We start from the raw sequence: 72,089 nt of genomic DNA, 5'->3' as shown, positions 1-72,089 counted from the left end.
GCACAGAACAACCCTTAACATACTGAAACTTCCAGTTATACAAGAATATGTAACAAGATTTGGCTAAGAGCCCAAACATCCATTAGACTGTTGAAACAGCTATGCCCCGGGGAAAGCATTGCTAGATTGACAGGTCTGACTTTCTGATCACATCCGTCAGTTGTACAGTGTTTATTTAAAGAAGATAGAAGAGTAAGGTGCTAGTGGTTTCTGCTGCTGATATTTAAAACTATCTGGATAATTGAAATTTTTATTGGCATTTGGAGAAAAAAATCATTTTTATGAAGTGAACAATTGTATATGAATGACTGTTTAACTCATCCTGTTGTCACCAGAATGTTTGTTGGTTTTATCCAGTGAATAAATAGTCTTGGAACTGTCCCCCAGTGAAGAAAGTCCTGACTTTGTGGGTATGTTCCACATGATGTACATCGGCCAAGCTGGGAATTTTCCTAACTCCCAAAATAGGCCTTGAAGTTGAAAATCTATTCAAATGTTTCAGGTTTGTGACCTTTCATCAGTGCTGATTTTTCCTCTAAGATTAAAGCTATAAGAATATCTGATCATTATTGAATCAAATAGCTATTTCATCAAACTAAGTGCTGGAAATCCATTGGCCAGGATTTTGCTTTCAATTCCAAAGATTCAAAGGAACAGCGAGACCCTCCAGCAAAGCAGATTTCTGTTGCTGCTACTTTCATCAGTGACTCCTTAATCTACAGTCATGACCATTAAAGTCAGTCTTCAGCTGGAAGGAACTTGAGAGGTTTGCAAGTATCTCTTCAACTTTTGAAAACTTTTGAAAGTTTTTGGTGAATGAAAAACACATTTAAGTGCTTGTGAAACAATTGACAATTTAATAAACCTTTTAACATGTTTTGTAACTTTAAAATAAATAAGAAAGTGTATTGGTCAGTCAATTTAATGGCAAGCTAAGTAAACTAAACAGCTATTTGAAAAGCGTGTGTTTATTTATTAGTGGAAAAGAAATTGATATTGGGAAAATAATGAGGAAGAGGTGCCATAGCTTTAGAGACAAATATGTCAGCACGCTTCGTAATGAGATGGAGGTGATGAATTACCATCTTATCAACAATGATCAACATGAAATGCCAAACAAAGAAAGTGTTTTGTCATGAAAGAAGGTTCCACAGGCTGTTAACTTCTAACTGCAACAGTTTATGGACTGTGGAAACTGCCAGACTTTGTAGAGTTTTTATAAACATCTCCATTTCAACATTCATTTAAGATTTAATATGTTATGAAATCAAGACCTGACTTGGTGTTGAGTTATTCAAATTATATTAAGACTTATTTGTAAAATTCAGTTACCACTGAAGATAAAACTCACCAAATGCTGAAACCTAGAGAGAATAACTATTGCTGGAGATCACAACGGGTCAGACTGCATCCATGGAGAGAGAGCTAGCTAACCTTTCAAGTCTAGATAATTCTTCCTCAAAGCATGATGTGATGTGTGCATTTATGTTATAATTGAAGGTGGGGGGAACAGAGTGTAGAGTTCTGGGGGAGGAAAAATGTTTATAGTTCAGATTAAGTGATCAGAATGTGAGAATAACAGAACATTGCTGTGTCTAGCTGCCAGACTGGAAAGAACAGACAGTCCTACTGGGGTGGGGGGAGGGGAGAGAGCACCCAGCACTCTACACTCCGTCACCCCCTGACTATCATATAAATGCTGACCCCTCCACAACTTCACGTCAGCTCTGATGAAGAGTCATCTGGACTTGAAACGTTACCTTCCTCTCTCTCCATGGATGCTGCATGACCTGCTGTGATCTCCAGCATTTGTTGATTTCAGTACAAATCCCAGCATCTGCAGTAATTTGCTGAAACCTAGAGAATTGCTTTTACAGAATCATAAGTGTTTCCCAAATCTCGAAATACGACTTCCCAAAGTTTTACCCTTTATTCTTCTATTGACATGTCTTTAGGAAGTATCTTTGTTCTGTTACCACTTCATTTGAGTCTGTACAATAAATATTTTTGTAATTGAATCTTTGCTATCTTCTGTTTTATCACAGATTATTTTATACTCATTAAGAGACATTTCACATGAAAGTCAAGGAGGCCGAGTAGGATTTCCTTGACACCTCCAGTTGCCCAACTCAGAATGTAGAGCGTGGAGGCGATGGCCTAGTGGTATTGTTGCTGGACTGTTAATGCAGAACCCAGATAATGTTCTGGGGACCCAGGTTCGAATCCCGCCACAATTTGAATTCAATAAATATCTGGAATTAAGAATCTAATGGTGACTGTGAATCCATTGCTGATTGTTGGGCAAAAACCCATCCGGTTCATTAATGTCCTGTAGGGAAGGAACCTGCCATCCTTACCTGGTTTGGCCTACATGTGACTCCAGACCAGCAGCAATGTGGTTGACTCATAACTGCCCTCTGGGCAATCAGGGATGGGCAATAAATGCTGCCTAGCCAGTGATACTTTCATCCTGTGAATGGATAAAGGAAAGAAAATTACACCGGGTGCACCTTTGAAGCTGGAAGTCCCCTGCTTGGTCACCCAATCACTGTCCTAAATTGGATGGAAAACATGACTCCATTACCAATTAAGAGAGGCATTACAGTTAAAATTTCAATGAGTGTTAGCTTCACCGCAGAGCCAGGTTCAGAACCCAGCAACAGACCCACTCCTGTTTCCCGTCTCTCTGTCCACCAATCAAAAAATTCATTCAGTAAAAAAAATTAACATCTAAGTTAATCTGTTATCCAGGGCTTCCAGTGACCAGGTAAGAGTCTGAAGCCAAGTCAGGTAAACCAGCACTTTTTCTTCTTGTTGTCAACTATATAAAAAGTAGCATATCAGATGTGTCAGATTAAGTTGCCAAAATTAGCAAAGATATACAAAAAGGTGAAGGTGGTTAATACTGAGACTTATTATCTACTGAACAATATTTAATAGATGGAGTGAAAGGAAACTTTTATCTAAACAGTGAATAATGTTAATCTTTCATACAAGAGGTATCAAATTCTATTCTTTCTCTCAGTGCGTTCATGTGCAATCTGGTGTCGATGGGGTAACCCATTTCAAACTTTCCACTTGCAGCAAACACCTCTACTCCATCATGAACATGAGGAGGTATTGGTAATATCACTGGACAAGTAATCCAGAAAACCAGGCTACTTCTGAGGGCATGGAGTATGTAACCCACCATTGTAGATTATGAAATTTGAATTCAATATCAGTCTGAAATAAGAAGCTAGTCTAAATAATAACTATGAAAGCCCTGTCAATTGTCATAAAATTCATTGATGTCCTTTGTGGAAGGAATTCTGTCATTCTTACCTAGTTAAGACTACATGTGGCTCCAGACCCACAGAAATGTGGTTGACTCTTAACCGCCATTTGGGAATTAGGGATGCCCCAAATGCTGACCTAGCCAGCCACATCCATGTCAATAAGTAAAACAAACTGTCCATTTACAACAATGCAGCTCATTTCCTCAGTGCCTCAGTGAGGAATCCCTTGCTTGACAGTTTGGCAAAGTGTCATTGTTATAGCATGCGGGGCATCAAACTTGGTCCCACTTATATTTTTTACAGCAATGTGTGAGGGGTAGGATCCTGACCTCCAATCACACCATAAACTTGTCAGGCTGACACAGGGAGAAGGCAATTGGAGTCCAACAGCCACCAGAATTTTCCCACATAGATTTAGCAAGGAGAATCAACCATTTCACTACCGTACATTCCTGAGCCGCCATCTACAAAGCATAATGGGTAGGGATCTAACAGCAAAGTGTCTTACCTGTCATCTCGTCTGGGCCTTGGGTTGACAGAATGAGAATTGAAATGACAAAGCAATAATTCAGCATAAAAAAATGTCAGAACCTGAACAAGCAGAGGAAGCAACTATTTGAGGTGCCACACAACTGTATGGTTCATTTTATTGTAGACATAGATCTTAGTGCCAAGTGCATTATATCACTTTTAAATAACAAGATATCGCTTGTGAATTAGGACCTAAACATAATGGGCTGATTACACCTATCACACTCCTAAGAAAGACCTTATTCTGATAGGAGTTGACTTATAACACCCATGCTGTATTTTTTTATTCATTAACGCAATGAGGTTATTGTTGCCTGGACAAGCAGTTATTGCTCATCCCTAATTGCCCAGAGGGCAGTTAAGACTCCACCACATAACTGTGGGTCTGGAGTCACATGTAGGCCAGACCAGGTAAGGATGGCAGTTTCCTTCCCTAAAGGACATTAGTGAATCAGGTGGGTTTTTTTTCCCGACAACGGATTCATGGTCACTGTTTGACACTTAATTCCAGATTTTTAATTGAATTAAAATTCCACCATCTGCTGTGACAGGATTTGAACCTGGGTCCTCAGAACATTATGTGGGCGTCGAGAGTAACAATCCGGTCACAATACAACTTGGGAATCCCCTTCCCTTAGACTTCAGCTATAGCTCTGTAGTTTTGTCTCTCAGTCTGAAGATTTTAGTTTGAAATCCCACATCAGAAACTTGAGCACAACACCTAGTGCAATAATAAGTGAGTGTCACAAAGTGAGTGGTCATTTTGCAGGAAACATTGAACCCTGTCTGCCCACTCAGATGGATGGAAAAAATATCCATTATTTCAAGAGAGAGCAGGGAAAACCTCCCCAGTGTAATGGTCAATTATCATTGTTCAATTGACATCAGAAAAAACAGATTACCTGCTCTTTGTCACATGACTGTTAATGGGATAGTGCTATGTGTAAATTGATGACAAATTTACCTCCAGTATTAAAATTACCACAGTTCAAATGTAATGACGAAACCTTAATGTGCTTTGGCATGTTTTGTAAGGCAATAAATAAATGCAGGTTCTTGACATACATTTAAAGAATTGCATCACCTGGGTCTACCTATTAAAATCTATTCATGTTCACATGTCTTTTTTGAGTTTGTTTGCAGGTTTGAACACTGAACGAAGGCCAGACACTTACCACATTGACTGGGACCAGTTGTAGTCAAAATGGAGAAAGAAGAAACAATCTTGCTGTGTGGCCAGTCTCAGAAAATCCAGCACATTTTGTTGTCAGCTGTGGGATATTTGAATGTCAGGATCTGGGACACTGACACCCCCACAGCCCAATATAAAAGCAGTCAGTGACCTTTTGCATTGATTGTTGCTGCTGTAGCCTGATGGAGATATTGATTACATGGGATCCTTTAGAAGTTGCTGTTCCATTCTCAAATGACAGTGAGAGGATAATCACAGGGTTTGAGGGCACGAAGAAATCTTTGGACGGGAATTCTACACTCTCCTCCCGAGGTGAGTTTAATTGGATGGGAACCCTGCCACTTTCCTGCTTCTGCCCTAATGAGGTCCCTGACTATAATATTCATGGCTAACCCCAACCTCCCACCAATTCATCCCAAACAGTGGATAATCATGCTCACTCAAAAAAAAACTTTATCCCACTGTTGCTAGAATTCACACAGAGGCAGGGAGGGGATTACCAATGGAGGAAGGTCATAAAGGCAAATCCTCTTTGTGTTGCTTGCAGGTTTTTCAGCAGAGAATGTTGTTTTTCAAAGTGTCTGATCAAGGGAGCCAGCATCAAGAAGTGGGGAGGGGCACTGAGATTCTTGTTGTTCCTCTACCCTAACCACTCCCCACCGCCCCCCCCCCCCCCCCCCCCCCCCCCACCCCACCTTTATGATTGTTATCCTGATGTGGCTTTACATCCCTTGTGATGGTGCTGACGACCAATCAAGAATAAATAGGACTTCTGTCCCCACTGGGATCCTTGAGCTAAGGTAAGATCCTCTGAAAATTTCAGTGCTTAGACTAATAGGTTTCTATTACATAAAGCTATTAATAATGTTTACAGAATGAAGTTTGGTCAATTCCATTAAGACACAGATCACGCATTTTTTTTTGATAAATGGCACAATAGACTTGGGGAACTGAATAGCTAAAGGCTGTCCCAATGTTCCTTCAGCCCACACTGGAGAATTGATCACCTGTGCTTTGTGTCTCCATCTACTGCTCAGGAGAAGAACTGCTCTGGTGACAAGGGTAGCGCGTCCTACAGTCAGTTCCAGTTGAGAAAAAACAGAAGTGAAATGGCAGTTCGTTGACTGAATAATTGCATTTTTGGAAGGAGGTTGGAGAGGCAGCGGGATCTGTGAGAGAGTAACATGGAGCAGCAGTATTTAATATGCAACCAAGCCCTGCACCACTTACCTTGGGAGTTGGAGAGGCAGAGGGACTGATGAGAGAGCAGATGGCACTAGATTTGAAATCGACTGAACACAAAAGACTGACATCACAGGAAAAGCATAACTTTGCTGGGTGGCAAGAAACTGCTGCGAAGGATTGTCTCCAAGTTGCTGGAAATTGGAAAAGTGTATATTTTTTAAACAAGTAACCATACTTGGAATTTAACTGAGAAAGTTAGAGCATATGATAATAAAACAAAAGGGAAGTAAAGTTCAGACTTACTGTAAGGTCTCCAAAGACATTGCAGCAGGAGCGTTGGAGTGAAACATAGTACTGAAGAAGGACAGGACTTATACAATTAATGGTAGGGTCTTGGGTAGTATTGCAGAACAGAGAGACATTGGAGTTCAGGTACATAATTGTCTGAAATTTGCGTCACAGGTAGACAGGGTGGTTAAGAAGGCTTTTGGCACTCTTGCCTTCATTGCTTGGACCTTTGAGTGTTGGGAGTTGGGATGCCATGTTGAGGTTATACAGGACATTGTTGAGGCTTCTTTTGTAGTACTATGTGCAGTTCTGGTCGACCTGTTATAAGAAGGATATTATTAAACTGGAGAGGGTTCAGAAGAGATTTACCAGGATGTTACTGGGAATGGAGGGTTTGAGATGTAAAAATAGGCTGGAAAGAATATATCTTATTCACTGGAGCATAGGCGAGTGAGGGGTGACGTTATAGAGGTTTATAAAATCATGGGGTGCATAGATAGGGTAAATGACAAGAGTCTTTTCCCTAGGGCGGAGGTGTTCAAAACTTCGGGGCATAATTTTAAGGTGAGAGAAGAAAGGATTTAAAAAGGACACGAGGGGCAACCTTTTTACAGGAGAATGGCTTGTGTATGGAATGAATTGCCAGGGAAAGTGGTCGATGCAGGTATAGTTATAACATTTAAAAGATAAGTTCATGATTAGGAAAAGTTTGGAGGGATATGAGCCAAGCACAGGCATGTAGAAGTAGATTAGTTTTGGAACATGGTCAGCATGGACTGAAGGGTCTGTTTCTATGCTGTATGACTCTGTAGTCCCTAGCATTATGAAATTATTCATTATAGAATCCCTAGAGTGTGGAAGCAGGCCATTTGGCCCATCAAGTCCACACAGATCCTCCAACGGACATCCCAGTTCCACTGTCCCTACCCTATCCCTGTATTTCCCATGGTTAATCTACTCGCCTGCCCATCCTTGGACACTATGCGCAATTTGTCATGGCCGATCCACCTAACCTGCACATCTTTGGACTGTGGGAGGAAACCAGAGCACTGGGTGGAAACCCACGCAGACATGGGGAGAATATGCAAACTCCACACAGACAGTCGCCTGAGGGTGGAGTTGAACCTGGGTCCCTGGTGCTATGAGGCAGCAGCATGAACCACTGAGCCACTGTGTCACCTGGAACAGTGTAACTAATAAGTAACTGATAAGGGAGTAACTATTAAGCTTAATTTAGAGTGAAGGCATGGGTTGACAGTGGAGAGGTAATATTTCATATTTTAAAAAAGCGTACATGAATTACAACAGCTATTCATTCTTGCCCGTCACTGAAATTAAAAAAAGGAAATAAGGCTCAAAAACAAAGTTGCTAGAAAAGCTCAGCAGGCTTGGCAGCATCTGTGAAGGAGAAAACAGAGTTAACGGGAAAAAAAGAAACAGTATTAGATTCAAAGAGTAGACCTATAAAATTGCCATAAAGAAGAACAACAAGCTTGAGGATTGGGAGCATTTCAGAATTCAGCGAAAGAGAAAAAAATGTTATTAACAGAGTGAAAATAGAGCATGACTGTAAAATCTCAGTGAATACAGAAACTGACCATAACAGCTTCTCTATATTTTTCTCTTCACATGCCATCTTTTTCACTCAGGGTTTGTGGGGGTCACTACCTGGGCCAATATTTGTTGGCCAGAGGGCAGTTAGGAGCCAATCACATTGCCATGGATCTGGAGTCACATGTAGACCAAACCAGAAAAGGATGGCAGATTTCCTTCTTTGAAGGACATTAGTGAAGCAGATGGGTCTTTCCAACAATTGACAACAGGTTCATAATCATCATGAGACGTGTAATTCCACATTTCTACTGAATTCAAATTCCACCATCTGCCATTTTGGGATTTGAACCCAGTCCCTAGAACATTGCCTGTGTATTAATAGTTAAGTAATAATACCACTAGGTCATTACATCTATGTAAAGAAAAAAAATTAGAATATACAAATGCAGGCCCCACAGAATGAGGAGTTGGGAAAATTATAATGGGAAACAAAGAAATGACAATAGACTGAACACAGTGGGTCAGTCTTCACAAAAGAAATCACAAATAACCTTCCAGAAATGTTCGGGAACCAAGGATCTAGTGAGACGTTGAAATTTAGGGAAATCAGCTTTCGTAGGAAAATGCTGCTAGGGAAATCTAATAGAGTTAAGGACTGACCAATTGCCAGGCCCTGATAGTCTACATTCCAGCATACGAAAGGAAGTGGCCCTGGAAATTTTGGATGCATTGGTGATCATCTTCCAAGATTCTATAGACTCTAGAGCAGTTCCTACAGATTGGTGGGTGGGAAATGTAACCCTACTGTTTAAAAAGGGAGGAAAAGACAAGACAGAGGATTATAAACCAATTAGCCTAACATCAATAGTGAGGAAAAACTGAAAGAACTGCGGATGCTGTAAATAAGGAACAAAAACAGAAGTTGCTGGAAAAGCTTAGCGGATCTGGCAGCATCTGTGAAGAAAAAATCAGAGTTAAGGTTTCGGGTCTGGTGACCCTTCCTCAGAACCTTATATCAGTAGCGAGGAAAATGTTACAGGCTAATATAAAAGATGTGATAACAAAACATTTGGAAAGTATTAACAGGATTGGAAAAAGTCAGCATGGGTTCATGAAAGGCAAATCATGCTGAATAAATTTACTAGAGTTTATTTTGAGGATATAACTAATAAAATAGGTAGGGGAGAAGCGGTGGATGTAGTTTATTTAGATTTAAAGAGGCCTTTTGATATCATTCCTCATAGATTAATAGGTAAAGTTAAAGCAGATGGGATAGGTGATAATATATTAGGATGGATCAAGCACTGGTTGACAAGCAGAAAACAAATCTTTTTCCAAGTGGCATGTAGTGAGTAACTAATGGGATACAGCAAGAATCAGTACTTAGCCCCCAGCTATTCAAAATATGTACATGACCTGGGTGAGAGAACTAAATGCAACATTTCTAAGTAAGCTGACAACACAAACTGTGCAGGATTGTGAGTTGTGAGGAGAATTTGACGTGATTTAGGGCAGTTAAGTGAGTAGGCAAACACATAGCAAATTCAGTACAATGTGACTAAATGTGAAGTTATGTACTTTGATGTGAAAAAGAAAAAAGAAGAGTGTTATTTGTATGGTGATATATTGAGAAGTATATGAAAGGATCTGTGTGCATTTGTGATCCAGTCAAAGAAAGTAGACAGCCAGGTACAGCAGTGTACTGCTCTCAGTGTTGTATGCTGCATCTTCCTTCACTCGCTTTCCCCACTAATTCATCACACAACTAATGCAGCATGGCTTCTGCATTAGTTACTTACTTAATTACTTAATTACAGCAAGCAAATAAGAAGACATGTGGTTAATTGATCTTCATAGCAGGAGGATTTGAGTTCAGAAGTAAGGCTGTTTTGCTGCAGTCATACGGGGGTCTTGGTGAGACCACTACTGGAGTGATGAGTGCAGTTTTGGTCTTCCCACCTAAGAAAGGGTGTGCTTACAATAGACCGAGTACAACAAAGGTTCACTAGCCTGATACTGAGAATGACAGGACTGTCCTATAAGGAGGGTTTGGATTGACTGTGCCAGTATTCGCTAGAGTTGATAAGTTGAGAGGAAGTATGATTGAGATATATAGAATTCTAAGAGGCTTGGACAGACTAGATGCAGGGAAGGTGTTTTCCCAGTTGGAGGTCTAGACCCAGATGATACAGTCATAGGATATGGGGTTGACTGCTTATGACTTAGAAGTCAAAATATTTCTTCACTCAAAGCTTAGTGAACCTGTGGAATTCTCTCCCATAAAAGGCTGTAGAAGCCAAGTCATTGAATATATTCAAGAACGAGACAGACTCATTTTTAGATTTTAAAGGCACTGGGAGTATGGGACAAATTGGAAACATAGATTTGAGATATAGGATCAGATGTGGTTATATTAAATGTTGATTTGATTCAAATGATCAAATGGCTTAGTCCTGCTCCTAGTTTCAGTTTCTATAACTATGTATGGAAATATTAGACTTAATCTTACATTTTTTTTGGCTGTCAGTTTTGTTGAGTCTCATTGAGGGTTTCTCTCCAAGAGCCCTGTGCAGGTTTCCTCATGCTATCATCCCAAGTTCACCTCATTAATTACCTACTACAGAGCAATGGCACTCCTCTCTTACAAATCTAGCCTGATTCTACCAATCACTCTGGCTAGAAAAACATGGCTCTGCCCAGATGTCCTGAGGTGGACTGGCATCTTTGTCACTCATACCATATATAAAAGACAGTTGTCTACCCTGAGATACACTGTCAGTCCAATGCTAGCCTGCACAGTTCCTGACATTTGTCCCTGATATGACAGAGATGGGGCTTTTGACATCGAGCTTTGCAGACAGGACGTCCCACCCAGGCCTCAGTTGTTTGGAGGAATGTGCGGCACTGTAGGAAGAATACTAGTTTTCTCCAGATTCTGCTAAAGTAAGCATCGTCATTTTCTCTCTGCCACATCACACTCAATCTGTCTCCACGACTGTATGCACCTTCTCCAAGGCTCATGCTGTGCTGCTCTCAATGTTGTATGCTGCATCTTCCTTCACTCACTTTTCCCACTAATTCACCACACAACTAATGCAGCATGGCTTCTGCATTAATCACTTACTCCCTCAGGACACTTCCCCACATTTCGTCTACCTGCAGGAACACCACCAGTTGCGCTACCATTTTCATCTCCCTTACTTGCTCCCTTCCTCTCATCCCAGGAGGAAATGACCCAAAATAGGGCATGATATTGGCAAACTGCACAACTTTTGTGTCCTCACAAGTTAAGAATTCTGACCCTAACAGCCCCAAGGGGCTAACTGACTGTGACCAAGCTCCTGGACTGGCACTGAAGGCTGCACTTGGCTTACTGTGCCAGGATTCTTGTTGAAGCATATCTCCCTTGAGTTGACTGATTATTGCTGACATTCATGACAAGGCTTTGTGTCTGTGTTAAAGGACAAGTCAGTTGGGAAGAACTTTGAGCCTACTAGCTCCGGATGTGGGGGCCATACCACAAAGTAACAGGGCAAAGCAAGGCAGGAATGCGGTATCTGAGCACTAAGATATCAAGCAAGTGTGGTGCTGGAGGAACACAGCAGGCCAGGCAGCTTCAGAAGGTTCCTCTGATGCTGCCTGGCCTGCTCCGCTATTCCAGCTCCACGCTGTGTTATCTCAGACTCCAGCATCAGCAGTCCTTACTATCTCTAAGATATCAAGCAAGTTGCTCTGAGGTGCAGCCAGTCCAATGAGCTGGGAGCCAGTTCCTATATGCAAAGTACCCTTGCAATAGCGGCATTTTCATGATGGTTGTCATTCTGCCTTGAAGTCCAGCATGGCAGTGTAGAGGCATATTGTAAGTTGCTCAGGGATATGCAGTGATGATGTTGTGAGGCTGGCACATGTTAATGTCAGTATCTGTAACTATGGGCTGCCTGAGGAGGGTGCCGGGTATTCAATATGGCAGCCTAGAGGTGCAAGGGTGAGCTGAAGTCATCAGGTACCCATCCGACTTTAAGGTTGGGAATTGTTGATGTCAAGTTTCCTCGAGATGGGTAGTAGAATAGGAAGGTTCAAATAAATGAGGCGAGATTTGCAGTTAGTGAGGCCAACAAATAATAGCTCCTGTAAAAAGGCTTCTTGCCACACCCTAACAAGAATTTCATCTCAATACCTGGAATTCTGTTTGAAAATGCAATGAGCTGCTCCCAACATCAAGAAAGGCATGTGATTCGCACAGTTTCTTGATGTAGACCATATCATTCAGGCACAAGATTCTTCCCATTGTCAATATATTTGCTGTGAACACATTTATTGTGTTGCTTCCCGCAAGTGAGGGATTGTGAACAGAGACAAGGTACAATAGATTAAAATTTTATTCAACTTCTTTATAAATGTTTCCTTCACATTCAGTGAGTCCTCTGACTGTTCTCTTTCATGTGACAAAGCCAGTTCTTTGCAAATTATTCCACCTTGTCATGTAATGCAGCTTTGTGTTGTCACTGCCTTACTCCTGACTGCTCTTTTTTTAAAGAAACAGCATTTCTGGTATTGTCAGTCACGAATCAAAATCATCACAGCTACATCTAAAGGCACCACATAATCAACATGTTCACCAAATTGCAGTAGCAGTCACTGCAAAAGTTGACTGGCTTACGTACAATAGCCATTTAATTCCAATGTTCTTTATCTTGAATGTTTCTTAAAAGAAAGCTACATCAAATATCACAATGAAACCCTGTTGTCACTTCTTGCTTGTTATTGCAATTTCTGTGAAATGATAAGGAACATTAACAAGAATCCACCACTTTCCCAGCCTAATGAGCGGTCACGATTCCCCTCGCTCAAGGGGAAATTCTCTCTATATCACGGCTTCTTATCAATTTGTTGGAGTTATTACATTGCAGTCACGTAACACAAGCTTCCCTGCTGGTTAGCAACCAACCTAACCTTGTTAAGATCAACTTGAAACATTAACATTTTTTTTGACCACTACGACCTGCTCTGTATTTCTAGTCTTGCTGATTTTACACTCATCATAATTAACTATTTGGATATTGCTATTAAAAGTTTGACCTGGTTTCATTGTGTCTGCCTATAGATTGGCCTTCTAATGTATGAGCAGTCATCTCTGAAGCTAGTTTTGTATCCTAAAATTTTCTGAAAAATATTTTGCTCAGACTTTGAACATAGATATTAGATACTGAGGACATGAAGCTGCAAAATTAGAAACCAAGTTTAGAATGAACAGAAATTATTATAACATTTCAGCAAAGGGTAGACATAAAGCTATGGTATTAATGGGCACAGAGAGAGTCAGGGAAGGCAAGCATGGTAAATTGTTCATAATGTTATGTTTAGTGTAGTGTTAAGTTTGACCCGTTTAATGTAATATCTCAGTGCTTATATTTTTCATTTTATTTTATGTAAAAAGGGGAAGACATGGTTTTGGAGTTCTTGGAAGTCCAGGAACTTGTTTGGTTTATATGCATTTTAATGAGAGTTTTATGACACAGAGGTTAACAGTTTAGTGCATTGAATATAAGATTGAGGACAAACAAACTGTGCTGTTGCCTAGCATCAAGATTTCATTCATACACAGAGAGACAGAACAATCCAGAAATCAAGGATTCTGGACGGGTGTGCCAAAGAGTGCAGGCAAAACGGGTGGAAACAGAGTTTAAGGAACTTGTGCCTTTTCTCTGAAGTTAAAGTAATAATGAGTTCATTTTGCAGTTTGTTTTAGGTGTGTTAGGGAGAAATACTAGCAAAAGGTAGAAAAAAAATAAGTGTGCACTAATTCATCAGAAGGAAACAAGGTACAGCTGTAGCAATCTGAGTGATAAGACTGAGCATGGAAGATGTGGTGACTTGCTGAGTTTTGCCTGTTTTTTAAGAATATTGCAGAAAGAAAAGGAATAATATGAATTTCAATCTTCTGGTGTTTGTAATGATGTTCTTCTGACTGTTTTGCCTGGTGTAATTTAGCTAATATATTTCCTTATTTAAGAAGCATGTTGTTTGTTTTAGACGTACAATGGCAACCTTCTGCGAATGAATGTAAATCTTGCACGCCAGGCTTCATTCTGAGATCTGATTCATCCAGCAATGACATCAGTTGGGGCCATAAAATTGTATAAAATCAGAAAGTACTGGATAAACTCAAAAATAGCTTCATCTGTGGAGAAAGAAACAGAGATAATGTCTCAAGTCCAGTGTGGCTTCCGCTCAGAACTATTCCTAATTTTTAGGTATTTTACACAAAATCCAACAAATAAATAAAATAAATCAGATTCATAGATTTGAAGAGTCATAGAGATATACAGCATGGAAACAGACCCTTTGGTCCAACTTGTCTGTGCTGACCAGACATCCTAAACTGATCTAGTCCCATTTGCCAGCATTTGACCCACATCTCTCAAAACTCTTCTTATTAATGAACTATCCAGATGTCTTTTAAATGTTGTAATTTATACCCACTTCCATCATCTCCTTTGGTAGAAACAAAAACAGAAGTTGCTGGAAAAGCTCAACAATTCTGGCAGCACCTGTGAAGAGAAATCAGAGTTAACGTTTCGGGAACTGGTGATCCTTCCTCAGAACTGATGGTAGCTGGGAAAATGTTGGTTTATATGGAGAAGATAGGGTGGGGGGGGAGGGGGGTAAAGAGTAAATGATAGGTGGGGATAGAGCCCAAAGTGAGAGAAGAGCAGTTGGACTGACAAGGGAATGGAGAATGATCTGGCTGGGAGGGTGAATAGCTATTAATGGGGACTGTTAGTGACTAACAATAGGTAGTGTGTAATGGCAGGCTGTGTGACAATAAGGCCTGGTGTGTGCGGTAGGGAGCTAGGACATGAAAGAGTTCAGGCCCCAAAGTTATTGAACTCGATATTGTGCTCAGAGGGCTGTAGGGTCCCCAAGTGGGAAATGAGGTGTTGTTCTTCCAGCTTGTGCTGAGCTTCACTGGAACACTGCAGCAAGCCTTAGACAGAGGTGTCGGCCAGGGAACAGGGCGCTGTGTTAAATTGCCAGGCAATTGGAAGATTTTTTGCAAACAGAGCATTGGTGATCTACAAAGCGGTCACCTAGTCTATGCTTTGCTTCCTCAGTGCAGAGGAGACCACATTGTGAGCAGCGAATGCAGTAGACAATTGTGGGAAATGCAGGTAAACTGCAGCTTCACCTGGAAGGTACGTTTGGGCCCTTGGACACTGGGGATGGAGGAGGTAGATGTGGACCTGTTACCTTTCAGCGGTTGCAGGGGAAGCTGCCGTGGAGCTGTGGAGGGGCGTGTTGGGGGTGAAGGAAGAGTAGACCAGGGTGTCCCAGAGGGAACAGCCTCTTCGGATGGTAGAAAAGGGAGGGGAGGGGAATATGTGCCTGGTGGTGGCATCTCGTTGGAGGTGGCGGAAATGACGTCTGTTGATCTTCTAGATGTGGATGCTGGTGGGATGGTAGGTAAGGACAAGGGAAACCCTATCGCTGTTGGGGAGGGAAGAGAGGAGGTGAGGTCAGAAGTGCGGGAGATGGGTTGGACCCCTTTGAGGGCCAGGTCGACAGCGGTGCTAGGAAATCCTCAGCTGAGGAAGAAGTTGGACATTTCAGAGGATCCCTTGTGGAAGTTGGCCTCATTGCAACATATGTGGTGGAGATGGAGGAACAGAGAGAATGAAATGGCGTTTTTACAGGAAGCAGGGTGTGAGGATGTGTAGTCTAGGTAGCTGTGGCAGTTGATGGATATTAGTTGGTGGATATTAGTGGCCAGTCTGCACCCAGAAATGGAAACATAGATGTCAAGGAAGGGAAGGGAGGAGACAGAGATAGACCAGGTTAAAGTGAGGGTGGGATGGAAATTGGAAGCGAAATCAACGAACTTTGTCAATTCTGGACGAGAGAGGAAAGCAACACCGATGATATCATCGATATATCGGAGAAAGAGTTGTGGGTGAGGTCCAGAATCGGACTGGAACAAGGAATGTTCCATGTACCCCACAAAGAGACAGGCATAACTGGGGCCCATGTGGGTACCCATGGCCACCCCTCTTATCTGAAGAAAATGAGAGGAGTTAGAAGAGAATTTGTTGAGGTTGAGGACAAGCTCGATCAAGCAGAGGAGGGTGCTGGTGGGTGGGGATGGTTCAGGCCTTTGCTCCAGGAAGAAGCGGAGAGCCCCGAGACCATCCTGGTGAGGGATGGACATGTAAAGGGATTGCATGTCCATGGTAAAGAGGAGGTGGCTGAAGCCTGCAAACTGGAAATTCTGAAACTAGTGTAAAGCATCAGAGGAATCACGGATTTATTTGGTCAGGAACTGGACCAGGGGAGAGAAGACTGAGTCAAGGTAGGAATAGATGAGTTATATGCAGCAGGAGCAGGCTGAAACAATTTGTCTGCCTGGGTAGTCCTGTTTGTGGACTTATGGAAGGAGGTGGAAGAGAGCTGTGAGGGGCTGCATGTCAATCAGCTTGGAGGCAGTAGGCGGAGGAAGATCACCAGATGAAATGAAGTCAGTCACCATAACTGATACAATGGCCTGATGTGCCATGGTGGGGTCATGGTCCAGGGGAAGGTAGGAGGATGGCAGTTTGTTCCATACATGCTGCATCCTCTGCATGAATCTCACATCAAGTTAGTTCTAAATAAAAAAAAATACTCAAATTAAATCTTAATGAATAAACAAGCAATATTCTATGTTTTATGTGTCCCTCATTTTGTCTCAATTTTTGTCTCTTTTCATCTGGCAAAGATGGAAAAAATTGTGTGTTACATGGACAATGTTTCTTGAAATATATTCCGCTCAAACATCATTTCAGGCCGAAAATGCTGAATTTGACAGTCAGCTCTCTTTTTTATTATTTAAGCTCAGTTTTATTTTCTTTAAAAAATAAAGTATCCAGCACTCTCCTTAAATGGGCTCCTCCCAGGGACAATCTAGGGGTTCAAAGAACAACCAGAAATCTGATTACTCATTGGTTGAAGCAAATTGCAATGTTCAAGTTTGCAACCACATCAATGTTCAAAAAGCAGTTGTGCATTGTATTAAACTTACAAAGGCTGCTGCTAGAGGAGTCAATTATTATGGATCCTCAGAACCCTGGTCATTCTCGACAACATGAGTTGCATTGCGTCACAATAAGCATGCTGCTATCTCAGCTGTCAGGGTCTCCGTCATTTGAAACATTACAATGAGGTTGTGTTCCTTGTTCTATAGTTTACATAAATGCTGAAGCCTTAACAAATTTATTTGAAGAAGTCCCAGCATTCAAAGCTCCCCCATTAGATTTGATTCTCACACAGTGCAAGAGTTCCCTCAGGCAGTGCTTGAAGCAAGCTTCCATGTTGTGTTGATTTATTTATGGCCATCTCTATTTGTGAATGACTGCATACAATTGGCTATGCTTGGTTTCACTGGGGCATTCCGGAAGATGTCAAATCTTATACACATAGAAATAAATAGTAATAAGTGACAGGGATTGCTGTACAATGATGCACAGTGGCAAGTAAAACATGCAAAATACTAATTACTGTGAAATAAAGTTGCTTTAGTCACAACTTAGATAGAAAGTTTAATCCTTAGGTCAGAATAAACATGTCCAATATGATGTTACTTTTAATGGTGATAATCTCTAGCTAGTGGTTTCAGATTCTGATTTTCCTTCTTGTCAAAACTCTGGAAGTTGCTGAGTGATTACGCAACTATAGAAGTCAATGCAAGTTGATAGGTTTCTTTTTGATTTGATTTGATTTATTATTGTTACATGTACTGTAATACAATGAAAAGCATTGCTTTGTGTGCTTTCCAGATGAGTCATACCTTGCATAAGTACATCTGGGTAACAGAATACAGAACGTAGTGTTATTATTTCAGAGAAGGTGCAGAGAAAGATCAATTCTCATATTTGAGAAGTACGTTCATAAGTCTGATAACAGTGGGGAAGAAGTTGCTCTTGAATCTTTTGGTAATTATTTTCAAACTTTTGTATCTTGTCTTCGTATGTTTGTGCGCTAGTTATTTTTGAACAATGGAAGATTTTCCCAAGGTTGGCATCAAGCACTGTCAGGTTATGTAATAGAGAATTAGGAAAATTAGATTGCCTTCATTCTGTCCGAAAATGTACCTGTCTCATAACTTAGAAATTACATACCATACGTACAACACTTTTCCATTATGCTCACCAGCTAACCTAAAGTTTTACAGAGTACACCATCCCTTGAGCAAGAACAAAATCTCAAAATGTTTTGTATTACTAAGCAAGAAAACAAATAGGACACTCAGAAGAGAAAATAATAGAATTGGAAAAGAGAGGGGGTTGGAGTGGGAGGAAAGGTGCAGGTGTGTGTACTGTCTACAAGATGCATTGCAGAAATTTACCAAGGTTTCTGAGAGAACATCTTGAAAACCCCATGACCACTACCATCAAAAAAGGCATGGCAGCAGATGCTTGGAAACACCACCACATGTACCTGGACCATCTCTGATGCCTCTCTCTCCTTCCTGGACCTCTCTGTCTCCATCTCTGGTGACCACCTCGAAACTGGTATCTATTTCAAGCCCACCGACGCCCACAGCTACCTAGACTACACCTCCTCTCACCCATCTTCCTGCAAGAAGGCGATCCGCTATTCCTAATTCCTCCACCTCCACCGCATCTGCTCCCAAGAAGAAGCATTCCACTCCCAAACATCCCAGATGTCCTCGTATTTCAAGGACCACAACTTCACCCCCTCAGTGGTCAAAAACGCCCTCGACCGCATCTCTTGCGTTCCCCGCACCTCAGCCCTCACACCCCTCCCTGCAATAACAACAAAGACAGAATTCACCTTGTCCTCACGTATCACCCCATCAACCTCCGGATTCAACGCATTATTCTCTGCCAATTCCGCCACCTGCAATCTGACCCCACTACAAAGCATATATTTCCCTCCCCACCCTTATCTGCCTTCCGGAGGGACCACTCTCCCTGCGACTCCCTCGTCCGCTCCACACTCCCCACTAGCCCCACCATCCCCAGCACCTTTTCCTGCAACCACAGGAGGTTCCAAACCTGCCCCAACACTTCCCCCCTCACCTCCATCCCAGGCACCAATAAAACCTTCCACATCAAACAGATGTTCACCTGCACATCTGCTAATGTGGTATATTGTACCTGCCATTCCCAATGTGGCCTCCTCTACATCGGGGAAACCAAGCGGAGGCTCAGAGACCACTTTGTAGAGCACCTACGCTCGGTTCGTGACAAACGATAACACCTCCCAGTCGTGAACCACTTTAACTTGCCCTCCCACTCCCTGGACGACATGTCCATCCTGGGCCTCCTCCAGTGTCACAACAATGCCACCTGGAAACTGGAGGAACAGCACCTCATATTCCTCCTTGGAAGCCTACAGCCCAATGGTCTCAATGTGGACTTCACATGCTTTAAAATCTCCCCACCCCCGACCTCATCCCAAGACCAGCCCCTCCTCTATTCCCACCTCATTGACCTGTCCGTCTTCTCTCCCACCTATCCACTCCTCCCACCTATCCACTCCTCCCACCTCACTGACCAATCCCCACCACTACCTACCTACACTCACCTTTACTGTCATCATCCCTGCCTCCTTGACCTAACTGTCTTCTCTCCCACCTATCCGCTCCTCTATCTACCTGCTATCACCGCCCCCCTTCTCTTATTTCAGAGCCCCCTACCCCTCCCCCATTTCTGAAGAAAGGTCCTGACCCAAAAGGTCAGCTTTCCTGCTCCTCTGATGCTGCCTGGCCTGCTGTGTTCATCCAGCTCCACACTGTGTTGTCTCTGACTCCAGCATCGGCAGTTCTTACTATCTTTGAGTGAGTTATACCATCATGTGCAAGTTCCTTTCGAAGCCACTCAGAATCTTGACTTGGAAATATAGTTCTCTCACTGAGTCAAAATCCTGGAACTCCTTCAGTAACGGTATTGTGGGTCGACTTACAACTCATAGACCACAGGGCATTTTTTTTTTACTTCACTCATGGTTTGTAGACTTCACAGTCTGGCCAGCATTTATTGTGTGTCCCTAGCTGCCCGTGAAAGAGTGGTGCTGTCTGGAACATTGTCTGCAAGGTATGATTCCATGGGTAGGACCATCCACTATTAGATTACTGAACCTACTGCTCCTGCTATTGTCATTTCCAATGTCTAGATCCATCTAGTCTCATTTCTTTGCTGAAACATTATAGTGCTTGATGCAACCGAGTGGCTTGTTGGGCCATTTCAGAAAGCAGTTGAGAGTCAACCGCATTGCTCTGTGTCTGGAGTCACATGGAGGCTAAACCAAATGAGGCTGACAAGTTTCCTTCCCTGAGGGTCATTAGTGAGCCAGATAGGCTTTTTCTGGCAATCGACAATGGTTTCATGGTCATCGGCAGATTCTTAATTCTGGATTTCTTTTAAGTGAATTCAAATTCCACCATCTGCCATGTTGGGATTCAAACTCAGATCCCAAGCTGAGTTTCTGGATTACGAGGAACTTCACCACGACCTTCTCAAGAGCAAATAGAAATGAGCGATAAATGTTGGCCCAGCCAACAACTTGCTATTCACCTGAGTGAACAATGTGTAAAACAATATTTGCATGGCGCAGTTAAAGAGTAATTTCAGTGTCTGTAATGAAGGAAATCAAGTCTAGTTAACTTATATAACTATATCATATGTGATTTAAAGCATATATTTTCAGAGTACAAATCACTGAATGTAAAATTGATTGTTGTCATTTCTCCAGACATCTTATTTGGTTTGAATGGCTCCAAGGGTTCTCCCACCTTATAATGATGAATAAAATGAGTACCACACCCGAATTTCACTGCAAAGTGCACTACTTGCCAAACTCATACAAGTACTATCTTCAGGCATTCCTGACCATCACCATTAGATGCACAGATTAGCACCATATCATACTACCATCAGGCAGTGCTGAGTAAAGTCTTTTTCATCTGTAATAAAAGCAAAATACTGCAGATCCTGGAAACACAAAGTAAAATCAGAAGATTTTAAAGAAACACAGGTCTGGAAGGATGTGTGGAGGAAGAGTTAATGTTTCAAATCCAGTATAACTTCCTTGGAATAGTTCAGAGAAAGAGTCTTGCTGGACTGAGCTTGGTCAGAGCAGTGGATAAACCTGAACACAGATCCTGCTATTGTTAGAAAAGGCTTGTGAAAATGCTGTTTCGACAAAATAGTAAGCTGATTGCTTGGTCGTGAGTAGGTTGTCTATCTCCAAATTTGAAGTTGTATTCAGGAAAGATAAGAGCTCTAGCTTATTTTTATGAAATAAAACTTCAGATGTTTTCTATTTAGCTTTAAATTAGGCCAAGTGTATTTTTTATTAAAAGGTTTGGCAGGGGAGCTCAGGCCCCTGCATTACATGGTCACATCTTCTGGAAGAGCCACCAGTTTAATCAGCTTGGGTGCCATGGAGCATAAGCACCAGCTGGAGGAACTGCAGTACATGTGTAAGGCTGAGAATGATCAGGATAGCACGTTTTTAGACATGGCCACCCCACAGCTTCAAGGAATTGTAATCGGATAAGGAAATAGGGACCAGTGTTCAAAAGAAGGGAGGAACGCTATGAGCCAGGAAAGCTCCAGAAACGTAGGGGATTCAATAATGAGTGGTACAGGCAGGTGTTTCTGCAGCCGCAGGTGTGGATCCAGGATGGTGTAGTGCCTCCCTGAGGCCAGGGTCAAAGAACGTCATTGAATGGTTGTATGGTATTCTGAAGGGGGAGGGCTTACAGTAAAAGATCATTCTTCACTTTACCAATGATAGAACAACATGGACAGAAAGAGGGAATGAGGTCTGCAACAAGAGTTTAGAGCGCTAGTTTGCAGATTTAAAAGAAGGACCTCAAAGGTTGCAATCTCTGAATTACTCCTGGTGCCATGCGCTAAGGAGAAAAGGAATAGTTACATAAAGCAGATGAATGCATGATTGAACATTTGTTGGAGGAGGTAGAGCTTTAGATGCTTGGATCACTGGGTCCCTTACTGAGGAATGTGGATTTGTACAAGCCTGGCAGGTTGCAACTGAACTGAAAAGAAATGGGACCAATATCCTAGTGGGAAGTTTACTTCTGCTTTTGGTGAAGGTGATGCACAGACAAATAGAGACAATAGACCAAGTCTATCCAGAAAGTGGAGTGTAATGAGTTAAGTTAAGGGACAAGGGAGCATGACAAAGCTCGATTTATTTTAAAGCAAGGAGTCTTGTGAGCAGGGCAGATGAATTGAAGATGTTGATTAAGATATGGAGATATGATATCATTGCCATCATAGAGACATGGTTGAGGAAGGGATGGGACTCTCAGGTCCACATTCTGGGGTATAGACTCTTCAGGCGAGACAGGGAATCAGAGTTGTGTAAAGAAGGAGATGGTGCCTCAATATTGATCAAGGAGTCACTTACTGCAACAAAAAAGGGTGATATCTTAAAAGGCCCCTCAAATGAGGTGCTATAGTTACAACCTGAAACAAAAAGAGGCAACTAGATTACTGGGAGTTTACTACATACCCTCAAGCAATCAGAGACAGATATGTTGGCAAATCTGAGAGAATTAGAAAAATAATGGTTAATAATAGGAGGGGATTTAACTTCCTCAATATGAACTGGAATAGATAGTGTGAAAGACTTGAAGGAGTGTAATGCTTAAAATGTATCCATATTTTAAGGCAACATGCATAAAATCCTGAAAGAGACAGCATCATGCTAGACTTAATTTTTAGGAAGAAAGACAAGAAATAGTAGATGTATAAGAGGAATACATTTTGATGATAGTGACCATACCCCAGTAAGAAATAAAATAGTTATAGAAAGGGACAAAGATGGATTGGAAGTAAATCTTAGGAATTGGAAGAAGGCTGATTTTAACATGATTAGACAGGATCTGGCCAAAATGGACTGGGAACAACTAGTTGTGGGAAAATCTACATCAGAGCAGTGAGAGACATTCAAAAAGGAAATAGTGAAAGTCTAGGGGCCATCATGTCCCTGTAAAGCTTAAGGCTGGGACCAACAAGTTCAGAGAAGCCTGGAAGTTAAGGGATGTGTAGGATTGGAAAAGTGACAGAAGGAGAAGCTTAGAGCAAATACTGAGGGCTCAAATGAATTGATGCCCTAGAATAGAATATAAAATTCAGGGGTTACTTAAAAAAATTAGTAGAGTGCAGACAGGGTATGAAAAAGCACTTAGTGGTAAAAATAAAGAAAAATCCAAAGGTGCTTTGTCAGCATATTTTGGCCAATAGGATAATCAGTGAAAGAGTACGCTCCATTAGGGACCAAAGTAGCAATCTATGTGTGGATCCAGAAGATGTAGGCCAGGTTTTAAATGAGTATTTGGTATCTGCATTCACTGTAAAGAAGAATGGTGTAAGTGTAGACATACTTGAAAAAAGACATTGACAGACATGTGAATTTTTCAAAGAGGGGTTTACATATGTAGATGAGGTAATGCAGTTGATGTAGTCCACAATGACATCAGTAGGGCCTTTGACAAGGTCTTGGATGGGACCCAGGATAATTTGTCGAATCAAACCAAAATTAGCTAAACTTCAGGAGGCAGAGGGTAATGTTGAGATGTGGTTTTTGTGACCGGAATTTTGTCTCCAGTGGTGTACCCCAGAGTTTGGTGTTGGGTCCTTTGTTATTTGTTGTGTACATTAATGATCTAGACATTACTGTAAGAAGTATGATTGGTGAGTTCGGAGATGACAGTGTGGTAAATAGTGAGGAGGAGAGCCTTAGGGCAAAAACAATATTGACAGGCTGGTCAGATGGCAGAACACTAGTAAATGGAACTTAATCCTCTGATGTATGAGGCGATGCATTTTGGGAGCACTAAAAATGCAAGGGAAGACATGATAAATTGTAGGACCCAAGGAAGCATAGAGGATTAGAAGGACCTTGGTATAAATGTCCATAGATCTTTGAAAGTAGCAACACAAGTAGATAAGTTAGTTAAGAAAGTATACTTGTCTGCATTAGTCAAGGCTTGAAATACAAGAGTAAGGCATTATGATGGAGAGCATAAAATGTTACTTAGGCCACAGCTAGAGTACGGTGTGCAGTTCTGGTGGCTGCACTATAAGGAGGATTACACTGGAAGAGGTGCAGAGGAGATTCATTGGAATGTTACCTGGGCTGCAGCATTTCACCTATGAAGGGAGACCAGGAAGGTTGGGATTGTTTACCCTAGAGCAGATAAGTCTGAGGGGGTCCTGATTGAGATGTACATTAATATGAGGAACTTAAATTGGGTAGATGGGAAGAAAAGTTGCCCCTTAGTAGGGTACAGACAGGCAGGAGCTTTCAAGGGGAATTGAGGATGTACCTTTTCATCCAGAGGCTGGAGGATATCTAGCACTCACTGCCTGAAAGGCTGGAAGAGGCAGATATCCTCACAACATTTGAGAAGCATTTAGACAGACACTTGAAACAGAATAGCGTACAACCTATGGGTCAAGCATTGAAAGTGTGATTATTGAAGATAGGTTCCTGATGATTGGTGGGGACACAATGGGTCAAAGGGCCTCCAGCTATGATGTAACTATATATGTCTGTAAGGCTTTATATTTAATCCATGGTGGGTTTATCAGACAAATGTCTGGAATGAATGAGTTGAGTAATGAAGAAAGGTTACACATTACAGGCTTGTATCTGCTGCTGTTTAAAAGAGTATGAAACAAGTTGATTGAAACATGAAAGATCTTTACAAGTCTTTACAGAGTTGATATGGAGAGGATGTGTCCACTGATGGAAGAGTCCAGAACTAGGCTATTAATTAAAACAAAGCTTAGATAAAACTTTTTCTTTTACAGGGTCATGATTCTTTGGAGCTCTCTTGCTGAAAAGTAATTGGCAGCAGAGTCTTTAAGTATTTTTACAGCAGAATGGGTGGATATATTGTTGGCAAGCGAGGGGGTGAAACGTCATCGGAGTAGAGCATAATATGGACTTAAGGTTACAATAAGATCAGTCATGGCCTTGTTGAATAATGCAAAGGTCTGCTCCTTGTTTATATGTTAATACAAAACACTGAATTAAAACAAGGCTACAAAGTCAAATTTCAGAGCTCAAAAAAGTCATAGGCCCATATTACACATTTTTCTTCTTGTCTCCAAAGGTAAATCCAGCAAAGCAGCATTACAATAATTCATATTTTTAATTATTTATCTTCGACCTATTGCCTTCCCGACCATGACATTTGCATTATCCCAGCAGCTCAACAAGCCTCAAAACAATTTCTCTGCTGTTGTGATCACTCTGACATGTGTCAATGCTATTGCTTGCCACATATTCAACTGCTATTATTAAATATGTTAATTGACACATCAATTGTATTACTATGTTGATACTTTGTTCTATGTACTATTATAAATTATTGCTTTGAGACTTTTTTCAACAATTGTACTTCTTTTTACATAAATTACATCTCCTTGTCTGATTAAAAACTCTTCATTTCTTCAGTTAATTAGGGTATGTTAAAGTGATAGCTGTTCATGTTCTCTGTTTTCAGTTTGAAACTGACCAGACTTCTTTCATCAATATTATTCAGTCTTTTAAGCATTTAAAACATGAATATTGTGTGCCCTCCAAATTTTCTTTTGCCCTATGCATGTTTCTTCCTGCTTGAACGTGTTGGTTTTCCTCCTCATCCACATCTTTGTTCCAATCCATCCTTTTTTTTATATAATCCCTACAGTGTGGAAACAGGCCCTTTGGCCCAACAAGTCCACACCAAACCTCAGATCGTCCCACTCAGACCCATCCCCCTATAACCCACCTAATCTACACCTCCCTAAATGCTATGGGCAATTTAGCATGGCCAATCCACTTAACCTGCACATCTTTGGACTGTGGGAGGAAACCCACGGAGAATGTGCAAACTCCATACAGACAGTCGCCCGAGGCTGGAATCAAACCCAGGTCTCTGGTGCTGTGAGGCAGCAGTGCTAACCATTGTGCCACCGTGCCACCCAGATAATTTTTATCTGAGACACAGGAGTGAAATTGTATTGGATCAAAATTTGAACTGAGATCCTCTGTCACCTCCAGCATCAAGAAAAATTATGTGCTGCTGATAGGAAATCTGCATAGAAGTAGCTGTGATCCGTCAAAAAATGATATGTGAAATCATTTAATTTTCCCCGTATTGCATTACTACTCTAAACAAACCATCACCTAAGTCTTATCCCATTCCAGCATCTCCTTTCTTGATATCATCAAATGGCTCCCCACTACTCATTACACGAAGTTCAAAATTTGCCATTTTCTCTATGACTCCCTTTGATCTTATCCATGACTGTCTCTGCAAATGCTTCCTATAATCAACATCCTGCTCTGATTTCAGTGATACAGCATACAGATCTAAAACCCCATGAGTTGCACCAAATGTTGTACTAAGTTCTTTTCCCATTCCATCAACCTCTACTGACATGCAATGTCTCATAACAATTAAGAAGTATTTAGATGTGCACTTGTGATGCCAAGATATACAAGTGCTTGAAAATGGGATTAGAATATTTAGGTATGTTTTGTTTTACCAGTCCCAGTATGGGCACAATGGTCCAAAAGGCCTTTATCTGTCACTCTCTTGCTTTGTGCATCAATTGTCAATCTCTGTTTCAAAGTCAGCCATCTTCCCCACACCATCAAATTCCCCTGCTAAATCTCACTGCTTAGCAATCTCTTTCTCCTCCCTTCAAAAGTTTCTTCATCAACTTTTTCTATGAGGACATCGTTCCACTTTGTCCATCACTAGCTATTGTTCTGGTGGTGTTTTTGTGAACTACTTCACAACACTTTGTGCTGTTAAAAACAGAGTGAAGATGCAAACTATTACTCTTGTCTAAAACAACTTGCTTCACATCTCAGATCTAGAATCAACATTTTGACTGCATTTCACTTACGTAGATCAATGCCCAAACATTCAGAGAAAATCAAACAATCTGTCATCCCAGTGCAGAACTTTCCCCATGTTGGCCAAATGTCGGGTTATATAATTTGTGGCATTTCAATTTACAGCAAGCCTTTAGTTAATCGACACCTATGGGGTCAGGCGTGCAACAGTTGATCAAATATTCTGGTTGATCAAGAGATCCACATAATCATGTAAAAACACACACTACATAATAGAAATGTAATGCAGAGGGTATACACATCATAGTTACACCTTATTCACTGTAAAAATCAATGAAATAATAATTGGACTTGAATTTTCTAACGTGCCTTCCCCTTTTACAAAGGTCTGTATCAGGAACAAAAATTTTTATATTTTCTCTGATGTTTAAAAATTATGTCTGAGTGATTTATTTTTATTTATGGTCAAATACCTACAGCGTACACCTCAGTAAATGGACAATACTATTTATACTGGACCAACATTGACCAATAGTAATCATTGAACGTTAATGATCAACCACAAGAGACAATCATTCATCGTTTGCATATGTCTCATTTGCTGATTCAAAGAATAAATAACCTCAGTAGCATTGCTAATATCATGATATTTTTATGCTTTATGATTCATATTGAATAAGAATAAACTTGTATAAGAATTTTAAAACATTGGAAAAACTCAGCAGATCAGGCAGTATCTCTAGTGAGAAACAGCTAACACTTTCAAACAATGTCAAATGAGAATTGAAGAGAAGTAGAAATGTAAGACCTTTTAAACTTGTGGATGGGACTGGAAGATTAATGCAGAAGATCTGTGATGGTGTGGGGGCTCGGGGAGCTTAAATAAGAAAAACATTCAGAAGAATTTTTAAAAATGAAATCATAAATTAATGCATTATTAAGTAGCTGATTTGATTCCTGTTTATGGTGCAGTTTTGACATTCCTCCTTCATGTTACAAAAGAATTGGGGGTGGGTAATCTAGGAGGATAAGGGTGTAAAGGATACATGGTCAACAGGTTGTCTGAGGAAATGGCTTCCTCAGTTGAATAATTTATCTGAAGTTGAAATGAGGCAATTTTGTCATCAGACAGTACAAGAAAATTAGACACGTGCTGCAGGGGTCCCCAGAGGTGCTGCTTATTAAGCAGTTTTCTGTTCTGGATATTTGTGAGAGAGATGGATCCATGGAGGAGTGCAATGAGAGACAAGCCCATGGACACTAGTGGCCCAGGAGGAGAGGAGGAAGAGTGGAAGGGTAACACCGATGAGGCACTCTTAATTTAGGGAAATAGACAGACATTTCTATAGCCAGCAATGTGACCCCAAGATGTTTAGGACAGCAAGAAGCCATGGCCTACATTGGTACAATAAAAAAAATGGACAAAGTAGGGGTCATCCATTTAATGAAGAGGTCTGTCTTTTTTTTTCTCTGAGATTGTCATGACAGCCCTCTTGTGATGCAGTGGTAATGTCCTACCCCTGGGCCGGGAGGCCAGGGCTCAAGTCCCACCTGCTTCATAGGTGTGTAGTAATATCTCTGAACAAATTGAGCAGAAAACTAGGTATTCTGGTGGAAGCGGAGGCCTTGAATATTTTAAAAACAGCTGCAGGTAGATTCTTGTTAAGCAAAAGGGTAGATGGAAATGCTTATTTAATACTACAATCAGATCACCCATGATTTTATTGAATCACTTGAGGGGCTGAATGGCCTACTTCTGCACCTGATCTGCATGCTTACATGTTTGTACATGTGTTCACATGTGGCACTGCAATTAGAATTTAGGGAACTAGTTGGAAAATTAGTAAAGTAGTAACCTTTCAGCAGGAAGATAAGACAGATGAATGCTGAGCTGGAATGATGGTACAGGAGGGAAGGCTTTAGATTCATGGGTCACTGGGACCAGCTCTTGGGAGATGGCACCTGTACAAGTTGCTACTGAACAGGGCCAGAACTGCGTTCCTTGCAGGGCATTTTGCTTGTTCCATTGCGAAGAATTTAAATTAACTCAGCAGGGGTTTGAGAGCCAGGAGAGAATGTTAGAAACTAATATCAGGATGCACTAAATGTTAGGACAGTCAGATAGCACTAAAATGGGAATGCGGAGTTAATAAGGGGAGATGGAGAAAGAGAGAAAGCAAAGAAATATAAATCGGGGTTGCACAGAGCACAGATAATAAGATTGCCTTGTGAGATTATGATGTTGTGATAACGAAAAACAAGTTTTAAGAATGGCTGGTTTGGATGCTAATTATTCCCTGTTCAGAGATGTTCAGCAAAGATAAGGAAGGGGAAAAGGAGGAGAGGCTGTCGTTTTTGATTAAGGAGAGAATTGCAGTATTGGGGAAAGAGGATTTCTCAGTGCGTTTAAGTACAGAATCACAGAACATAGAAAATAGGAGCATGAGTAGGCTATTCAGCTCTTTGAGCCTGCTGTACCATTCATTATGATCATGGCAGATCGTCCAATTCAATATTCTGTTCCACTTTTCCCCCATATCCTTTGATCTCTTTAGCCTCTGGGTGAGGAAATTTCACCTCATTTCAGTTCTAATTGGTTTACCCATATCCTTAGACTGTGACCACTGGTTCTAGACTCCACCATCATGGGGAACATTTTTCCTACAGCCATCCTGTCTAGTTTTGTTAAATTTTGTTGGTTTCTAATGGAAGCCGCTGAAATCTAGTGAATATATTTCCAAATAGTTCAACCTCCCCTCATACATCCTGGAAATCAGTCTGGTAAAGCTTCACTGCTCTCCCTCAATATCAAGAACATCCTTCCTCAAGTAAGGAGATCAAAACTGAATATTCCAGGTATGGGCTCACAGAGACTCTGTATAAGTGTAGCAAGACAACCATGCACCTGTACTCAAATCCTCTTGCTATGAAGACAAACATACCAATTGCCCTCCTGACTGCCTGCTACATCTGCCTGCTTACCTTCAGTGACTGATGTACAAGGACACCCAGGTCTCACTGCAGGGATTCTCTAAATCAGGCAGCACAGTGGCTCAGTGGTTAGCACTGCTGCCTCACAGCATCAGGGACCTGGGTTCAATTCCACCCTCGGGTGACTGTCTGTGTGGAGTTTGCACGTTCTCCCAGTTTCTGCTGGGCGCTCTGGTTTCCTCCCTAGTCCAAAGATGTGCAGGCTAGGTGGGTTGGCCATGGTAAATTGCCTGTAGTGTCCAGGGATGTTTAGGGTAGGTGGGTTAGGCGTGGGGAAATGCAGGGGTAGGGGAATGAGTCAGGGTGGGATGCTCTTTAGAGGGGTGGTGTGGACTTGTTGGGCCAAATGGCCTGTTTCCACAGTATAGGGATTCTATTCTTATGATAGCCAACTTGCACTTCATACCATTGAAATTTAGATTTAGGACCTTAGTCTCAGAATCAACTACACCACTCTCCGTTTTGATCAGGAATTGTATCAATTTATGGTCACTCATCCCCAACGGCCGTCAAACAACTAGGTTGCCAATTATTCCTCTCCCATTATTCATAGATTCATAGAATCCCTACAGTGTGTAAACAGGCGATTCGGCCCAACAAGTCCACACCGTCCCTCTGAATACGTAATACCCAGTTTAGGATGACCTGTTCTCTGTTGGTTCGTCAACATATTGGCTCAGAAAACCATCCCATATATAGTCAAGGAATTCCTCTTCTATGGTACTCCTACTAATTTGATTTACTTAATCAATGCACAGATTAAAGTTGCTCATAATTAGGGATGTTCTGTTATTGCATGCATCTCTAATTTCCTGTTTAATGCCATTCCCAACACTACTCCTACAGATTGGGAGCCAAAATATAACTCTCACTAATGTTCTTTGTCCTTTGGTATTTCTCAACCATACCCATATAAATTCCACATCATCAGAGCCAATATCCTTCCTCACTATTGCATTGATTTTCTCTTTATCCAGCAATGCAACAACATTGCCTCTTCCTTTTTGTCTGTCCTTCCTTAACATTGAACACCCTTGATATTCAGTTCGCATCCATGGTCACTCTGCAGCTGTGTCTCTGTAATCCTAATTATACCATACCTGGTTTTATTTATTTGCCTGTTTAATGCATCCACTCTATTGCAATAGTTCTGCACATTAAAGCATAAAGGCTTGTCTTTTTAACATTACTTGTCCCATTCCCATTATTTTTCACTGTGGTTCTATTTGACCGTAGACCCTGATTCATCTGTCTATCACCTTTCTTATTCCCCTTTCTGCCTTTTTTTTTGTGCTTGATTTCCTTTCTTCTGACTCCTTTCATAGGTTCCCCTCCTTCTCCTATTTTAGTTCAAAACCTCCCTGAACACTCCAGCAAACACTGCCCCTAGGACATCAGTCCCAGTCCTGCCCAGTGGTGTATGCATAAAGTTATCAGCATGAAGATAATTCTGTAATTAGCTCCTGGACAGGTGAACAGCTTGTGTGTACATAATACAGGGAGAGAAATTTCTAGACTGCAGAAAAGGCAAATTGGAATCTTCCCAGGCTGTGAATGGCAATAAGTGACTGGCAAGATAATCCAGCATCCCAGAGTGCCAAAGGAAGTGGCCCAAAAATTATTGGATGCATGAGTGGCCATCTTCCAAAATTCTATTAACTCTGGAGCAGTTCCTACAAATTATAGGGTGGTAAATGTAACCCCACTACTTAAAAACAGGGAATTCAAAAGAGAATTGCTGACCAGTTAACCTAATGTCAGTCCACAGTTGATCAGCCTACTTCACCTACTACATTGCATAACCTAGTGTCCTTTTGTGCAAGGCTTCTCTGAGAGTCAGTATGGCGAGATTGATAAGGTCAATCTTTCTGGTCTCAAATAATTGGTCAACCTACTTCATCCTGGGTCATCTAGTTGTCATGTCAAGACACAGTTCCTTATTCCACACTCTGTGTTTGTCACGTGATTAGCTCTGGATAAACTGAGCCTGCATCCTTGAGGCTGTGTGATTATTCAGTTGTCACATAGACCAAACCTGCCTTTTTGGGTTGCATTATGTTTTTTGGTTACCTTACCCAACTAGTTTTCTGTTCTCCAGCCCTTTCTGACTAATAAGACAATAATCTAATTTGTGTCAACTTCTAGGTTTCCAACCAGCCAGCTCATTTCTGAAGAAGGGTCCTGACCCGAAATGAACTGGATGGATTTGAATTGCCTACTCCTGCACCTAGTTCAGACGAAACACTAAGTATGTTGCTGTTGCTGCTTATCTGTCAATTTTCCTGCTTCTCTGATGCTGCCTGGCCTCCTGTCTTTCTCCAGCTCCACACTGTGATATCTCTGACTCCAGCATTGGCAGTTCTTACTATCTCTGAGCCCATTTGGAACTTTTTTTTTACAAATTTAGCAGCAGCTTTAAACTTAGCAATTCAATTTTTAATCTTTTTGAGGGCACCCATTTGCAGATTTTCATCCACACAGCTCCTTTGACAAAAGCACAATTACACCACATTAATCCTGTTACAGGCTTGGAATCAAGATAGCTAGACTTCAGGAATAAAACCACTTAAGCTTTGATATTCTCAACAAGCGGTCAACATGGCAGTCCTTAAAACAAAATGACCAGTTGAACTCCATATTACAGAATCCGCATTTTTCATCCCACCTCTCTTCAGACACTCCTTTCGTTGTATCATTTATTTGTTAGTTATATACCTCATTCCCCGCTTCGCAAAGTGTCATTGCATTCACAACATGCAGTGGGAAAGGGATTGGAAGGTGGTTGGGTCTGGGTGAATTATGAATTTAACAGTAGCAAAAGGATGCATGAAAGCCTGCTTCATGGTATCCTCCAGTGGTCATGCCTGATTAGTGTGGACTCATATGTTGTAGCACAGACTTCATCATAGTAGACTGCCTTCCGCAAGAAATATTTGAAACACAATTGGACAGAAACAACTTGTTGTGCAGGGTTACTTTGTGCGGTAAATTTTTTTGGTAGAGGCAGCCAAGTATAAAGACTAACATATATCAAGCTTCCTTCATGACAAATTCAGATTCGTTGTACACAGGGCTGATTGAATTATGTTATTTATAAGTATTGTAAGCAACATTAGAAACAGAAAATAATCACATAGAGCTTAGAAAACACACCACACATTCATTATCACCTTCTGCTTTCTGTTTTCAAATCAATTTTCAACCTATTTTAAGAGCTAACCTTAATTTCATCTGTTTTATTTACACGGTTTATATCCAATTGTACATTAAATGCACCGTGAAAATTTAAGGAGGAGATACAGAGGTTTTTAATTAGTCATGGGTTGAAGGGTTATGGGGAGTGGGCAGCAAAGTGGAGTTGAGTTGAGATGAAATCAGCCACAATCCTATCAAGGATTTGAATTGCCTACTCCTGCACCTAGTTCAGATGAAACACTAAGTATGTTGCTGTTGCTGCTTATCTGTCATCCAATATCTTAGTCATGACTCAAAGAAAACTGGCCTATGAGCTCGGATGAATTGTTCTATATTTGTTCTATTTGGATAAACATTCATATTCTGTAAATTGACGTCAAGAATATTTGCTACTGTTAATACATCAATGCACACATTGAAGAAAGTTGGTATGATCTGATATTTATTATGGAGTCATAGCTGCAGAATAACAAGAACTAAATATTGAGGGATATCTAACATCCAAAAAGAATAGGTGAAGGCAGAGAGGTAGAATGTTAATCATTGTTGACATTTGTGCAATAGCTAAAAATGACCTTGTCTAAGGAAATGAGATCGAGAATCAGTTCAGGTGGAGATGAGGAATAGCAGGGGAGAGGTGCCGTATATAGTAGTGGTCTGCAGACCCTCTAACAGTAACTGCAGTGTGGGACAAAGTAAAAGGGAAAAACATTTTGCTCTTGTGATAAAGAAATGGCAACAATCAGTGACTTTAATGTACAGATGAACTGGAAAAGTCACATTAGAATTAATAGCCCAGATGAGGAATTCATAGGATGTTTTCACAACAGCTTCTTGGAATAGGACATTCTGGAATCAACTGGCAAGCAGGTTGTATTAGATCTATATTATGTAATGCAACTGAATTAATTAATAACCTCACAGTAAAAACACAACCAGGTTGCAGCGACCACAACACGACAGAATTTTGCATCCAAACTGATAGGGAGAAGAGTACATTTGACTTGCATTTTCAATAAAATAAGGCCAACGGGCATGAGAGCTGAGATAACTGGAGTGAACTAGGATACTCAGCTAGGGGACAGAGCAAAAGAGAAATCATGGCAAACATTTTAGGGGATATTTCTGAAAAAGTACATTCCTACTATGAAGAAAAATTCCAAGGGGGAAAACCATTAGCGCAAGTATCAGACCGAAGGACAAAAATACATATAATTGTGCAAATACCAGCTGTAGACCAAATAGTTAGTCAGAATATAAAGAATAGCAGATAATGAAAAAAGATTAATCAGCAGAAAGATATTAAAGTAGAGAGGAAGCTAGCTAGGAATGACAGCAAGAAGGTTTAATAAGTGTTCAAAAAGCAAAAGGAAATAAATTGAGTGCGAGTGCTCTCGCAACAAAGGGGATTAGGACATTTTTTGTTCACTTATGGGATATAGTTATCGCTGGCTGGGCCAGTATTTATTTCTGCTCTTTTCAATACCCTTGAGAAGGTGGTGGTGAGCTGCCCTCTTGAACCATTGCTGTTCATGTGCTGTAGGTAGACCAATGATGCCATTACGGAGGGAATTCCAGGATTTTGACCCAATGACATTGAAAGAACAACGATCTATTTCCAAGTTAGGGGGGAGTGAGTGGCTTGGAGGATAACTTGAAGTTAAATTAAGTGATGATTTTAAAATAGTGAGTTAAATTAACAAATGACCCTGAGACAGCACTGTGGCTCAGTGGTTAGCTCTGCTGCCTCTCAGCGCCAGCAACCTGGGTTCGATTCCACACTCAGGCAACTGTCTATGGAGTTTGTACATTCTCCCCTTATCTGTGTGGGTTTCCACTGGGTGCTCTGGCATCCCCCCCATAGTCCAAAGACATGCATGCTAAATTGCCCATAGTGTTCAGGGATGTGTAGATTAGGTGTGTTAGCCATGGGAAATGCAGGATTACCGTGAAAGGATAGGGAGATGGGTTTGGGTGGGATGCTCTTTGGAGGGCCGGTGTGGACTTGTTGGGCCGAAAGGCCTGCTCCCACACTGTATGGGTTCTATAGTTCTTCCAAAGCCACAACAATCTAGAAGGTCAAAAGCGGCAAATACAGGAAAACACCACCATCTTCAAGTTTCCTTTCAATTCATTCTCCTACAGTCTTACTGGGTCAAAATCCTGGAACTTTCTACCTAATGACATTATGGATCTACCTACACCAGTGGTTCATGGAGGCAGTTCATCACCAACTTCTCAAGTGCAACCCTGGAACAAGGACAATAAGTGCTGGCCTAGCTAGCAACCTCCACATTTTTTTTTTAAATAAGGCAATGGTAGATAAAATGAACAAACAGGTTGCTGCTGTCTTCAATATTGAAGATACATGAATGATCCCAGTAATAGCTGCATACAGGAAATGGAATTGGAGAGAGGAACTTTACAAAATTCAAATCTCAAAGGAGGCATTACAAGCAAGTTGATGGAGAGGCAATTGACAAATCTTCAGGTCCAGATGAACTTCATCCTAGGGTCTTAAAACAATGTCTAATGAGTTAGTAGACATATTGCTCTCAATTTTTCAGATTCAGGAAAGGTTCTATCAAACTGAAAAGTAGCAAATCTATTCAAGAAGACAGAGATGCAATGAATAAGAAACTACAGGTCATTTAGCTTGATGCTTCTTACGGACAATGTGTTAGAATTAAGGAGATTATAACTGCATGCCTAGAGAGAATTAAGGTAATCAGTCAGTCAGCATGATTTAGAGTTTAGAAGGAGGGAACTCTTACTGCAGTTATACAGGGCTTTGTGAGACACCAGTTCTCCAACTGTTGCGTGCAGTTCTGGTATGACCACCTAAGAAAGATGTACTTGCCATAGAGGAACTGCCGTGGAGGTTCATTGGGCTAATATCAGGGGTGGCAGAATAATCCAATGAAAACAGGTTAAATAGATTGAGCTTGTATTTTCTAGAGTTTGAAAGGATGAGAGGAGAACATTGATTGAAACATATAAAATTCTAATTGATCTGGACAAGCTAGACGTAGGGAAGATGTTTTCCCCGGTTAGAGACATAGAGTTATAGAGTGAGGCTGTGAGTTGCTCGCTGAGCTGGCTTGTATTTGTTCAATACCATATAACAACCCATACACATCAAAACCAGAAATGACAGTACTCACCATAACGGACTGGACAGTATAAATTCCAAGCGGAGTAGAATAACATCGCTTCATTGGAGGCTCCACTGATGATGTCACCTAGCATGGCGACGAAATGTTTGAACAAAAACAAGCCAGCTCGGCGAGCAAGTCAACAACCTCACCCACAACCCGAGCTACAGATCTTGGCCAAAACTTTAAAGAGTCATAGAGTTTTTAAAGCATAAAAAGAGACCCTTTGGTCCATGTAGTCTCTGGTGGTCATCAAACATCCATCTATTCTAATCCCATTTTCCACAGTTCACTCAGCCTTATATGCTGTGGCACCTCATCTAAATAGTTCTTAAATGCCTCGATGGTAACCATCCCTTCAGACAGTGAGTTCCAGTCACCCACAACATTTTTCTTCAAATCCCTTCTAAACCTCCTGCGCCTTATGTTAAATTATGCCCCCTGGTTATTGGCCCCACTATTAAGGGGAAAGGTTCCTTCTCATCTCCTCTATCTATGCCCCTTAGAAATTTGTACTCCTCAATCTGATCCCTTGCAGCTTACAATCCATCACCCTCGATGAGATACGTTTACAGTAGACAAGTCAGACTAAGTGGGAAAGCTGTGAGCAAGAGACAGCAGAGGCAAGATAATGTCACTTACCCTTGCAAAACATAGCAGATCGTTGATCTTCTTGTAGCACCGTTGCCCATCCCTTTCCAGTGAAGCCACAGCACTGATCCATACTCCAATGTCTGTCCAGGCTGGGTGGCTTGCATGTGATGCCTGCTTATGCAGTCAGTGGGAACAGCACGGACCCTTGTTCTTGTGACCCCCATCCAGCAGCCTTTGCAGTGCATTTTCCGGCCAATTCTTTGGACACATTCTTTGGTCCGTTGGCATGACCACTACAGGCTGAGGAAACACCACTGGTTTGCAATATCCTACAGGGAGTCCTGCCGGCAGCATCAGAGCCTTTGGCCCTAACGGGTCCCGTTCGTGGCTTGAACTTCTGGCTTGTTCACTATGCAATTTGTCAAATGATTTGCATAATGTCTCACTTACATTTATATTGAGATGAGAAGGGTGGGGTCAGGTGACATTACCCACCTTGAGCCATGGTAAGTATGTTACTATGCAACAAGTTTGGTGCCATATTTCAATTATAAATGATAACATTTTGCCCTTATTATTTATATTCATAATCATCATAGTAATCACTAAAATTGTGTATGTGGTATTTTCCCAGATTGCCACTCTTCCATCAATGCTGTACTTGAAATCTCTACCAGAATATGGCACTGGGTAAGGGTTGTTTGAGGTAGCTCACTGCCACACATTCTTTTTTTTGTCTTTCCTTTATCTTAGGCCTAGCTAATAATTAGTGGCAAAGGATGCACCACCATAGTTTATCCGCAGAAAGTGCATTTTTCTTAGCTAACAAGAAGGTTCATTGCATGACGGCAATGTGTATGGCTACATTTGGTCAGGCATAATTACTGGGACCTTAGGGATCTGGTATAGATACCTTTGCACCCTCTGAGAGCAGGACTCAAATTCCTTGATTTCTACCATAGACTGTGTGTAACATGGGCATTAAACCCTTCAAAGACATGATGTTCTATTTTCAAATTAACATGTTCAGTTATCATATGGCTTTGGAGCAGGTGGGACTTGAAGCTGGGTCTCTTAGTGCACTCCCAGTGCAAGGCAAGGATCCTCAGAACTATTATCATTTATAATGTTGCACAATATGCATTAGTTAGTGATGAAATTTCCATAATTGGTGACATGAAACCTGACTTTCTGGGGCACTGAGGTGATGATAATTATAAGCTGAACGGCATGGAGTAAAAACAGAATTGGGTTTGCATCTGGGCTAGTTTCACTGCTTTGACTAGGATTAAGTGAGAATGCAGAACATGCAGTCTGGCAAAAATCAGAGGTGACTGGAAGAAACAGGCTCTGGTTCACTCAATTATATGAGGCCAGATTAATAATGGACTAAACAGCAAGAAGGGGAAACTTAACCAAAATATGAAACTAACGTTGTTGACAAATGGACGTTTTTGAAGCAAGAAGGACTCAAAGCTAGAACAAATGTTCCTCAATAGAATTGGATTTGATTGAGAGTTAGTAGTACGGGGAAAGAAATTTGATTTTGATAATGCAAATTAAAATAATGCATACATATGGTAAGATCCTTAACGCTAATGCTACCGTCTAGATATAAAATAAATTGACACTCCTAGTACACGTGTAGATTGATATGACACATTTTAATTTTTATAGTGGATGCAGTTGCGGATTATAGTCACAATTTCTTTTATGTCTAGCTGGTAGCATTAGTTTAAAAATAAAAGTATTATAATATATACAAATATTTTTGAGTTTGCATTATAAAATTCAGCCTGCTTCTTGGCAATATCAACTCTCATTCAAATTTAATCCAGTTAAGTGAATTTCTCTCTAGTTGTTGGATCTCCCTGCATCTTTCAGTCCCATGAAATGGTTGAAATCTAAGTTATTCAAATGCCTGCATTATGTTGGAAGCTCTAAAGGAAGGATTTTTATGAAGCTGTAAGATTACTGCTACCAGTTAGGCAGTGACCAGTATAGATTATGACATAATACTTCAAATTGGATGCTAGAATTTCTCCCATTTTTTTAAAAACAACTTCAACTGAGTCTCTAAGCCACATCACTCATATGTTCTTTCTTTCCTCCCAGAGCAGAATTCTACCTCCAATCTGTCCAGGCGGTCTGACAGTAGCATTGTGACTCCATGATATAATAAAAATGCTTCCTGCGGGATGCCACTTATTTTAATCAGCGTTTGGTGTGACAGATCCACCATCTTCATCGTTTCATGAGGCTAAAAGTATGATGGAGATTGATATGAATTAGATTTTAGATGATAATATATGGATGTCAGCTCAGTGAAATCATGGAAACAAAACTGAGGAAATATTTAACAGGTGGTAGATCTGATATCAGTGGTTTGCTAGATCATTGAAAGTCAAAATTACCACCATTTTGTAGAAAAACACAAATGATTTCCGACAATGAACTATCAATATCTAATCTCTCAAAAATAATGTGGAGGCCAGTTAGCTTAATATCTGTCATAGGGAAACTGTTGAAAGCTCTAATTAAAGACATTATACCAGGGTACTTGGATAAACTCAGGGCAATCAAGCAGATCCAAAATAGTTTTATCAAAGGGAAATCATGTTTAATTAATTTATTTGCCTCCTTTAAAGAAGTAATTTATATTGTGGACAAAGGGGAACCAGTAGATGCATTGTATTTAGATTTCAAGGAGGCATGTGATAAGGCACCACACCAAACATTATTGTGCTCAATGAAAGCTCATGGTGTACTGGGTAATGTGTTGGCATTGAATAGAAGATTAGATGGCTAACAGGATACACAGAATGGGTCTTTTTCAAGTTGGCAGGATGTCATGAGTGGTATACCACAGGGGTCAGTACTGAGGCTTCAGGTCTTTACAATCTATTTAACTGATTTGATTGAAGGAACTAAGGTATGATAGCTACATTTGCTGATAACACAAAGATAGATTGGAAAGTGAATTGTGAAGAGGACAAAAGGATTGGAGGAGGTTCACAGGCTGATACTGGGGATGGTTAGACAATTATATAAGGAGATATTGATTCAACTGTATTCACTACAGCTTGGAAGATTGGATCTGATTGAAGCATATAAAATTCTAATACTGCTAAACAGATGTAGGGAAGATGTTTGGGAGTCAAGAATAGTGGTCACAGATTCAGGGTATAGCATAAACCATTTAGCACTGAGGTGAGTAAACATTTCTTTATTCAGGTAGTGGTCAACCTTTGGCATTCATTATCTCCAGTCTGAGAAATGCCCATCAATACCTTTCTTCTGTTTCTTACCTTTTAGCCAACTTCCAATCCAGGCTATCAAGAACCTATCAATCCAAAACATTTCTAACTTGTTAACCAACCTGCCACAAGGCACCATATCAAATGCTTTCTGAAAATCCAAACATAAAACATCCAAACTCTCATCCACTGCCTGTGTCACCTCGTCAAAGAACTCAATTGAATTTGTCAAATATGACCTGCCCTTGTTGAAGCTATGTTGATTCCCTGCCATTAAGTTGTTTTCTTCAAGTGTATATTTATGTTATCCTGTTTTATGGTCTCTATCAGTTTTCCAACAATTGAAGTCAAGCAGACAGGTCTGTAGTTTCCTGGGCTGTCCTTTCTTAAAAACTTGAAAAGATAAAGAGCTACCTATCCACAATCATTATATAACATAATCCAAAAATTGCAGAATATGAATTCATGAATGAAAATGGAATTTAAACTGTATTGAAATCTGACATTCATGACTTTATTAGGTTTTATAGTTAGTTTATAGTGCTAATGGCTCAAACACTCAAAGCCAATTCTGAAATATTCACCCCATTAATCCATCTTGTTTATGAATACAGCAATGACATCACAACTATTTTTAAATCTTGAATAAACAAATTTTGTGTATATTTGTTTAATTTCCCATATGCATTTGACAATAGTTCCAAATAATTTAAAATTAATTTGAATGATCAAATCATGCTTTTAATTTTGTTCATATCACTGCCACTTTCAACTTTCCTTCACAATCTTAAATAGATTCTCGTTTCTATTTCTGCATTTATAGATTTTATTTCACACCACCAAATCTTCCAGAAAAGTAAATTAGATCTCAAGCATCAAATTTATTCAGCTTTTTGCTGCTTTAATTTTGAACTTAAATTGAAAGCTTTTTTCAGAAATAGCCTTGATCTTAAAATGTCAGCTTGCAAGCTTAGCAGATGAAGTTTTAATTGTAAATGTTTGTCATGTTCTACATAATCCATGGGTTCACAAGTGTTTTTTTATGGTTTTCAAACAGTATAACAATGCTCAGCAGTTAATAGCACAGACAATATCATAGAGTAAGCGCAGCCTGTTCAACCAGAGTAAAACGATAATAACTTGGGGGAAGAGAAGTAAAAAACAATTTTTGAAAAATTAGTCCAACCCAAATGGAAATAATGGGTTGAATTTTCTGATCTGCATTGGTGGTGAGTGAGTTTCATGGCATCTGGTGGTGATAACCTGGAACAATTTTTCTCATGCAATGTTTTACTTATAACCTATTTACTTACGCGACCAAGACACTAGACTTATTTTTTGTGGGAATTCTGTGGTTGGTGGTGCAATATTTAAAGTTCAGCTGCGCACCACTTTAGATACAACAAATCAGGAGTGACTCATCACATTACCCTTCTCGGTGCTGCAAATGTTACAGGGTAAAGGTACGTAAGCTCCAGAGATCTGGAGTTGGTGGTGGATGGAATAGTAGAGAGAAGAGCAGTCCTTAGGCTTGCTGATTGCAGAGCCAGCCAGCCTGAATGGAAACTACGAAGGTCAGTGCTGTGACCCAGATCAAAAGGGACACTCAGCAGTGTTGCAAGGAAGTCAATCATCTTCTCCACTCAAAGCCACAATCTTTTTCACTGCTATCACACACTCACAGGGTTATCACTTAGTCAAACTCTACCACTGTACATGGATTAAGGCTGATGGACTGTAAGCGTCAGAATTGCATGTGTCATGTCCATTCAAGGGCACACATCCAACCCACCTTCCCAAACTATGACTCATTTCCTGCTCTCTGAGCCCCCTATTCATTCACAGAGGACACCTCACTATTCCTCCTGATCAGGAATGACCACAAATTACTTCCTGCATTCAATTCACCATACTCAGTCTCTCCTTTTGTGTTGTTGCAATAAAATCTGGGCCAGCCTCAGAATGATGTCTTAACAGCACCCCAGCTGATCTTCCTGTAATTCTCAGACAGGTTACACTTGACCCTAAGGATTGACTGTGTTCAATGACCTTTGGTGTCATCTGACATGCTGCTTGACTGACTACTGCGTTAGACTCTGACTGACTGTAATCTCCCTTCAACCCACCAAGGACTGTTCCCCTTGGACTTTCACACATTGCCATTTGCTTGAGGTTCAAGCAGTGTGTTTGCTGCATAAGCTGATGGCAGATGCTGCAACTCTAATGTCAATGTAGCTCTGCATATCCACCCCCCATCTCAGTGATGGATTGACTGTTCACTTCTTCCCAGTGTCACCAGCTGCCTACGTCTCCCTCTGTTTTTAAAAGCAAGCTAAACTGTAGAGGCAGGCAGATTGTGTACTTAGGGCTAAAATCAGTATGCACAAAGAGGATCAATAAGATTCATGTGTTCGCGTCAGCAAAAAGAATCCTGTGCGGATGCATGACATTTGTAACTTTTCTTTCACACCAAATAACCTGGAAGGACCACGCATAGGTGGCTATCAGTCTGAAAGGTGAGAATTGAAGGGCGGAAGTGGTGGCTGAATTGTTTTGAAAGTAGTCATGGAGATGTGGAGAAGCTGGTGATTTGTTGATACCGAATTGCATGGATAAAATGTCAATGGGAATGGTGACCATAGAGCATGCTGGGACATTGTGCAGAAGAAACAACTGCATGTTGACTACAACAGGCATTTGGTGAGCTGCAGAAATTTGCTACCTACTCAGATTTACCTGTTGAAAATGTATACTGTCTGGTGTTTCAGTGAAGGGCAGCAGATAGGTAAATGGGCCAAGAAGTGGCAGATGGAGTTTAATTAAGATAAATGTGAGGTGTTGCATTTTGGTAAGGGAAAACAAGGCAGGATTTACACAGTTAGTAGTAGGGCCCTAGGAGTGCTATTGAACAGAGGGACCTGGGATACAGGTTCCTTGAAAGTGTGTTAAGGGTAGAAAGGGTGATGAAGAAGATGTTTGTCATGCTTGCCTTCATTGGTAAGAGCATTGAGTACAGGAATTGGGATGTAATGGTGCGGTTGCACAAGACATTAGTGAGGCCACTTTTGGAATACTATGTACAATTCTTATTGCCCTGCTACAGGAAGGACGTTGCCAGTCTAGAAAGGCTACAGGAAAAATTTACAAGGACGTTGCTGGGACTGGATGGTTTGAGTTATAAGGAGAGGCTGAATTGGCAAGGACTTATTTCCATGGAGTGTCAGAAGCTGAGGGGTGACCATAAAGAGGTTTATAAAATCATGAAGGGCAAAGATAAGGTGAATGGGCAAAGGTGATTTTCCAAGGGTAAGGGAATCTAAAACTAGAGATCATAGGCTTAAGGTGAGAGGGGAAAGATTTAAAAGGGACCTGTGGTGCACATTTGGAACAAGCTGTCAGCGGAAGTGGTAAAGGCAGGTACAATTACAACATTTGAAAGCCATCTGGATAGGTATATGTATAGGAAGGGTTTAGAGGGATATGGGCCAAATGCAGACAAATGGGACGAATTCAGTTTAGAATACCTGGTCACATGGACAAGTTGGACCGAAAGGTCTGTTTCCGTGCTGTATGACTCTGTGACTCAATTTGGAAATGAGATGTAAATGGGGCAAAGTGGGATTTGAAGGAGATGCAATGCTTGAGGCCAGGTCGTTTCCACTCAATAGCTAATTATAAAGTCACTTGAGGAAAAATTGGGTGAATGTTTCTCAACAAGTTCTGATTTTTCTTTCATTTTGTTCTATTTTGTCACCATACGTGCTCTCTCAGCATGACAAAGAAAGATCTTCTATTCTATGTTGTTTTATATTAAATAGAAGTTTCCTTTCTTTTTTTCCATATAAAAGCATAGAGGAATCTGCTTTAAGAGCTGATGACCTCTCTGGGAACTCAAAGGGTTTTATGAGTAGAAGTGCTTGCTTCTTAATTTTGAAAAAACGTTTTGTTTTAATTTTTGTTGAAATTTCAAAGCAAATCAGATAAGTTTTTTCTATTACCATCCAGCACCATATGATTTGGCAGAGATTCCTTTGATGTCCTTATTTCAATATGAAAGCATGCTTAAGTTTCCAGATAAAGTTAATGAATAAAAGGAAAATAGATTTTGATTAACATCTACTTTTAACACTGGAACATTCTGATTGCTGTACCAATTAAAGAAGGGTTGATGTTAAGTCTTCTCAAATTTTGCTTCTAATAAAACAAAAGACTTTTCCAACTATATAATACATTTGATATTTATAATATATTTGATATATAAACATTTAAGACAAACAATAAGTTTTAAAAATAAGGCAAGAAACTGTCTAAACGTTCTTTTTACCCTTACTCTCTCTAGCTCTCTTGCTGTCTTTAAAAATAAATAGAAGCATAAGGTCTGTATCATGCTTTTCATGACTTATGAACATCCTAATATACGTTATAGACAATTAAATGTCTTTCGATGTGCTGTTTTAATTTGGCTCCACTGACCTTGCAGAACAACTGTCTGGTTTATAATTTGATTTTATTAATCTCAAAGTGAAGAAAAGGTATACTTATACTTCATTACTGACAACGCAGTGCTGTTTTAAAGAGTGTTCCCAAATTGTGTCCTTCACTGCACACTAGTCCATACTGAACACTTTGGGCTACTAACACACGCAGTCGAGGGATCGAACTGGCTGCAAGATGGCTTCCTGTACTGAGGGTCTGATGGTAGAGGTCACATGGCTATCAGAAATGAGGAGACATATTAGTACAGCAGTAGTAAGTGTGATGAACAAATTGTGTTTAACAGGGGCCCCAAGTAACAATTAAATAAATCAACAAGTTGTCTGCCTTAGATGTTGATTGAGGAGCAAGTATTGGCTAGAACATTACAAGAATAACCCTATTCTTTTCCAAATGATCCCAAGCAATTTTCATTGTCTATCTTGTGGCCAGACAGAGCCTCTGTTTAAAGTATCATTGACATGATAATAGATCACAATCCTCAAGTACTTATGGACAAATTGAATTTTGAATTCCAATATGCATTTTTCTTTAAAAGAGGACTGTTTCCGCCAAAAGATGACTGGATGTAAATTCAGCATTTGTCTGGCGGAGTCCTGATTGGACCGCTGGGGCGTCACACTTGAACAGAGTCTGAGAAACTTCAAACAGAAGGACGATAAAAGGGAAAATGAGAAGCCCATTCTCAGTAGGAAGACTAGTACTGTGCAACCATCTTTGGGTTTTCCCCTTCCAGTGATATATAAAAAAATAAATTGAGTTAAACATCGGCTGCACCCCTTGGTCTGTGTGCATTAATGTCTAGGCATACAGTGTATATACTAGTGTGCTTTGATGATCACTGTTTGCAAGCATCCATTAAACACCCCAATGCTACAGGTAAAGAAAACAAAAGATTATCTCTCACTTTGCAAACTGCCAACCTGTCCTTTTGACAAAAAGGAACCAGAACAAAAGAATTTCAAGCAACTTGCAAAGTCATGAATTATGAAATTGACTGTTCAATCATCAATAATATTATGGGTGGCATCCAAAGTAACAGCTGCAATGCCCTGCTATCTACTCTTCACCACAACTCAGAGACTGGTCCAAATAACTTTTTTAGTAGCTTTTATCTTTTTGTGGAATGCACTTCTTCTTCCTAAACTATATGTATGTGAGCTGCATTTTATTTCTTCTTGTGTTTAGTAATTAACAAACTAATTATTTTGTTAACTCAAGTAAACCTCGTGACCTGTTCCCTTTTAAAATCATAAATTCATGGAAGAATGCTATCCACAAGGGAAAGGATCCTTTTTGATTCAAACTTTTGACCAAGCAAGGTTGGAGGGAAAGTTAGCGGATGTCACATCTGGAGCTGCAATGAATTGTGGCCCAGGGACTGGTTGAGACATTATCTAAAGTCTTTAGTGATGATAAAGTGCCTCTATACTGCAATGGTGTATTCAATCAACATTGATCCTTCTGATTGACAAATAATACAGGCAAAATGATCAATTGGTTTATACATTTCAGTCAGATCCCTCTTCATACTTCTATACTCTAGTAATTACTGGCCCAGTTCAAATACTGAAATGACATTAAACGAAAAAGGGCACACATTAATTGCAATTGAAGTACCTCCACGTTGTAAGTTTGGAAGCAAAGGCGCATTTGATCAGGCAGGTGGATACGAGATGAATACTTTCTCTGCCTCAATATAGTCCAGTGTAGGAAAGCTCATATTCAGCTTTCCTGCTCTTCAATGATAATTGAGGTCTTTAAGTGGGCGATGCTTTGTTAGGGGCTTGATTCTGCCCTCATTGTTATTCAATCAATGGCAGCCAGGCCAGTGCTACTCTGGCCGATCATAAAGCAGAAAGCAGCTGCTCTTAAATTACTGCGAATAAACAAGCACCCATTTCCAATTTCCCTTTCTTATCAGATTCCTTAACGGGCTGCTGGGGTCGGTGGTGGGGTGGGGCGTGGGAATCCCTCGTAGAAAGAAACATGGAAACGAGAAGCAAACGTAGGCCACTCAGCCCTTCAAGCCTGGTCAATGTGATCATGGCTGATCCATTAACTCCACATCATAGTCCCACTTTCACCCCATAATACTTTGCCCTTTTAACATCTAAAAATGTATCAATTTCTTTCATGGATATACTCGGTCAGTAGACTTCACAGACTTTTGCGGGAGTTAATTCTACACGTTGACAAACCTCTGAATGAAGAAATGTTTCCTCATCTCAGTGCTTCTGTATATCGTGAGAACCTAGTTCTGGACTCCCCAGTCAGGGTAAGTAATCTCCTTGCATAAGAATTTTATACATTTCATTCAAATTACTCCCTCATTCTTCTATGCTCAAGTGATTACTAACCTAGTCAAACCAATCTCTCCTCATGGCGACTGATTGAGAGAAACATTAGTAAATGGATGATATCACTGAATATCACTCCCTGCCCTTGCTTCTGAACCACTACCTCACTCAAGCCAGCAAGTCCCACCCTGTAACTCCCTACCCTCATTCACCTTGGCTTGGTTCCTCATTGATGCTGGGCATCTGGTGGATATAATGTCAGTAGCTGTCACCTTGCTTCCAATAGCCTCCGAATGGCTGACAGCTCTCTGTGGGTGGGGGTGGGAGAGAGAAATTTTGTGCCCAAGGGTCCTTGAGTCCAGAAAAGTCTTACCGCTGGCCATTTAAGTGCCCGGTTGGTTAATCCCCATACAAATCAGTGTTTGAAATCCAATGTGGTTCAGCCCACAAGTCTATGATGTCATCATAGTTGGCGGTGCTTAAGTCACTCCTCAGAATTAATCCTTTCAGACCCGTATGCAACATCTCTCCCCAAGCTTGTTCTCTCATTATTGTTACACATTTGTATGTCCATTTTCATTTAGTGCTAGCCCATCTCTTCCCAAATCTTTGACAACACATTCAAGTAACATATTCTCTTCAGACTTGGAATACTGGTGGTTTGCTGAAGACCATTGGCCTTGATTCTCTTCCTGATTATCTGAGGTCTGCAAGTTCCTTTAAACTGGAGGATCTTTGGTCACTCGAGTCCCTTATGGATTATGCCTTTCCTGCTAAAACAGGTAATTTATTTTTTGCTGTATCCTGGAACATTTCAGGTCACCATCATCACCCTCTTTGATTGCAGGGTACTGTAGGTCATACTCAGTCTAGCGTGATATAGGGAAACCATTTCCTGCTCTAACTAGAATAGTCTCTGGTAGTCAACAATATCTGGCTTAATGCATGTTAACTACTAGCTACCTGCTATATTGATCTGATAAATATTGATGAAATGGCTCGGAGGATGATCAGATGTTAGGAATCCATCCTTCAAATTTCTAAGCTGTTCTGCCCCAATGTTGACTTTTTAAACATTCAATTGCCTGAAGTTTGGGAGTCTTCCTCCTGTTCAGGTTTGCTCTGTCAGTGTTCAGCATCACATTCTGTAAATAGAATGAGAACATATTGAAAGCTTTCAGAGAGTATGGAATGACATCCAAGTGTCTACCCTGCAACTATTGACTAAATGAACATGCAGTATGCAGGTAGATGGTGCTGTAAGATTGGTTTGTGCACTTAGTTTGCCACATGGTAATGTAGTAAGCTTCAGTCAAAAACAATGGTAATAAAATCTCTTTCTACTGAAATATATTGAAGATCAGACAGTTCTTGCACAGAGCCTCAATTGTGATGTAACTGGTTGATAGAAAACTCCATTTGATGCATTTAATTCACCTATCTGGATGGTACAGTGAAATATGGGAGGGAGAATTATTTGTTATCCTAGTGTTGGCAGTCTTCCAGACACTTGACATTTTTTGCTTTTCTGTTCCCAACTGTTTGACACAGAATTCACTCTTCCATCTCTTGCTAGGCAGAGTATATTTATCTCTTGGGGACAGGAAGAATCTGAAAGGCAGCAAGCTTGTTAACTGTATTTCCTGTGCAATTAGAATCTTTGAAGAAGTGTCTGAGAATTATGAAGTGCAGTATTGTTGACCAGTGACTTCCAGAATAATAATTAAGTTGCTCTTTCTAACATCAGTACTCAACTTTAAGAGGGGCAGCTCTAGACCGCAAGTAAATTAACACCCATTTCCAATCTTTTCCTTTTATTTTTCAATGGCCTGTCACTTCCCAAAAATGCACCCAAATTTTCTCAACTCAACATTGCAATTTTCCCAATGGGTGTATGCCCTGCCAAACTGGGAATGTAAGAAGAATTAAAGTTGCAGACACATTCCTGTGATTGTGATGATGGACCAAATTTTTCACTCCTTTGAGCGACGTGGAAAATGATGGGAACGTTGGCAAAATGTAGAGGAAATGTTAAAAAAAAAAGCAGAATCCCAAATCAAAAGTCCAATCTTCCTTTTAAGTTTAAAAGCCAGTTCAGAATCTCACTAATGAACAGCAACTACCTTATTTCTGTGCATTTTCATCTCATTATTTGCCATAATCACCTCATTTCTACACTGTTTCCTCAAAAAATGAGACAAAGATATGAATACCTGACATGAACCCCATCTTTACCACCATTTCCCAGCATGCTTCACAGACACCATTCTCTTCCACACAAATGGGCATTGGTCAACTACCACCCTCATCATCTACTCTTGGACCAACTTACACACGAAGGAAGGAATGTTACCATTCCTTTCTGATTTGGCCCACTGAAGGCAGCAGAACCACAGAAGTGTGATTGACTCTTAATTGCCCTCTGAATTGGCACTTGCAATCTACTCAGTTCAATGCGCAACCAGAGATGGGTATTAAATCCTGGCCAAAGTAGCAATGTCCACATCCCATGAATGAATCCACAAATGGTCTTTACAACACTTTACAGCTCATGGCCATCTCCAACTGCACGTGTCTACCATATCACTTTGCAAACAGGGGCACATATTATGCATTTATACATCTTATGGCTCTAAGCTTCATATGTAAACAGTTACTTTGTGCTTACATTGAGGCTACCAGCCTCTGTGGTTTGCATTGCTTTTTAGCATTGCAGATCAGGTGCAATGAGTCTTGGGGGGGTTACAGGGGCGTTAGCCACTTCTTTCTGAAAGCAGACAAAGTGAGCATGACGCACCATTAGTGGTGATGGAGGGACAGGATGAATGGTGAGGTGTCCCCAGTGAGTGAGTAAGGAGGTCAAATTGCAGGAAGAGTTCATAAGTTGGGAGAATAGGGAGGCTGGGAGCTGTGAGCAGATATGATGTATGCTATAGAGAGAATTGTAGTCCCTGAGCCTTAGTGAGAGACATGAACAGTGGCAGAGTTAGAGTGAGTGGTTGCTCTGTCTGTGTGACTAGCAAAGTGAAGAGGTTGGTTCTTGCCTTTGAGGAGCACAGATGATCAGTTTCAATTTTCCTGCATTGTTCCCCATTGTGTTTCACCTGGGACACTGCACTGACCTAGACCACCATCTCGGTCCAGGCCATCTGAGTCTAGTCTTGTGGCCTTCTTTGCCAATCAGCAAGTTAAAAAGTGCCTCCTTCCTTTCCACCACTTTGCCTACCAGCATGGCAAGGTCAGTGTGGCAAGGAGCAAACTTGTTTTTCTGGCCCATTTCCTCTCAGGTAGCAATGCTGAACCACAGGGGCAAAGGCAGTTCTTGACATGCAGCAGCTGGAATATCCCCAGCAACGTTTTCTCATCCTAACAATTCCCTCCAACGTTCTCCAAGGGTCTGTCTTTAGTCCCTCCTCTTCCTCATAAATGTGGGAGTCTTATCCTCCATAACCACAGGTTCAGTGGGAAGGTCAGCTGCAAGCATATCCTCTCCGAGCTTGGTTGTTAGATGTTGGAAGAGTGACAGGCTCCCCAGCCCAAAGCCACCAGCCCAGTCCAACATCCCCCAGCTCTGAATTGTTCACAAACATTAAATTCTGCCTCACCTTGTTGACTGCTTAGCTCGCCCATTTTGTAATTACCTCCAGAAACCCCACCACCTATTCGACTCCTTCTTCTCTACTATGAAAATACGTTAACCTTAAATCTGTGTCAAAGCTTTTAGATCTGCTCAATTTGTTTCTATTTAGCTCAGTTCTGATTTCATAATTATATCTCAATGAAACACTTTTTGCTTAAAGCATTGTATAATGACAAGTAATTGTCAATAAGCATGCATCAAGCCTGGAGAACCCTTTGATGATTAAAGAGAATGACTGATTGTTTGCACAAATTTGGAAGAATTTTAATTCCATCTACATTTGAAAAAAAAACAAAATTGATTCAAAATACAGAAGCTCTTTTATTGTTCTGTATCTGTTTTAATGCTGTTGATTGCTTCACTGATTATGGCACTGATCAGAATCAGACAGGAGTCTGTGACGTGGTGTCTTTTATGCACCTTGGAGCATAAGGTAACAACTGGTTGACTGATTGTAGCACCCAACACAGACACTCCACCTTTAAAAATCTGGAAGACAAAAAATTAATGCTTTTATAATTAGATGTCAAAAGTATTTTTGCTGGTGGTCAGAAGGAACAGTATACTTTTCTGGGCTCCATGAAGAAAATTTGGGATGTTTGTCTTCCCACTCCACAATGTTTTTCTTTATCTGACAACTCAGCTGTCAGATCCATCTATTTCTCTCTCTCCTCTCTTTAAGCTGCTCCTTAAAGCCTACCTCTTCAATGCCCTGCTTTAATGGAAACCAAAAGAACTCTGAGTTCAGAGGAAGGGTCACTCGACATGAAACTCTATCTCTGATTTCTCTCCACAGATCCTGCCAGACTTGCTGAGCTTTTCCATCAATTTCTGCTTTTGTTCATGTTTCAATAAACCTCCCTTTCGTATCAAATATTCCCCGGGGTTGAGAAAGCTTTTGGTCATCTGTCTGAAAAGGTTAAAAGGTACTTATACGGCTCAATTTGCTTGAAACGTAGCTGTGGAGTGCCCGACTATGTTGAAAGTGCTACATTAGTGCAAATAGTTGTTGCTGGCTGGATGGATTCCAGACAGACCAACATCCACTAGTAAGTTGAATCTTCATGAAGTTTCCGCCTGTAGATTCTGTGCGGCTCAGTCTTTTAAAACAGGATGTGCCTCCAGCAGGTCCTTCTGGCCTTGGCGCTGATGCATTCTGCAGACAGGCTGCCTTGGAGTTAATATTCCTTCAATTAGACCAACATTTTGCTGGAATTTATCACAGAGTCCTGTCCAGATTGGGCAGGAGACTGAAGAAATTCTTTCTTCACAGGAATGACAACAGTGGAATGCATTATTGATTTTAAACCACAAGCACATTTATTTCATAGCAGAGACACTTTACAGATATTACATTGTAGTTTCACACAGAAGGCACTGCTTGACAACAGCTTCGGTCAAGAGTGTATTAAATAGCTCATTGCAAACATCTATCAGATAATTGAAATTTCTCTCAGCCACAGGCTCCAGACAATGAAAAGTGAAAACCAATTTATCCAAAATATATTCAAACATACTCTCACTTAATTTCAGATAGTAACATTTGGCAGTTAAAGCAAAATGATTTAACGATTTCTTTGGTTCATCCCTAGAATCTTTAACGTATGCCAAAGTATAACACTATCATGGTCATCATTGGTACCAAGTCTGCTTATACCTCAAATTATAGACAGCAGAATGAGACTAACTGGATTGGACAGGGTTGGTTGAGGGGGAGAAAGAGGTAAACTCGTTCTCAAATGAACAAACATGTTGTCTTCCATATACATAGCATGACAAAAGGTTATGATGATGTCATTGACTCAAAAGGAAAATGTCGCTTAGCCTGCCCTGCTTTCATGGAAACCGAAAGAACTCTTGAGTTCTGAGGAAGGGCCACTCAACATGAAACATTATCTGTGATTTCTCTCCACAGACACTGCCAGACTTGCTGAGATTTTCCAACAATTTCTGTTTTTGCTTCTGTTTCAATAGACCTCCCTTTCATATCAAATATTCCCCAGGGCTGAGAAAGGAAACATTGGCGAGGATTCATGCTCCAGATCATCACACAGTGACTCCTATTGGAAATATGTGCAAACTGAAAGCATGAGGCTTAATTCTGACTCCTCCACAGTCAAATGATCTGCCAATACTGGAGCTGCAAAATAGCTCTGCATATGTCCAGTGACAATTAGTCCTCAAAATCAAAGCTACAAAAAACTTTAACCTTCTAGATGCTCTGAGATGGGAACACTATTAACCACAGTCGGTAACACAGAGCAGTCAGGTGGAAATGAAGGAAGATATGGGCCTAAAGGAACTCATCCCAGGATACAATTATCTAATCACAGGCTACTATAATCTACATACCTTGGTATAATAATCTACGTCACGCTATAATCTAACTGTCAAGGTACAGTAATCGACATCACAGGCTACCAGAATCTATAACCCAAGTACAGTAAATCACTATCATAGGGCACTAAAATCTACATTTCAGGATGCTATAATCTAAATCCCAAAAGATAATAATTAACATCCTAAAACAGTATAATCTACATTATTAAAACCTCGCTGATCTTTTAATTGTTTTTATTTTAGTCTTTTATTTTGTTTTGGTTTAGAGCTGTGAACTGAGAACTGAGTTGAAAATAGCCTTTGGACGATGAGCAGCAGCTTGTGTTAATAACAAATAAACAAAAAAAAAATTGCTGTAGTAGCTTGTAAGGACAAGACTGGAAGTTAATTGCAGGTTGGAACTTAGCAGATGTTGGCCATTTACAAGGTCAGTACCTGGGAATTGGTTCCAGCAAGTCTGGAAACAAACATTATGCTGCAGCAGCTGGTAGACTTTGAACAGTAACTGGTATCTTGCGGGAGACGGTCAGTCTGTCTGCCTAAGGCCTCAGTCTTGACTAGGTTTTGGGACTGTATATTCTGGTAGAAGGAGTTTTTGTTGATGTTACAGTTTAAAGATTTGTAAGCATATGCCTAACCTCCCATTATCAGCTATTGGAAGTTCAAAGAATAGAAACTAAGTTATATGTATTACTGACTCCCTTTGGGTGAGCTGAAAGATATTCTAATTGATATCTTCAGAAAATCAGCCAAGAAATAATCGTATATGCATGTGGAACAACACATTGTTAAAACCATTTCAGTAATCAGGCCAGTTTTGATATTTTATTTTGTTTATCCCTCAACTGTATTTGTCTGTCTATCTTTATTTTGTAAATGGGACTGAAAATAAATGCTTTTTTAAACATATACATCAATTAGAATACTTTGCTGTTTATTTTTTTTCTCTGCTAATGTTACTGTATTGTTAATACATTGCTGAGTATTTTATTTAAATGACAAACTGGTGTTGAAAATTGATTATTTGCGGATTCTGGGATTGGTTAATTGAAAGAAAACATGTGATTATGAACCACTGGGGTCAATTTTCAGGGTCTTTGAAGGTTTTAATTTTACAGTGTTGTGAATACTAAGGTAGAAAGGCTGACTTGGTTCAGCTGTCTGTCTTTTATGCTGTGACAACATTGCAGGATACTTTAGTTTCTATATCAGGTTACAATACTTTGCATAACAAGCTACTATAATCTATATCCCAAATCACAATAATTTACACTGCAGGCTACTAAAAGAGGTGACCATGAAAACACTTGATACATTAATTGGCACCTTCCAAAATTCTGTCAAAAATTGGAACAGTTCTGGCAGATTATAGGGTAGAAAACGTGACCCCACTATTTTAAAAAATGGGAAGGAGAATATAGGGAATTAGCCTAACATTAGTATTAGGGAAGATGCTGGGCCCATTATAAAGGATGTGATGGAGATAACAAGAACTGCAGATGCTGGAGAAACACAGCAGGTCAGGCAGCATCGGAGGAATAGGAAACTTGACGTTTTGAATCAGGACCTTTCTGCAGAACTGGGGAGGGGGAAGGGAGCTAGGAAATAAATTGAGGGAGGAGAGGTGGAGCTGGGGAAATATAATGGGATCGTGATAGATGGATGCAGGTAGGGCGTTTTGGGAATTAGTCAGTGGGATGGATGGGGCAGATAGCTTGGAGAGAAGATGGACAGGTTGTGTTGGGTCAAGGACGGGGGAGGGGGGATGGGTGGGTCTGCGTTTGTGTGTGGCATCACTGAGGCATTGGAGGAGGCCCAGGATGGACATGTCATCAAGGGAGTGGGAGGGGGAGTTAAAGTTGTTGGCCACTGGAAGGAGTTGTTGATTATCGCATACAGAGTGTAGATGCTCCACAAAATAATCCCCGACTCTGCACTTAGTCTCATCGATGTAGATGAAGCCATTTCGGGAGCAACAGATACAGTGGATCAGGTTGGAGAATGTACAGGTGGATCCCTGTTGGATATGGAAAGATTGTTTTGGGCTTTGGATAGAGGTGAGAGGGGAGCTGTCGGGGCAGGTGTAGCACTTCCTGCCGTTGTCCCAACATCCAACCTGGAGGAGCAACACCTCATATTCCACCTCAGGAGACTACAGCCCGATGGCCTAGACATAAAACTCACCAGTTTTAAAATCTCCCCACACCTGGCCTCATTCCACGTCCAAACCATCCCTCTCATCCCTGCCTCCTTGGCCTGAACAACCTATTCATCATCTTCCACACCCTATCCACCCCACCCTTTCCACCGACCAAGCCCCACTACCCTCTATCTGCATCCACCTTCACCATCCCACCTACCTTCCCCGGCCCCACTCATCCTCCCTCCCGCCTCCTTGACCTGACACAACGTGTCCATCTTCTCTCCCACCTATCCGGCCCACCCATCCCACTGACCAATCCCCACACTCCCTACCTGCATCCATCAATCACTATCCCACCGACCTTCCCCAGCCCCACCCCTCCTCCCTCTATTTATCTCCCAGCTCCCTTCCACCTCCCCAGTTCTGAAGAAGGGTCCCAACCCAAAACATCAACTTTCCTGCTCCTCTGATGCTGCCTGACCTGCTGTGCTCCTGCACCTCCACACTGTTGTCTATAAAGGATATGATAACTGGACCTTCAGAAATCACCAACGAGTTTACAGGAGTATTAATGAAAGGGAAATCATGCATAATAAACCTATTGGAGTTTTTAAGGGCATAAGTAACAGAAAAATGAGGATTAATCAGAGGATACGGTGTATTTGGATTTTCACAAAGCTTTTGATAAAGTCCCATTTAAGAAGATAGTGCGCATGCAAATTAAACATACATAGGATCAGTGGTAACATACGATCATCTGTTAAGAATTGGTTAGCAGACAGGAAACAAAGAGTAGCAATTGAAGGGCTGTTTTCAGAATGGAAGGTGATGACAAGTGGGGTCTCACAGTTCTTAGACCCCACCTTTCATGACATGGATCAATGATTTGGATGGGGGAAATCACATGTAATGACATAAAACCAGAAAGTGTTGTGAGTGGTGATGTAAAGAGTCCTCAGGATGATTTTGATAAGTTGAGTGAGTGGGCAAATGTATAGCAGATGTAGTATAATGCTGATAACTGTGAGGTTATCTATTTCAGTAAGAAAAACAGAAGGCAGAGTATTATTTGAATGGTGATAGATTGGAAATCGTTTAAGTATAAATTGACCTGTGTGTCCTTGTACAACATTCACTGAAAGCAAACTGCTGCAAGTAGCTAGGAAGACAAATGGTATGTTGGCATTCATTGCAAGCAGGATTGAGTACCAGAGCAAGGAAGTCTTCCTATAGTTTGGTCATGGTAAGGCCATACATTTGTATTCTGTGCAGTTTTGTTCTCCATACTGAAGAAAATATCTACTTGTCAAAGATGAGTCCTTAACTATATTCAAGGCTAAGATACAGACATTTATAATCAGTAAGGGATTTTCGGCTTATGATGAAAAGCCAGAAAAGTGGAGTCGAGCATTATCGGTCATGATCTCATTAAATGGAAATGCAAACTAGATGGGGTGAATGGCCTACTTTTGGTCCTACATCTTATGGAGGGAGAGAGCAAAAAGACTCACTAAACCCATTGCTATGCTGGAAGGTTTGACATTTGCAGAGGGATTGAGCTGACTGGGCTTTTATTCAGAGAGTCATAGAGTCATACAAAATGGAAACAGACCCTTCAGTCCAACCAGTCCATGCCCACCATAATCTCAAACTAAACTAGTCCTGCCTGGCAATGCTTGGCCCATATCCCTCCAATCATTTCTTATTCATGTACTTATCCAAATGTCTTTTAAGTATTGTAACTGTACCTGCATCCATCATTACTTCCAGAAGTTCATTCCACACATGAACAACTCTCTGTGTAAAATGTTGCCCTTCTTTCTTTAAATCATCTTCTTCTCACCTTAAACATTGCCCCTTAGTCTGGTGAAAAAAAACACCTGCGCGTTCACCTCAGCTCTCCCCCTCAAGATTTTATAAATCACCAAAAGGCCACCCCTCAACCTCCTATGCTCCAGCGAAAAAAGTCCCAGCCTATTCAGCCTCTCCTTATAACTCAAACTGGAGTTCAGAAGAAAGACAGGCGATCTCATTGAGGTGTATAAAATTCTGTCAGAGCTGGACAGACTGAGTGCAGGAATAATGCTTCCCCTGGCCAGTGGGGTCTAGAACAAGGAATGAGGACCTCAGGAGAAGCAGTAAGCCATTCCAGATTGGGAGCAAGAGAGTGACCCTGTGGAATTCTCTACCACAAAAGGCTATGGAGACCATGTCAATGAATATATTTTAACAAAAAAAATAAATAAATAGATTTCTTGAAGTTAAAGGGACATGGATGGAAAATGGGTACATGGCATTTGGAGAGTGGATCAGCCACAATCGTGTTGAATGGCAGTGTATATCATAGAAGCCCTACATCCACATAGAATCTGAGTCTGCACCAAAAAGCATTCCCATCCCCTCACCCAATATGGGGTTTTTAAACATGACTAACCTGCCTAACTTGCACATCCCTGGAGATTGCAGGGCAATTTTTACCAATGGCCAATCTACCTAATTTGCACATCATTGTAAATCAGTTCGGATGAAGGGTCACTGGACCCGAAACTCTAATTTTTCTTCACAGATGTCGCTAGGCCTGCTGAGCTTTTCCGGCAACTTCTGTTTCTGTTGTTGTTGTACATCATCGGACTATGGGAGAAAACTGGAGCACATGGAGGAAACCCACGTAGACACAGGGAGAATGTGCAAATTTCACACAGAGAGTTGCCCAAGGCTGGAATTGAAACCAGGTCCCTGGTACTGTGTGGCAGCAGTGCTAACCACTGTGCCACCATGCCTAGTAGACTTGATGGGACAAATGAGCTGCTCTTGTTTTCTATATTCCTATGTGTTTGAAATGGCTGATGGAGTCTATTTTCAGGGAAACTACTCCCTCGCCAACTTGCCACTTCAGCACAAGAGAATTTCAGATGGACTTGGGAGGCAATATGTTGAAGTCCACAGAAATATCCTTCCGATTTTACAGATCTTTCAAATAACGTTAGAACGAAAACCTTCTCAATGTAGTTATTGAAAAAACGTTAGAATACCCACGGACAATTATTCATATCCCTGAAGACCTGTTTTGCTCTGCTTCAGGTCAAGTCTTATGTATGGAAGTTCTCACCTTCTAGGTTTACATGGTGATCCTAAAGCTCTAACAAGAGGACAGAAAAGCTTGAGGAACAAAAGAGTGAATATCAAACCATAAGATAGAAATTTCTGCCAACTGTGTAAACAACAAAACCAAGAGATTCAGGAAGAAACTGATTTTCACTCATTTTCAAAATAAGAAATGCACAGCAAGCATCCAACAAAATCTGGAGGTCCAATCTCACCTGAGATTGGATCTTGATATAATAACAGAGGCTAGATACCAATGCCTGACTCATCTTCAAAAACGGCGCAAAATTAGGCCCGCGGGCCTCTGTTAAGTCTGGGGTTGGCACGGAGCAAAATGCAAATATGCAGCAGACCGTACTATTGGTATTGAGATGAGAGGAGAAATTTCTGCTCTTCCTGTTTGATGAAAACGAAGGAACCTCTCCCTGTTGCTTCCTTGAGTATCTCTGCTTGTTTTCTGTTGTGGACTGCTGCAAAGCTAGGAAAACCAGTGAGAGCTTCCACGGCACAAGTTTCTGAAACATCTTGTAGATGAACCCTTACACAGGCTGAAGACTTCACAGTTAACAGAAAAACATTTGTACAATGCTGATTTCCGGCATCTTCCAGCATAAAAATATTTAAGAAATAATGATTGTAATGAGGTCAGCCAGGTGGAACTCATAGAATATGAGTTTCTTGATTGGCGCTGTTATTCTTGTCCAATCAGGGAGACCTGGCTGACAGATAGGAATAGGAGTGCCAAAGGTTCGGTTCACTCTGAAAGCTGGCTCCGAGGGAGCTGAATTGGTGTCAAGGTCTCTACACATGTATATAAAGGGTGACTTGGTGGTGGGATACCGTCCTCTGTGGAGTTATTTCAGAAGATATTCAGAGGAGCTTTACTAGTCTAATGCCTGAAATGAGTGGATGAGTAAAGGTTAGGTAGACTAGGTCTGTATCCTCTAAAGTTTAGACGAGTCAGGGGTGGTTCAATTGAAGCATAAGATCCTGAGGGGACTTGATTGGGTGAATGTTGAAAATGTTGTGGGACAGTCTTGAACTAGGCGCATAAGGGGTCAGCCGTAAAAAAAAAGAGAGATAAAGAAACATTCTTTCCTCTCAGAGGATTATGAGTCTTTGGAATCCCTTTCCTCAAAAGAGAATGAATGTAGAAAATCTAAATATTTTTAAAACAGAGGTAGATAGATTCTTGATTACCAAGAGGATGAAACATTATTGGCGAATTATGCAGGAATATAGATTTGAGGTTAAAATCATATCCGCCATGATCTTATGGATTGGCTGGGAAGTCTTCAAGAGCCAATTGGCTATCCCTGCTCCTTGTTTGCATGGAAGGTTAATAATGTGGTGCCGATATTTTCAGCATATATTGAACTCTGGTTAAGAAAAAAATGTGAATTGTTTTCAACCAATGTCTGAAAATCAGAAATAAGGCAAATAATGTTCGACCTCATGATCTCTCTTTCCAAAGGAACTGGAGCTCATGGCATTACAAATCAGCTCTCTATTTTTTTCTTAAAGTAAGCAATGTAATTTTTAATGAGTATTCACCGTTTGTTTTGTTTTCCCATCAGTATCGGTGGTGATAATCTTATTAATATTAATGCAGCCCAAAGGGTCCTATTAATATTCATTTCCATCAGCTCCTTTCAACAGTGCAGGCAATATGCAAACATCAAGTTCCAAACCACATCAGGGCTAAGAGAAGGCGAAACCATGTTGTAAGGTTCTAGATAATCACATAATGATAAGTTTTATCACTGTAACACTTTTGTAGCAACATCATAAAGCATGGATGTTTCAACACCTTCATGGTAAAGAGGAAAGTCAGTACGACTTGACCTTTCCTTCATCAATAAAGAGAATATATCAAACTGGTTTGTTGTGCAGAATTCTCTACATGTAATTTAAAATGCAGTCGGTTTGATAAAAGGAAAGTTAGCTTTGCCAATCAATACACACTCGCACAAAATAAAGCATTCAATATGCCAATTCTTCTGTCCTTCTACATTCATCATGCTGGAAACAATGACCATATTTATGGCAAAACATGATAAATCTTGATTTCAGATACACTAAATGTCAGCATTTAAGTGGCACTATACTCCAGCTCTGATGAGATGTCACCATCCTAAACATTGAACAGAGTTTTCGCATTTGGGAACCCAATATCTAAAACAAGGAGACGTCCCAGAGCAGACCACAGGAGCCATTTTGCCTGTGAAGACCTCATAGTTGACTACCTCTCAGGTGAGCTCCCAATGTTTCCTGTGCTCTCACGTGTTGACCATTCTGGAACCTCTTCGGCCTGCTCAGAAAGACAGGACAACACGAGGCGTCCTCAAAACAGAGGGAAACTTATTTGGGCGAAACCTAGTAAAACACTTTAGCGAGAAGCCAGCAGTCACTGTGGGACAGAGGTGAATGTCCACCTGAGACATCCGGGGGGCCATTCTCGTGGCCCATTTTTCAGGCATGGGATCTCCAGCTACCACAGCTTCATAATCTGCTCCATTGAGATTGTACCTTTTCCTGGTGGTAGGACCATCATGCCACCACTGGCAAAATGTCAGCAGAATCTCCCCAAATTATTAACATTCCAACATTAGCCCATATCCTTTGCAGCCAATCCACAACCCAACCCACCTCTCAGAAACTTCCCCAGCAAGATAGATGGAAAAGTGGAAGAATTGTAATCTGAGAAGGGGTCAGAGTGGAACTCCAAAAGGCCACCAGCAAGTTGGTGGATTGCCTGGATGACGTTCAATGCAGATAACTGTTAGAAGAAACTGCAAGACAACGTAAAATAGGGGATACAATTAAAAATGGCGGTGGATCATTAAACAACTCACTGGAGGAGGAGCTTCCACAAATATCCCCATTCTCAATGATGGATGAGGCCAGCACGTTAGCGCAAAAGATAAAGCTGAAGTATTTGCAGCAATCTTCAGCCAAAAGTGCTGAGTGTATGATCCATCTCCAACACCAGTGGTCACCAGCACCTTAATTAGCAGTCTTCAGTCAATTTGATTCATTCTACGTGACATCAAGAAATGGTTAAATCAGTGGATACTGCAAAGGCTATGGGCCCTGACAACATTCCGGCAACAGTACTAAAGACGTATGCTCCAGAACTTGCCACTCCATTAGCCAAGCTATTCCAGTACAGTTACAACATTGGCATCTAGCAGACAATGTTGAAAATTGCCCAGCTATGTCCTATAAACAAAAAGCAGTATGAATCCAACCTGGCCAATTAGTGTCCCATCAGTCTACTCTCAATCATCAGTAAAGTGATGGAAAGCGTCATCAACAGTGCTATCAAGCAGCACCTGCTCAGCACTAACTTGCTCAGTGATGCCCAATTTGGGTTCTACCAGGGCCACCCACCTCCTGACCTCATTACAGCCTTGGTCCAAACATGGACAAAAGAGCTAAATTCCAGAGGTCAAGTGATATCAAGGCCACATTCAATCAAGTATGGCATTAAGGAGCCCTGAAAAAACTGGAATCAATGGGAATCAAGGAGCAAACTCTTTGGCTGTTGGAGTCATACCTGGGTCATATGAAGATGGTTGTTGTTGTTGTTGCAGATCAGTCATCTCAGCTCCAGGACATCTCAGCAGGTGCTCCTCAGGGTAGTGACCTTTTCAGCTGCTTCATCAATGATCTTCCCTCCATCATAAGGTTAGAAATGAGGATGTTTGCTGATGTTTGTACAATGTTCAGCACCATTCGTGACTCCTCAGATACTGAAGCAGCCCGTGTTCAAATGCAATAAGATCTGGACAATATCCAGGCTTGGGCTGACAAGTGACAAGTGACATTCGCACCACATAAATGCCAGGAAATGACCGTCTTCAAAAAGAGAATATCTAACTACCGTTCCTTCACTCCCTCTGGGTCAAAATCCTGTAATTGCCTCCCTGAGAGCATTGTGGTTTACTGACAGCAGGTGGACTGAAGCGATTCAAGATGGCAGCTCACCATCACTTTCTCAAGGGCAACTATGGACAGGAATAAATGCTGCACCAGTTAGAAACGCCCACATCCCATGAGTTAATATATAAAAATATACAATTCCTTAAGGGGTGCTGCTTGAACAGAGGTACCTGTGTACTCAGACCATTTTCTCACAGAGAGTAATTAGGGGACAGAAAGCACTGCCTGGAAATGTCATGAAGGCAAGTTCAATTGAGGCATTCAAGAGGATGTTGGATGATTATTTGAATCAAAATTACGTAAAAAGAGATTGAGAAAAGAGAGGAGATTGGCACAAGACAACAGAACCAGTCCAGGCACAATGGGCTGAAGGGTCTCCGTCTTTGCCATAACAATTCTACGATTCTGCAGTTCAGTAGGAATGCATAAGGTAGGCATTCTAATGTTGCCACTGACTCCTTTCTCAACCCCACTGTCCCCAGTCTGTGAAAATTCCACCCACTAGCTGTTTCAACACCAGAGCTAATCCCTGGTTTATAAGAAGTTTTAAGTATTCTCTGTTTAGATTTCTAATAGCCAGCATCTGCCTATTGCCTTTGGGCATATAATCCTGGCAATTTCAGCATTCTGTTTCACTGAAGTTCAGCTAATTTGGAAGAAAGTTAATATTTTGTCATCTCCCGTGATAATAAAATTTTAAATTAATCTGCAAATGCCAGTTGTTTCAAAGGATGACATTTATTTGGTCATAAAAACTGAGAAAACACGGTTGTAGGCCAAAGCTTATAGAGTTAAAAAGCAGCGGTAAATCAACAGCTTGGATTTTGTGGTGATGACAGCAAAACTGTCAGTGTCTGATATTATTACTCCACTGAAATTGGCAGCAACTTGAGAATCTATACATGAGCTGTTAAGCTCAAGAATCCAGAACTTGCTGTCCTATATTTCTATAATTCTGTATTTCCCCAAAGTACACTCTATTGAAGTCTCAAAAACTGCAATCAATTAAAAATTATTGAATTGACTAAACTTTACCCTTTTGTGCTGATGTTGTTGAATAAGGTGTAACTTGATTAAATCCTGCACCAAGTCCATAATTATTGTTACTCAGCAGTCTCACTGTTTGTGGATGACACCAAAATTGGTGGTATAGTAGACAGCAGAAAAGGTAATCTAAGATTAAACAGGGATCTGGATCAATTGGACCAATGGACTGAGGAGTGACAGATGGAGTTTAATTTAGATAAATGTGAGGTGTTGTATTTTGGTAAGACAAATCAGGGCAGGACTTATACAGTTAATGGTAGTGCCCTGGGAAGTGTTGTCGAACAGAGGGCCCTAGGGGTTCAGGTGTCATACGTAGACAGGGTGGTAAAGAAGGTGTTTGGCATGCTTACTGTCATTGCTGACACCATTGAGTAGAGAAGTTGACACATTATGTTGTGGTTGTACAAAACATTGGTGTGGCCACTTTTGGAGAACTGTGTACATTTCTGGTCATCCTGCTATAGGAAGGATATTATTAAATTGGAGAGGGTTCAGAAAAAATTTGCCAGGATTTTGCTGGGACTGGAGGGTTTGAGTTATCAGGAAAGGCTGGATAGGCTGGGACTTTTTTCACTGGAACATAGGACATTGAGGGATGACCTTATAAAGTTTTCTAAAATCATGAATGGCATAGATAAGGTGAATAGCAAATGTCTTTATTTTTCCTAGGGTAGGGAGTTCAAAAGTAGAGGGCATAATTTTAGGGTTCGAGGAGAAAGATTTCAAAGGGACCTGAGGGGCAATCTTTTCACACAGTGGGTCGTTCGTATGTGGAATGAATTGCCAGGTAGATGCAGGTACAGTTACAAAAATTAAAAGAGATTTGGACAGGCACATGTATATGAAAGGCTTAGAGGGACATAGGCTAAACACAGGCAAATAGGTCTAATTTAGTTTGGGAAACTTAGTCGGCATGGGCAAGTTGGACAGAAGGGTCTATTGCCGTGCTGTATTACACTATAATTCTACAAATGTTAATGGTATATTTGTGCATATCAAATTTCCTGTTTACGATAGATGGTATGTTTTCAACTTTTTTTTTTAAGAAGAACTTTTATATGATATTACAGCTTCTCCTTAAATCCCATTCCTATGTCCCAATTGTTTATTTTTGTCTGTGTAAATTCTAATCAAATTTGTAAAAGTCTGCAGTTCTTACTTATTGGATTGCTGTCTGTGGGAATACTTAAATGTGTATAGCTGTTTACTGTGCTTCATGATTAGAGCATTGTTAGATACTCACCAATCCTGTTGATTTCTCGCTAGACTGGAAGTTAGAATTAGAAACTGAGAAATCTACACTGCAGAAACTGTTATATCTTTTAAAACAATATTCCACAAGGTCAATTAGAGTGTTGCATTCAGTTCTGGTTACCACAGTATTGGAGGAATGTGGACGCTTTGGAGAGAGTGCCAAAGAGGTTTACCAGGAAGCTGCCTGGATTAGGGTGTATGAGCTACAAGGAGAGGCTAGAAAAACCCGGGTTGTTTTCTCTTGAGCCGCAAAGGCTGAGGGGATTCTATATAATTCTGATAAAATAATTCTATTGATATAATTCTATAAAATTATGAGATGCATAGATAGGGTTGACCATCAGATTCTTTTTCCCAAAGTTGAAATGTCTAATACTAAGGAGCATGCATTTAAGGTGAGCGGGTGAAAGTTCAAAGGTGATGTGGGGGGCAAGTTTTTTACACAGAGAGTGGTATGAGTCTGGAAAGGACGGCCAGAGGAGATGGCGGAGGCAGACAAGATAGGGGCATTTCAGGTGCTTTTAGATAAGCATATGAATATGCAAGGAACGGAGAAATATGGACTAAGGGCAGGTCGAAAGAATTAGTTTAATTTGGCATCTTGTTCGTCACAACATCATGGTGAAAGGCCCGTTCCTATGCTGTACTGGTCTATGTTCTATGTTCCATGCTCTTTGTTCAGTGGTGAGTACATATTGCTTTGCTGCTGACTGCAAAATTCAATCATGCAAGTTGTGGTTGAAGAATGCTAAGTCTGAATATTTTAAACCTGTCAATTTTGTGGTATATTAAAGTAAAGGAAGATTTTTTGAATTCATTCATGAGATGTGGGTGTTGCTGCCTGTCCCAGCAAATATTGCTCAAGCCTAGTAGCTCTTGAGAAGGTAAAATAACAAAATGCCTTCTTGAGCCACTACAGTCCAGTTGATGTAGGTACATCCACAATGCCAGAATATTTGAAACACATAAACAGGTTTGGACAAAGCTAGCTTGGCTGTTTAGAAAGGAAGATCATGCTTAACAAATTTACTTGAATTTATTGAGGATGTAGAATAGATTAGGGAGAACTAATAGGTTTGGTGTATTTGATTTTAAGAAGGATTTTGATAAGGTCCCTCATAAGATGTTAAGTGGAAAAGTTTATATAACATGGGATAGGGGTAATGTATTGATGTTGATCAAGAATTGATTGACAGACTGAAAACACAGGGTGGGAATGAATGGGTCTATTTTCAAGTGATAGGCAGTGACTAGTATCTGGATGAGGGAACCAAATGCACCATGTCTAATTTTCCTAAAGTCACAAAACTGGATGGGATTGTGAGTTGTGAAGAGGCTACAAGGAGGCTTCAAAGTGATTTAGATGTATTGATTGAGCGTGCAAACACATAGCAGGTTTAGTATGACATGGCTAAGTGTGAAGTTATACACTTCAGAGTGAAGAACAGAAAGGCAGGGTATCATTTAAATGATGACATACTGGGACAGTGAATGTACAAATGGATCTGGGTATCCTTTTGAACCAGGTAATGTATGTAGACAGGCAGGGGCAGCAATCAATTAGGAAGGTAATAGCATATTGTCTTTCACTTTAACCCTTGATTTCCTTACTGATTCAAAATCTGCTTATTTCAGCCTTAAATATACTTATTAACCCATCCTGGACAGCCTTCTGTGATGAAGAATTCCACAGATTCACTACCTTCCGAAAGAAGAAATTCCTCCTCATCTCGATGCTGACTCACATTGTGGGAGGATAGAAAAGGATTATGTCCGTTGTGCATGCGGGGCAATGTTGGTGATGGTGGAGTTATGTGAAGACCTAGTAAAGCAAGCAGTGAGCTGCGCCACCAGGTAGGCACTCTGACCTCTATAAAGGGAGTTGCTGCCTTCTAATGTCTGAGGATGGAGGGAAGAATTTGGAACTGCATAGAATGAGGAGAGATGAGTGAATAGTGAGATACAAATACCTGGAAATAAGACAGATACTGCACATTAGTGAGCTTCAGAATTTGCCAGAAAAATGAGTGCACATAGAGCATAGAACAGTCCAGAACATTTCAGGGCCTTTGGCCCACTGTGTTGTGCCGACCTATTATCCTACTCAAATATCAAAACTAACCTGCATACCCTTCACTTTACTTTCATCCATGTGCCTATTTAAGAGTCACTTAAATGACCAGAATGTATCTGACTCTACTACCACCACTGGCAGCGCATTCCATCCACCCACTACTCACCCACCCACCTACTCACATTTAAGAAGGTAGCCTCCCATTAACTGCGCCGGGTAAATAGAGATAGATAATAACTGCTGGCCTAGCTAACAACATCCAGATCCTAAGAATGATACTTTTATTAAAAAAAATCTATTTATATAATTACAGCACAATCCGACCCATGCACACATTTTTGCATGAGTTTAAAAAGCAAAACAAAATTGACTAAGTACATGTATCAACAAATTAATCATTGTGCTTGCAATGAATACACACTCTCCCAAAGAGTGGTGTGAGAGCAATGGGAGATGAAGGGTATAATCTGACAATGTTAAGACACAGACATCAAGTGCCTACCTTTGATTTCAGTAACCTTTTTCTTGGAAACCCAAAATGATAGCTTCAAAAGTAAATTATAGAACGACAGAAAACATCAAGTGACTCAGGGATAGCTGATACACAAGATGGTCAAACACAGCTTTGCATGCTGTAAGCTCTTCTCTTTCCAAATTAAACACGAAGAGGCCAGTGCAATTTTCAATTACCATGAGTAAGTAAAGGAATCCACTTGGTTAGAAAGTAATCTATTTAACCCCAAAACCTAAGTGTCACCGGACCCGAAACGTTAACTCCGTTTTTTCCTTCACAGATGCTGCCAGACCTTCTGAGCTTTTCCAGCAACTTTGCTTTTGTTCCTGATTTACAGCATCCGCAGTTCTTTCAGTTTTTATTTAGAATTTTCCCCTCCCTGGTGCGTCATGAAGAGAAAGGTGGAGAAAAAAATGGAAAGGTTGAAAATATCTGAAAATTGGCCTCAAGAAAAGCTTTTGCAATCTTTTTCCCCCTCAAGCCTTAAATGTTGACTTCAGAATCTCAGGTGGGGACTGCCTTATTTCCCTGCATTTTCATTGTAGTAAAGTCTCAACTCACTTTTTTTATTACACAATTTCTAAATATCGCATCCATCCCCATGAAAGTCGATGGTGCGAATTCCTGACACGAAAAGCAGATGGAGTAGATGGTAGCTGCAGCTTGTCAAATGCTTGTCCTAACAGTGTCCAACTGCCTGTTCAGACCAATGTCCCTGTAGCCACCTTTGCCAGAATCTTCCTCAACGCATTGTTCACACATACTGGCATCGGCAATCCACCAGCCTCATCACATCACCTGCTCTCAAAGCAACACTGACACCACTTCAGCTCTTCAACACTTTAATTTGAAGCTTAGAGACACCTGTAACTTGCATGTTTCTGCTGAGCCATTTCATTACGGGATCACAAACACACCTCATGCATCAACTTAGGATGCTTCTTATTGATCTTAGCTTAAGGTTTAAAAGGGACCTGAAAGACAACATTTTCACACAGAGGGTGATGCTTATACAGAACGAGCTGCCAGAGGAAGTGGCAGAGGCGAGTTATTACAACATTTAAAAGACATAGGAAAAGATAAGAAGTGTTTAGAGGGATATGGGCCAAATGCAAGCAAATGGGACTAGCTCAGTTTCAGAAACCTGGTCAGCATGGATGAGTTGAGCTTAAGGGCCTATTTTCATGCCATGTGACTCTCTGACTCTACTCTACGAGTTCATGTCCTCATTGATAATTGTTAAGCATCACAGTTTGAGGGGCTGCCAACAAGCTGATCTTGAGTTCAAATAAGATAACTATTATATAACAGGCTAGATTTAGAATGAAAACAGAAAGTGCTGAAGAATCTCAACTGGTCTGGCAGCATCTATGGAAAGAAAAATGGTGTGAACCTTTCAAATCCAGCATGACCCTTCTTCAGATTTCCAGCATCCACACTATTTGGCTTTTATTTCAGCCAGCATGGAAAATCGGTTTTATATTCAGAGAGTGCTTATTTCTCATGTTGTTAAGATAATGCTTTTGAGTACTTTGCTGGCCTGGTGAAGCAGCACTGAAAACCTTAAACACAAGCAATTCTAGCCTTCAAGATCATGGACATTAGAAAGAAAGCCGATGGTGAGAGATGTTTCATAAACCCAATCATTGATAAAAACAGCTACAAGCTGATACATTGTGTGTAAAGATTACGGATTGAACAAAAGAAAGTTTAAAGCTCAGAAAAGGTTTTAAAAAGAACTTTTCTTATCAGAAGATTGAAGAACAAAAAGATGACGCAGAAAGGGACGATCTGTAAAGTTGAACTGAATGACAACCATGTGTGACCTTTCACAGAAAAGAACTGCTGTGTTCACATCTGCAAGTACATTCTCTGCCTTAATAAATTGTGCATATTTGAATCATGTGTCTAGATCCCTCATTTCTTGTACGCAGACAACGACATCAGCCTTAACAAAATCCATACATCTGGCATAAAAGATCCCTGCTTTTAGAAAGATAGAAGCAAAAAGAATAGGAGCAGGAGTCCACCATTTAGCCCATCCAATCTACTTTGCCATTCAACATGATAATGCCTCTTCCTTTATCTCAATGCTAATTCTCTCTCCATATCTCATGATGACTTTAGTCTCAGAAATCTACATCTTTTTTAAACATATTGAATGACAGCCTTGATGGTCTTATGTGGTAAGAACTCCACAGGTTCAGCACCTTCTGCCTGATTTCTCCTCATCTCAATTCAAAATATGAACATATGAACAAGGAACAACAGCAGGTCACTTGACCCTTCGAGCCTGCCCCACCATTCAGTAAGGTCATGACTGATCTGATTTTAACCTTGACTCTGCATTCCTGCATATTCTCGATAATCTTTCACCCCCTAGGAAATCAAGAATCTATCTGCCTCTGCCTTAAACATATTTAAAGATTCTGCATGTGTAGCCTTTTGAGGAAGGGAATTCCACAGACTCAGAACCTTCTGAGAGGGGAAAGAAAATCCTCATTGCTGTCTTAAATGGGTGACTTCTTATTTTTAAACCATGGACCCCTAGTTCTACATTTTCCCACAGGAGGAAACAACTTTTCTACATCCACCCAGTCAAATACACTCATTATCTTATATGTTTCAATTAACTCACTTCTTCTAAATTCCAGAGGATACTGGTCTAGTCTGTCTAACATTTCATCATTAGGCAATCTGTTCATTCCAGATATTAGTCTAATAAACTCTCTCTGATCTTCTTCCAACACATTAATATCCTTCCATAAATATGATGAAGAGTACTGTACACACTGCTCCAGATACGGTCTCACCAATGCCTTGTACAACTGAAGCATAACCTGCCTACTATTGCATTCAATTTTTCTCACAATAAATCATAACATTCATGTAACTTTCCTGATTACCTACCATACCCATATATTAAGCTCTGTGATTCACGTACTAGGACACTCAGATCCCTCTGCATCTCAGAGCACTGCAACCTCTCACTATTTAGGTAATACCCTTTTTTATTCTTGCCTTTGCAAAAATGGACAATTTCACACTTTCTGACATTATATTCCATTTGCCCACTGACATAATCCATCTATATCCCTTTGTGGGCTCCTTATGTCCACTGCAGAACTCATTTTCTTACCTATCTTTGTGAAATCAGCAAATTTAACTGCCATACCTTCTATCCCTTCATCCAAATCATTTATATAAATTGTGAAGAGTTGAGGGCCAGCACTAACTCATATGGCCCACCACTTCCAGCCTGAAGATGATCTGTTTAATCCTACTCTTTGCTTCCTGTTAGCCAGACAATTTTCTATCCATGCCAATATATTACCCCCTCAACACCATGAGGTTTTCCTTTCTGCTAGAAACTTTGATCTGGCAACTCATCAGATGTCTTCTGGAAAGCATGAAAATGATAGGGCAATTAAATTCTCTGAGTCTATTTAAGTGTGTTGAATGTACTTAAGGAAGAGATAGGTTCTTGATTAGTAAGGAGATCAACAGTCATAGGGGAGGCAACGGCCTAATGGTATTATCACTGGACTATTAATCCAGAGACCCAGTTAATGTTCTGGGGACCTTGGTTTGAATCCTGCCTCAGCAGATGGTGGAATTTGAATTCAATAAAAATCTGGAATTAAGAGTCTAATGATGACTGTGAATCCATTGTCAATTATCAGGAAAAACATATCTCACTCACTTTATGCCCTTTAGAGAAAGAAACTGGTCTGGCCTATGTGTGACTCCTGACCTACAGCAATGTGACTTGCAACTGGTCTCAGGACAACTAGGTATGGGCAATAAATGCTGACTTGACTGGTGATGCCCTCATTCTGTGAATGAATTCAAAAAAGGGTTGAGAAGCTATCTGCCATGCTCAAATGGTAGACCAGATTTGATGGGCTGAATGGCCTAATTCTGCCCCTATCGTCTTATTAATACTCCTGCAATTCAGATGCATTTCTTATCAAGCAGCTATAAAAAGAATAGTTGTGGATGATACACTGATGCTGCATGGCATCAATATTTTTGGCTGAAAGGTCCACCAACAGGTAAAATACAAACTGCAAACATTTCTGGATGCAGGTCAACAGCAAAACAAACAGCTACAGTCTGCAGCCTCCATACATACTCATTGAATCTGATTAAGCAATAGTGTCAACTCTCAGGTAAAGCAAACTTAATCTGGTTGATAATTATACTTTGTTTAAGATCAATATTCGAGTTCAATTATGTGGATGTTTATGTTGCACAATCACATATCAAGATGTCGATGAATTTATCTTGGGGCTAATTTGCTGTATACTTGGAACTGTTGGAGAATCTTGCCCATAGCCAAAGCATATCAGAGTAACCAAGCTTGCAATGTTCCAATAGGTGCTATGATCACATATTGTATCAAGAAATCACCTTCATTTCATTCACAAAGTAAAAAATGAAGCTGAACACTGAGTAATCCCTTCAATCCAAGCTTGCAATTCTTTTATTGAGTATGAGAATATCTCTTTTGTGTGGCAAAATCAAAAACCTGTTTAACAAAGAACAGGTTATGTCTTTGTGGCATATGGTACACAAAGGAGGTCATCCCCCTATATATGATGTTGGCTCAATAGGATCACGAAAACATACCTTATTGATGAAATAATTAAGCCGGTCTCTACCATCACACCACACAAAGGAGAACTAAAATACGAAAACCTGTTGACAGAAGATTTGTTGGCATGAGGTGAAGTCAAGTAAATAGGTTCAATGAAGAAAGGTGAAGCTTATTCCAGATCTAGAAATAATTGTTCATGGAGTTATGAATAAGAAGATCAAAGTCAAAAATTTTTCCAAGCCGCTTAGATAAGTTGGATGAATGAGTCTACGCAGACCTGATTTTATATCATGTATAGCATCACTGGAGTTAGAATATTCATGTCTATGTCACTAAACACTAACAAGATGCAACATTCTATCACTTTTCTGCATGTGTTAGAAACATGGTCAGTAAGTAAAGATCTGTGGAAGAAAATCAAATGTGGGTGCTAATATATATGCCAGTAATTCTGTATGCAGACCATAAGAAAAATGAAGAGGTATTTGAAATTGAAATACCGAATAGAACTCTGAAAAGCAACATCCA

The sequence above is a fragment of the Rhincodon typus genome, chromosome 4 (assembly GCF_021869965.1).
Source record: "Rhincodon typus isolate 14 chromosome 4, sRhiTyp1.1, whole genome shotgun sequence".
NCBI classification, from domain to species: domain Eukaryota; kingdom Metazoa; phylum Chordata; class Chondrichthyes; order Orectolobiformes; family Rhincodontidae; genus Rhincodon; species Rhincodon typus.
The sequence above is the reverse complement of the archived record's forward strand: the minus strand, read 5'-3'. Positions refer to the sequence as shown.